The sequence below is a fragment of the Ursus arctos genome, unplaced genomic scaffold (assembly GCF_023065955.2).
Source record: "Ursus arctos isolate Adak ecotype North America unplaced genomic scaffold, UrsArc2.0 scaffold_20, whole genome shotgun sequence".
Classification (NCBI taxonomy): domain Eukaryota; kingdom Metazoa; phylum Chordata; class Mammalia; order Carnivora; family Ursidae; genus Ursus; species Ursus arctos.
In genome coordinates, this window is record NW_026622875.1 from 16,525,252 (window position 1) to 16,595,937 (window position 70,686).

The 70,686-nt window shown below is 47.2% G+C and overlaps 2 protein-coding genes across 2 annotated transcripts; one reads left to right on the plus strand and one right to left on the minus strand.

The window, feature by feature from the left end:
• Positions 1-7,875: 7,875 nt before the first annotated feature.
• On the minus strand, positions 7,876-13,409 carry ZIC1 (Zic family member 1). The gene is made up of 3 exons (XM_026497233.4): positions 11,678-13,409; positions 10,073-10,236; positions 7,876-9,397 (listed from the first exon to the last, which is right to left on the minus strand). The coding sequence occupies exons 1-3, from the start codon at positions 12,657-12,659 to the stop codon at positions 9,200-9,202; spliced, it is 1,344 nt and encodes a 447-aa protein (XP_026353018.1). The 5' UTR covers positions 12,660-13,409; the 3' UTR covers positions 7,876-9,199.
• Positions 13,410-16,212: 2,803 nt separating this feature from the next.
• ZIC4 (Zic family member 4) lies at positions 16,213-37,012 on the plus strand. The gene is made up of 5 exons (XM_057316024.1): positions 16,213-16,486; positions 20,113-20,197; positions 26,571-27,188; positions 31,762-32,080; positions 34,169-37,012. Coding segments are annotated over exons 2-5 (1,008 nt in total). The 5' UTR covers positions 16,213-16,486; positions 20,113-20,127; the 3' UTR covers positions 34,170-37,012.
• The last annotated feature ends 33,674 nt before the right edge of the window (positions 37,013-70,686 follow it).

Genomic DNA, 70,686 nt, shown 5'->3' on the forward strand with positions numbered 1-70,686 from the left:
ATTATTGCCATAACTGTGCCACTGCCTTCACAGTCTTGACTGGTGTTAGGATTTAACACAACAGAATTCGATGAATGATTAGCCTTATTTATAAGCATTTCCTCAAAGTGGCGACTAGGAAGATTTCAGGAATTATTCAAAGAAGGCTTTTTGGTTTTATGTTGTTTGCTTTTTAAAGAGATAGGAATGTGTATTTTACAGGGTGTCCTTCACTGCCCTTTTCAGGCAGCGATTGGCCCTCCTGACATTTGGTTAAGCCTCGGGACTTAAAAAGATCATTTCCTCGTACACTAATTTGAGCAAAATCTGGATTCAGAGTGTGGGTTTACACGCCCAGCTCGAATGTCTAATGTATCAAATCCTCGTTAACGAACGGCCCGCTCCGTGGCCGTGTCAGCCAAAGGTCAGCCCCGTGCAACAGGGCAGCACGGTTCAAAAGCACTCTTCCAGAGCCCTGTCTACCCCTCCCCCTAAAAATCCATCTTTCACATTTCAATAATAGAGCACACGGAGTTCCAACAAGAAAAACCAAGGCTGTTTTTCTTTCTTTCGTTCTTTCTTCACATTAGTGACATGTAAACGACGTGTCCTAAGGCAACTACTGAAAAATTAAGTTTATTTTTTTTTCCAGGGAAAGGGAGTGGAGTTAGTGGACAAGGTAATTGTCGAAATGTCCTCAAGAGGCACATATATTTGAGAAGCGTGACTTAGAAATCTTCACTTAAAATAGTAACAACAACGACGACTACATCTCCACAGCATTCAAATGGAAACCATGAGTAAACTTTGTTGGAGGCCTTAGGGATTAGAAACTGCTTTGGGAAAGGGACGGCTCTCCTCCCCCACTACTATCCCAATACACACACACACACACACACACACACACACACACACACTTCAGAGACCAGCAGAAATCCCCTGCTTAAAAGGTAGGTTTTGGTGTCCACAGGGACAAAGAGGATCCAGGAGATCGAGGATCCTTTTCTCTCCCGACTCACTGGGGAGCCCCGCGACATTTCTGACTACCTTGGGGTGCTCGGCGTTCACACACACCAGCCGCAGAGGCCGTATTGGCGCGGCTGCTCCAAATCAGCCCAACTTCTCAGCGCGCGCCTCGGCCACGCGCGTGCACGAAGTCGCGGGCCCAGTCAGCTAGGAAGGTGGCGGGCGGGGTGGGGGAAGAACGCGACTTACCAAGTCTGGGGTCTAGATTTCGGGCAAGGTTGGCAGCAGACAGAAGCCGGGCAGAGAGTCAGTCCTACCGAAGACGGGCAATATGGGCAGGGACTAAGGCGCGAGTGGGGGGAAGGAAAGCGCCTGTCTGGTTTGGGGTCCATCTTGGCCCCGGCCAGCTCCCCCGCCGTCGCCTCCGCAGACTAAACTCGGACTGACCGGGGGGAGGCCACAGAGCCCGCCTCGCCTCCATCAGGCCAGAGCCTCCGGGCCTCCGGGGCTCTGGCGCCGACCTGGGGGCGCCGTGGGGGCGGGGGGGAGAGGCGTCCCCACTCTCTGGCCCGGGAGAGAGCAACCACGTCGCCAGCACGGATGCTGGCGGCCAAGCTGAGCAGCCGGGCAAGTCCCTCGCGCCCGGCCGCTGGCTTGCAGACCCCGGCCCGCTCCCGCCCCCGCCCCTCCCTTCCGTCAAGCCCCTCGCCAAATGAAAAGGGTTCTTTGGGCCCTGGCCTTTTGGGGAGGAACGCAAGAACCCACGCTGGGTTTGAGCTTTCTGCTCAGAGTGCGCCCGACACAGGTCTTCATCATAAGCATGGAGTCCGTGGAATCTAGATCGCCCCTCTCAACGCACAACATGTTCGAACACAAAAGGATCCAAATCGCGAAGGGTTTCCTGTGAGGTGGCTCTTGTGGCGGGGCGGGGGAAGGGGTTCGATCAAGGGATTCTGCGCTCCGGACTAGACGCTGGGCTCTCTAGCCTCTGGGGACCTCAGACTAGAGAATCGTGCTGCTCCAGCCCGTTAGGCCAAGTCCCCGGGTGTGGGGCGATGGGCTTCTGCCAGGTCTCTGTGGGTCCAGGTCCCCGCAGCTCTTCTTAAGCCATCTTCGAATTATCATGCTCTAAGACCTAGAGCCTGGGAAAGAGGGAAGGCCTTGTCCTGGCAGGAACACTTCCAAAACCACTGGGCCTCACCCTTAAGCTGAAGACTTGGTGAGTGGTGGCTGTCAGATGAAATGATGCTCTGGCCCCAGTCAGAACTGGTAGGGTGAAGCTGGCCCTGGGTTACAGTGCAGGAACAAAAGGCCTCTCGTGTTGGCAGTGGGGGAAGCAAGAGGGATGGGTGTAATGGAATGGGTCCACCCATTCAGTTAAAAGTAAAATCCAGAGGAGAATTGGAGCCTGTGACAGACATTATCTGATGACATGGACCCTAGGATTTTGACTAAAACACTCAAAGACAGAACTCTATAGATGACGATCTGAAAATAGAATAATCCAGGAACCCTCCACCACCCCCTCCCGTTTGTTTACAAGTTGGTCACTCCACCAGACAGGTTATCCACTGGCTCTGGAACTGTCAATACACTGGACACAAAATATCATGCAACGTGCAGGACCCCAAGAATGTCACCAGAGCCTGAACTCATGATTTCTCTGCCAAATTCTTACACTTTCCAGGTCTCTCAGCCAGGGCAGTTCCTCCACCAGTCATCACGTAAGCACGTTTCAGCCTAACAGAACTGCATCAACTAGCGAGCTGACAAGCATTATTTGGGAAGGGTCAATGAAAACCTTAGAGCAAGCTGCTGCTAGCCCCCTAAATGGGTAAGTAGTGGCTAGGGCACAGACAGAGAGAGAGAGGAAGAGGAACCAGGAGAGAGAAAGGAAAAAGGGGACAGAGACAAGGGAACATTCAGGCCTATATCTGGGCAAAGCGGGTGGACGCTAGGAAAACCCCTACTGCCCTGTTTCCCCCTCCCCTCATCTCAGACTCGGGCTCTGTTTAGGAGCCAGAAGAGTGGAGGGTACGTATTCTCCTTGGAACTAAGGGAGAAGAAGGGCCAGGGTGCCAGCTTCCGGCTTAGGAGGAGACAGGCAGAGGGGGAATTCTCAATGTACTTGGCTCTTGGCTGGGGCTCGCGCACATCGCAGACTACGACCCTTGGGGTAAGGGAGACTCTGCCTGGCCAGCTCAGCTTGCGGTTCCGATGGCTGCGAGCATAGGCTCGAGCTACGCTATCTGCCTGGCTTTGTGAACTCACTTAAACCAGCGTGGTTTGAAAACAAACACGTGCAGCTTTCTCGCCGCACTATTTTGGCAGCCCGGCCAGCGGCTTTCACAGGCCTGAGCCTCTGAGAGGTTCCCTCAGCAGCCCGCGTGGGCACAGGCGCCTCCTGCATATTCATCAGCACGTGGAACCGCGGGCCGCGGGCCGCGCATGCGCACAGCTCTCCCAGACTCAGCCCCAGCCCGCGGCAGCGACTTGGAAAGCGCCCCGCCGGGCTGCGGGGTGGCGCAAAGGGCCCCACGAACGCTGACCGTCCGGTCTTCTGTGGAGGTGCTTTGGGGAAGTCTTGCTGTTTCGCTCCCCCCATCCCGACACATACATCCACCCCAAAAGCCTGTGTTTATATATTTTCAGGAAATTCTCCAGGACAAAAATCTCCCTTGCCGCATAGACTTGCCCACCCCTATCCTTTCTCTTGGTTTTACCTTCCTCCACAATTCAGTTTTCTTTGCGAGAAGCTAGGATTTTCCCGGATAGACAGAAAATTTTTTAAAAAGGAATCAGGATGTGAGCTACTCTCGCCCTCTTCACGTGCATCTGTTTTCTGTAACTTAATGGGAATTGTCACACAAAGGATAGATTTGCTAAGGTATCTAGCCTTCAAACGTTTGGTGGGTTGTTCTTTTTTTTTTTTTTTTTTAAGATACGATTCCCATATGTTTATATCCACGTCTAATAGTTGATTCTTGTATATGCTATAGGTGAAAATATCACTAAGTTTCACAACCAGTGAATTTCCCTGCAAATACTAGAGATTTCCTGCAACCATCAGAGGCGACCAAAATATTGTGGACAGTTGACAGTCGTATGTCTCTAGCATCTTCACGGCCAAATAATGTCATTTCCATACTAGATAGCTAAATCCTACTGTTTATTCTTTAAAAACCCACCTCCAGTATAGCATCAATTGGAAACTTCATCCTGTTCTAGCTCCTTGCTCTGAAGTGGAAATAAATGTTAGGAACTAATGCCAGAATTCAGCTTGCATGGTAAAAATATTCCCTGGTTTGGCTTGATCTTGTTTCCTCTTGCTCAGGGAGAGACTCTGGAGCAACCAGTCTTGCATAGATTAATGGAGAATATTGCCCATTCTCTGTGTGTATTACACCATTATATTTGCAATAAACTTTGAAGAAAAGACTCAAATGTGACACATCATAGGAAGTTATTAACATGTTTCTTATTTCTTTCCCCAAACTAGTGATTGTCACTTGAAAAAAAAATAGATTGCTGTATGGTTACCCTTATAAAGTATTACTTTCTATATCTAACCAGTTTGAATGAGTACATATTACTGATGGTGACTGAGGTTATAAAAATCTGAGAGTACCATGGGTAATATGAACCTTTAGTGGTTAACTGGCATAGATGGGATACATCTTTTCATTGCCACTCTGTTTTCAAGAATTCTAAAACCAGAGAGTGATATCAACTGTGACCATCTTCATGAAAACACCTTTTTTTCCCTAATATGAGCACACTACACTTGATACTAGGAGGCAAGAACTCTGTACCTAGAGAGGAGGAAATAATTTGTAATTAGTATTTCACATTAAAAAAAAGAAGAAGAAATGTGAGTTGGGAATGTCTGAAATCTGATGGTTTCAAATATAGTTCAGAAGTAATCAAAAGCACAAGCTCGGTGTCTTCCTTTGGAGTTTGCCAGACCATATGCAGTTATTCCCCAACCCATCTTAAACTGATCCTGCTCTTTAAGGACCAGGGCCTTCTCCAAGCTGCTTCCTGGAAAGAAGTATGTTTAGGTACTAACTAGACCAGCACTGATTCACAAGGGGTCCAACACACTTACTGTATCTTGGCCTCCTAAAGGGGATGTCTGGAAGGTTTCAGAGCTGGGGAGTATAGTCCAGTTGCCAGCCCTTTAAAAGTTCTGAGGAAACTTCACAATCAACAAATAAAAACATCTAAATGCCAGGCCCATCACCAAAGAAGGTTAGTGCTATTTTCATTGTCAGCTAAAGCAAAAAAAAAAAAAAAAAAATGATAAGCATATGGGCCAATTGAAAGGTTACATCTTTCTTTTGGAGGTGGTTTGCTTCTTAAAGGTTAACTTGAATGCTTGACTTTAAAAAATCAAAATCATCAGCTGCAAATGCTTAAAGCAGTTGGGGGTAGCTTTTGAAGAAGAAAACAAAGGATCTGAAATGTCTGAAAATTACTTAACCCCCATATAAATGGTGCTTGTATATTTATATGCTTACTCTGTAAATGTACACACACACATATCACAACTCATTTCTCTTCATTTCTCAAATATGATTGCTTGTACTTAGGCATTTTTTGTTGACACAATATAAGTTTTTAACAACTTGTCAGTTGTTCTAATCACTTATAGTATCCGGAATACAATGCAGTGGAAATATGAATCGGGATGACTTTCTGCCTAAACCAAAATCCACAGCTACACACAGAAACCAGCCATTTGCAGCATATTCAGCTCCTGCTAAATAGGGTCTAACAATATATCTCGCTGTTCACATTCATGTATTTCAAAACCTAATAGCCCATGAAGAAAAGTATGAAGAATACATCTCAAGAAGCAGACATTAAAGGTACCAGCAAAATAATAGACTACATTTAAGTTTGAAGCATTATTTTAAGCGACCTACATCATTAATGACTTTTTCTTTGTGGTGGGTGTTGGAGAAGAGAATGCATAAGGGGCACTGGCATAAATACTGGCTTCTACTGTAAAAGTTCCTTCCCTGTGAGTGAGATTATTCACAAACACACACAGTATGCTTCGAATGGTTTTTTAAAAAAATTAGTTGGCCAAAGCCATAAAATTATTTGGCTTCAAAGCCAACAACAAAAGAAAAATGTCTTAAATGTGAAGTAGTTTTGAAGTAAATATGTACCCGTAAAACTTACATTTAAAAAGCCTACTTAAATCATGTATCATAGTATATTTAATTATTATACAATGATATTAAAGTTAAAAAATGACCAGAAACATAACAATTATGACACATTTATATTTCCAAATTTGAAGGAAACTGCTTTTAAGAATGGCCAAAGAAAAAAATGCACTCATTTACTATCTTCTTAAATGTACTAACAAAGTTTAAAATACTGTTGTTATTAGTATGATTATTATTATTGTCATAAATACTCATGTCAGGATTCCAGACATTCTGATCTCTATGGGAAGGGGAAGGATTATTAATTGAGCTGTTTATCTTTCTTTCCTAGAGAGAACTATCTTTATTCCTCTATTTTTTAAAATTATTGGGCTTAATGTCTAGTGTCACTTCAAATACTACACTGTTAATCAATCTGAAACCTCCAAAAGCCAAAGCTTTTGGTCTCACAAATTTTAGGAGCTAGCAGTATTTCTTGTTTAGGTGTTCAACTTCCTTAAATCTCGCCAAACCTTGCAAGGTGGCGCTCTTTTCATGAAAGGTTGATATTTACTCTTACATCACAAAAGTATTTTTTAAAAAGTTGAACACCACCACCTCCAGTTTTTCATATGCTACGTAAAGTTCAGCAAATCTCCTCCTTCACCAATAAAACTTTGTTGGGCAAAAGAGCAAATACAAATGGCAAGAGATTTTTTGAAAAGACATGTCAGCGAAGGATTTTTAAAAAGAATTTAACATTCTGATTTTGTAATTGGTCAATGATATATCCTGAAAAATTGGTGTCTTTTTGAAATAGATGTATCTTAAGGGGTTCTAATACTTTTGCGGGGCTCCCCCCCTTACTTTCCTTCTCAGAGTCAATATGGCCTATGATTTCCTGAACACACATAGTGTATTAAAAAAGCAGGTCCAGGTTCGTCCTTGTCCACAGTGAGGTCAGTTTCTGCCTCCTACTCTGACACAACCACACCCTTGCAGCTACAGCCCAGGCCCTGATTTGTGATCTCCCCTACGTTGTCTGCTTAATGGGGCGATCACGCAAGCTACAACCAGAGACAAAGAAGCTCCCGTTCCTACCAGCGCAGCTAACTTCGAAGGAGCAGCATAGCTTGCAAATCTATCAAACTAAACTGCAAGAAAGACAATCTGATTTAGAGAAAAGGCGTTCTGCTACAGTCATTAAGCACAAGTAATTTAGATTTTTTATATTGTCTCCTCATTTACAAATTTACTGTATCAACGCCAGCCAATGGAACGAATTTCTTAAGTAAATGAGAAATAAATAAAAGAGATAGAAAGATAATCAAATTACATAAAATAATTCTCTTCCCTAGATGTATTTTTGAAAGAACTAATAACAGTGGCAAAATTATAGGAATAATAACATATCATAGGAAGTAATTAATTTAAATTAGCATCACGTTTGAAGAAATATAAGTAAAACGCTTTATGGACGTTTACTTTTGTACAAAGAAGGAAGGTCTGTAAAAGCATGCATCAACATCTTGAAAATTAGTTATGGCCATAAATGGTTTAATTGAAGACAGCAATTTAAAATATGATATTGTAAATCTGCAACTTGGTTTCAGCCTGGAGAATTTAATTTGGGGGGCAGCAGAACCCTCTGCTTCAAGTCAATTTGCAACACTGCAGAGTGAGCCCCTGAGCTTCTGACAATTCACCTACATTAATATTGATGTTGCCTGTGCAATCTATTTCTGTTATTTTTATGGTTGTTATTCTACGTCTGCAAAGGTCATTTAAATTATACAGCGGCCGAAAATTTGTTTCATAAATTTTGATATAAATACTAATTACACCCTCTCGGAGAGCCAGCAGGGTAGCGTTCATTTATCACGTTTATACGACCTGCGATGACAGAAAGGGAAAGCGAGGGAGACTGAAAAGCTTTTCTAGAGACCCAGTAAAGCTGGCCGAAGAGGCAGCAGGTTGCTGGGGGTGAAGAAGAAATTCCTACCACAATCACTGAGATTTAAGAATCTTTAATAAGGTACGAAAGGTTACCAAACAGTTCTGGAAACTAAAGTGTACATACGAGTTTTTCTAGCCATAAATATTGAATAGCTGTAACATGAATAAACCGGCCCTTTACATGCGGATAAATATGGAAACTAGGAATTATATACATTATGTGGTTGTATCTTTTGCCAAAAGCAACGGACAGTTATAGTTTATATCTTTTTTAATATCACTTTACATAAACAAATGGAACAGTTTGACACGCAGATCCAGGCTCGTACTATACGAATTCTTGACAGGACGTGAAACAACATTTTACTGCACTAAAGTACTTAGACTTTGGGACGAGAAATGTTTGCACTTTATACAAAAAAAAAAAAAACATTAATACCAATAATATTCTGTTAGGTCGACGTGGAGACTGTAATCGTACAAAGTAATTCACATTTTGGTACACATTTACTAGAACATTCTTGCCATTCAGTACAAACAGTTGGCTTTCGGCCGCCCACCCCTCCCTCTCCCTCCCCCGCCCGCCCGACCCCTCCCCCCGCCCCCAATGCAAAGACCACAACGCCACGAACCCACCCGCCCGCTCCAACCGAGATATAACTATTTACAGAATCCAACAGTACAGTTTTAAGCTAATAATTCTGTATTTACAAGAATGCAAAGTAAAACAAACAAACAAAACGGAAGCCCAGAGAGCCTGTTCGATTCCGACGAGAAACTGGCCCTCGGTCGGGGTTGGCAGCACTCGGTCAGGCGGCCGCCTTCTCCTCGACCACCCTCCCGCCCCTTGGCTACCAAACCTTTGCCAAAAAAGAAAAGAAAAAAACGGGGGGAAAGAAAGAAAGAGAACGGAAAGAAAAGAAAGAAAAAAGGGGAAAAATGAAAGGTTTGGGTCTCTCTTTCACTTACTTACGGTCCTGGGTCTATTGGCAGGTTTAAAAAAAAAAAAATAGAACTGCGGTGGCCGGGGCCGGGGGGTAGGGGGGCTGTGTTGATTCGCAGGGTTCATTCAGTAAAATTTGTGTACGTGTGTGTTCAGTCTCTTAAATAGGGTTTTGTTCGGTGTTTTGTTTCTGATTTTAAACGTACCATTCATTAAAATTGGAAGAGAGCGCGCTGTGGCCGGCTGTGTGGTGGACTGCGGAGGAGGAGGGCGACAGGGAGCTGGTGGTCGGGTTGTCTGTGGAGGGAGACACGATGGTGGGCGGCGTGGAGGACTCGTAGCCGGAGCTGGCGGCGGGCGAAGGCTGCGAGCCCTGCGACGAGGATTCGTGGACCTGCGGGAATAAAGTCGCGTTTTTACGGTGATAAAGAGCCAGCGCGGCGGCCGCCTAGGACGGGTGAAGGCCGCGTGCCGCCTCCCCACGCCGCGCTGAATCCCCTTGAACTCGTAGGAGGCCTGACCCGCCGGACTTAGGCTTGGTTGCCCGCCTTCGTCCTGCAAAGGCAGTGCTCCGGGAGGGACAGCACACCCCGGGACTCACAAAAGAAAAACAGATCTGGGAAGGGGGAGGCTGGATTTGAGGCAGGAGCGCGCAACGGTCCCTCCTGCAGCCGCTGTACTTTGCTTGCTCAGATTTAAGCTAAGCAAACGCTCAGGCCTGTGTGCAAGAGCCCAACACTTCTGCCAACGCTGCCAGCTACAATGGTGGCGGCTTCAGCAGAGTCAACCTGCTGGTGCAGCCTTAGCTAGCTCCCTACCTGGGCCAAATTCAGTCGCGTACTCCTTTTTACTTTTATTATTCAACAGTAAACTTAGAACACCCTTGGGTGCCCTCGCTCCCCTTTCCAGCCCCCGCCCTCTCCGCCCAGCCGCAGTCAGCAAAGTGGGACCGTTGCCTTTCTGCCTCCGCCAGCTCCTTCCACCACCCAGCTGCCACTCGCCGCCCGGCCCTGCAGAAGAGCAGAGCTCGTCCAGGCTCAAAGGCGGGCATCGAGAGCGCGGCGATTACCTTCATGTGTTTGCGCAGCGAGCTGGGGTGCGTGTAGGACTTGTCGCACATCTTGCAAAGATAGGGCTTGTCGCTCGTGTGCACGTGCATGTGCTTCTTGCGGTCGCTGCTATTGGCAAAGCGTCGGTCGCAGCCTTCGAACTCGCACTTGAAGGGCTTCTCCCCTGGTGCGAAAGGCAAGAAGAGAGAAGTCTGATTGTAACAAATCCTGCGGCTATTTTTAAAATTTTAAACAATGATAAAAATAAAAACAAAATAAAAAGGCAGCAGCTCAGTGTTAGTACTTTGCACGTTCAAAAACCCGGGTCTTCAACAGTCTTATGTCTGCAGTGGAATTATAAATATCTGAACTACTTTAACTCCTAATTCAATTAGATTCAGATTTAATTTTTTTATTATTATTATTATTATCAGTGATGGTAGTTTGTCTAGAACCCAGAGCGGCAGCAGGTTTTTCTGGCTGCCGGTTTTTCTGCCCCGGGCAATACAGACGACTTCGGGCGGCTTCTACCTAGCTCTGGCTTTCTAATTTTCACATTGCGAACTGATTCTCCTGCTGTTTTGCTCTTCTCTCCTCCCCCTACCCCCTCCCCGACGCTCTGCACCCCCCTTGTCGCCTCCTCCACCCCACCCCACCCCCTACACACACTCACATTTTATAAGGTAATCTGGGCCGAGAACTCGGCGCCGGCGCCGCAAATTCTTCCTTCACTTTGGCTTTAAACCCCAAGTTCCAAACGCGGTTCACAGAAATCACCCACGCAAACCAAACTAGGGAAGCAGACAGGATTCCCGGCCTTGCTGGCGGTAGGGGCCCGGAATGGCCTGCCCATTCAGACCACAGCCTTGAGCTCGCCGCGAACTTTTAACTGTTCCTGGCTGGTCTCTTTATTTTTAGAGTCTAATCCAGGGTATTCGGTGTTTTGAAAACTATCTCATAAAATCTAATTGACAAAAAGAGATTTATCTGCCTTCTATCGACTCTCCCAACTCTTCAAGCTCACTCAAAAACAAGACACTACTAAAATTGGGCTCTTTAAATATGCATAAGCCTCCAAAAGCCTCCTCAGGCCCAACTTACTTGCCTTCAACACTCCACCCCCCCACCCCGCGCCTTTTCGGTTTTTGTTTCTTTCTCTGCACCTTCATCCTATCTCCTCCAATTTCCTTAGTTCCTTCATTTGACCACGTCTTCACTAAGGTGCCTAGAGAAAGATATTAGCGGGAAGCAAAATGTTTAGATTTGTCTGCAGCTGGAGCGGCTGGCGCCTCCGCCGCCGCCGAGAACCGGCCACCTCTACCGGCTTCGCGCGCAGCAAGGGCTCCACAAAGCTGAATTTGTCTCTCTACTCTCCCAGTCTTTTTTAGTCCTCGTTTAAAAATCTATATTCCTAGATAGCTCTTATCCAATCCTCTTTATACCTCTTCATAATTTCAAGCCTCAAACTAAAAACCAGCGTACACTTTCACTGCCTGCCTGCTGGAACCTGATGCCCAGACCCCACCGCGGCCCGGTTTGTGCGCCCCGGCCGCTGACTTTTGGATTTCAGGTCCCAGGCCCAGGATGGGGGGGGGGTTGGGGGTTCAAGAACAGCGGTTTCATACCTGTGTGCGTCCTTTTGTGGATCTTTAAGTTCTCAGAACGCGCGAAGACCTTGCCGCAGCCAGGAAAGGGACAGGGGAAGGGCTTCTCGCCCGTGTGCACGCGGATGTGGTTGACCAGTTTGTATTTGGCTTTGAAGGGCTTGCCCTCGCGCGGACACTCCTCCCAAAAGCAGATGTGGTTACTCTGCTCTGGTCCGCCGACGTGCTCCACGGTGACGTGCGTGACCAACTCGTGCATGGTACTGAAAGTTTTGTTGCACGACTTTTTGGGGTTGGCCAGCTGCTCGGGCTCGATCCACTTGCAGATGAGCTCTTGCTTGATGGGTTGGCGCATGTAACGGAAGAAGGCGCCAGCGCCGTGATGCGCGGCCATGTTCACGTTCATGGGCCCGTAACCGTGCAGCTGCGGCGCGGCATAATGCTCCGAACGCGGGCTGGTCACCTGGCCGTACTGTTCGGGCCGCGGGTACATGTCCCCGGAGAAGCCAAGTCTCATCTGCCCGTTGACCACGTTGGGAGACGCGTGGCCCGCCGCCTGCTCGTGAAGGCCAGGGAAGAGGAGGTGGCCCGCGGCGTCCGTGTGACCGTGTGGGCCCCCGAAGCCTCCGGCTGAAGCAGCGAACAGACTGTGCTGAGCGCTGGCTGCCGCTGCCGCGTCGCCAAAACCCCGGTTGCGGAACAGAAAGTCCCGCGTGGAGTTGAAAGCTGCGCTCGAATAGGAGCCAACGTGGCCCGGGTGATGGTGATGGCCCAGGGCCGCGGCAGCCGCGTAGCCGGGCGCCTGCGACGTGAAGGCCGTCTGGCCGGCGGAGGCCAGCTCGTGCGAGCTGGGGTTGAGCTTGAAGGCGCCCATGCCGTCGGCGAACGGGTTGATGCCCAGGCCCACGTCGCGCTCGGCCACGTCGCCCGCCGAGTGGTGGCGGGACGCGCCAAAGGTGGTCACGCCGATCGCGGGGTACTGGGGGCCGGCGTCCAGGAGCATCGTGGCTGCTCGGGGCGAGCCCCGGCCTCCCCCGCCCCCCCCACCCTCGCCCGCCGAGGAGGGAAAATCAGGAGGAGGAGGAGGAGGAGGAGGAGGAGGAGGAGGAGGAGGAACGGGAGGCGGAGGAAGAGGAAGAAGAAGAAGGGGAGGGAGGAGGAGTCGACCCACCTCGCGAAGTCCTAGCCCGCAGGCAGCGGCGCGACGCGCCCGGACGCCCGCCTGACCAAGCGCGGGGAAGCCGGACGGCTCCCAGCCGCAAGCAAGGCGGGCTCCGGCGCCTGCCAAGCAGACCGCGTCGGTCCGGCTAGCACTTTCTCGCTGCTCAGTCTCTGCCGAGAGGACCCTGCGTCAAGACTGCCCAGGGAAAGGCATGGAGCATCTCAGCCCCCCAAAAAAAAACTTCCTCCCGGATTTGTAGCATAGAGGAATGTGAGCGCCGGAGCCGCGACTACTCGCCCTTTCTCCGCCTCGCGCCGTATGCCCCTCCTTACTTCTCCACTAGCCCCTCGCCCTTTCTTTTCTCTCTCTCTCTCTCTCTCCTTTCTCTCAGCCTCGCCTTCTCGCTCCTTCACTCTCCTTTTTCCCCCTCTGCTTTTTGCGGAAAAAAAAGGGGGGGAGAAAAAAGAAAGAAAGAAAAAGCCAAAGAAAAGGCGCAAATCATGCACAATATTGTCTTTTGCGGTTTATCTTCCTGGGGAGAAACTTTCACCTCCTCAGCCGGGCGGTGAGCGCGAGACTGATAGCAGCAATCATTCCTGCAGATAAATGAATTGAAAGGACGACACCGTCCCCCCCTTGATGAATGGGAGCAGGGGGAGGTGTCACGTGCTGCTGACGCGGGCGCCCATTGGTGTGCCCGCTCTCCCCCCGCCTGCAGCCGCCGCGCCAACGGAGGGCGCGCCGAGGCGCCGCGCGCCGTTCATTGGCCCGCCCGCCTCATCAATCCCAGGTATTGTAAAGCGCTTGACATCCCCTTTTGACAAACAGGGCTGCCAGGAGTAGCAACTTTTTTTTTTTTCAGCCAAATTTTTTCTCTCTTCTCATGGAAAAATTGTTTTGCCACGATTCCTTTTCCTTCTCTCAGTCATATACACTCTTTCTCCCTTTTTATCCCTCTCTCTCTCCCATTCCCTCTCCCTCTCCCACTCCCTCTCACTGTTTCTGTCTCTATCATCTCTATCTCTTTTTTTCTCTATCTTGTCCTTCTTCAGATCTGCTCTTAGCTGAGCGATTTAGCTACTCTGGGCGTCTCCGAGAATAGGAGGTGGGGATGGGACTGATAAATACAGGCACTTCCAGAATGTCCCGATTCAGCAACTTTCTTTTCTTTCTTCTCCCCTCTCCTCCCCAACCCCTTCAAGGGCAGCAAAGGAGGCTTTTGTTATTTGCTCCTTTTGAAGTTTGCTTCCCTCTTGCCTCGTCCCCCTCCTGTTCATAATTTAAGATCTCGGTAGCACACGGGCACTCGGCTATCTATTTACAAGAAATGTGATTTCTCAGGGTAATCGGTTGCCTCGATTTTCTCACTTTTATCAAATCGATCAGGCTTCCTGCGTTCCCCCCCCCCAAAAAATAAGCACAGGTGGAAGAGAGCTCTTAACTTTCCAGGTTGTTGAGGTGGCATTTTTTGTGTGTGTGTGGCAAATTGGAAACATTGTTGCCGAGGTTTTTTTTTTTTTCTTCCTCTCCAGTATTGTTATTCTTTTTTTCTTCCTTTTCCCCTGTCTCCCTGGTCTGCCCCCACTAACCCCCTCCCTCTGCACTCCTGTTCCCAACCAAGGCCCCTTTCATTCAGGTAAAACTGTAAATTTCCCAACGAGCCATTGTTCTTCAATACTGCCCAAAGCTCTCTAGAAATCCCCGAATACTTTTTTGGTATTTAAATCCCCGATAGATAGGACCAATGTAAATTTTGTGACATTCAAACCTTTTCTGGTTCACAAATCAGTCACCCTTGTCACAGTTATTGAAATTCCGCAACTCGCCACACCAGGACGGTGGAAAAAGCGGGCGCGGTCTTTGTTGCCGACCAGGCTTTTGATCGCCAGAGAAAATTTACTTACCTTCAGATGAGTGAGCAGAAAAAGAAATAACACTCCCTTTGATTTAGTTAGGAAAATGCAGACATTTGGATTCAGTGCAAACATACAACACTCGCTTGTTTTCGCGATGCGGCCCTCGATTAACCTGTCTTTGCCCAGCGCAAAGTCTATTCAACAACTGCGCGTAGTTGCTTTTTGTCCCGTCCACAAAGAGCCATTGACTATATATTAAAATGATTGTTGAAAGGTAGAGGAGTATGGCACTTAAAAGCAGGGAAAAAAAAATCCCTGTGACTCAATCAATTAAGGCGAGCAACATTTATGCATTTCAAAAAATGCACGCAGATGCGGGGGGTTGGGGGACGAAGGTTGCATTTCTCGAAGCTCTGTTTAAAACCCACAGCCCAGGCCGAGGGTTTAGCTGAAGCGTCTGCATATTCATTAGGTCTAATTATTTTCTAGTAAGGAAAACACAAAAAGCCAAGAGTCGGAATCCTTCAATTTGCCCTTTGTTTCTAACTTCATTTGGCTTCTTTGCAGCTGAATCAGAGCCCTAAACTCTTCTCAGACAAAGAAACCTCAACTCATCCTTTCACTGGCAGCCCCGTTAGGAAACTCACCAGTGCCCCGGCAGAGGAAAATGAAAATGAATATTTTTTTGCCCAGTCGCCCGCACTGGCCTCACCGGCTGGAAGAAGGCAGGGTCAGTGTCGGCCTCTCCTTGCCTTTTTAATTTTCTGGTCTTTTCATCGACTAGATCTCGCTTGGTGTTGGCGAGCTGAGTTGCCCTTTCCCTGGGCTCTCCCGGCTAAAAACTCGACTTGTGCATCTGGGATGGTTTCCCGGTGTCTGAAGGGACCTGGCTAGCGTTTGCACTTATTGTGCTGGGAAATAGAAATTTGAGAAAGAAAAAAAAATCATATGTTCTGTCTCCAGCAACAAGTCTGAGTATAGCAGCCCAGCATTCCCCGCCAACTGAGTGGAACCGGTACGGGGAACAGAGGGAAAGGGCTAGGACTTGAGGGGTGGTTTTTCAAAGCAAACAAAACAAACAAACAAACAAAAAACCAAAACAAAAAACAAACTAGTATACAGGTTGTTCAAAAAGATGTATCAGAACTATTCAGTCTTTTCTGTTGCCTACAAAGGGAAGTTGAATCTTGCCTCCACTGCAGTTGTAAAAACCGTATTTGCAAGGAGAAGTTTTCTCTAGAGGCTGTAGTGCTCTCACTAGGGAGAACAAATATTGAACCCACCTCGCCTGCCGTTCAAAAAAAAAAAAAAAAAAAAAACACAAGGGAGGGGACCTGAGGGGAATGGTAGCTGTTGGGAGGGGGAGAGGGAAAGTAATTCTTCAAAAAAGAAAAGTCAGTCTTCTCTCTCCAGTCCGTGGAAAATCCAAGGGGAACGTTGACAAGAGGGTATTTTTAGGAAACGCTTCCAAATACACAGGGTAAGAGTGAATGTGAGAAAAAAAAAAAAAGTTGTGGGTTGTAGAAGTTATCAAGTGGGATTTGCGGCGCTCTCTGCAGGAAACGCAAGCGGCTCCAGTTCAAAGCCACATGCACCAACGTGACATATAAGCCATTAAAATATCATCCTGACGGCTCATTTCTGCTTCATCATACATTCCCTAACTGCTTCCCGAAGCTGGAAAAGGAGAAATGAAGGATGACCGCCTCGCTGGAACTGCAAAAGAGAGGCTTGGAGGGGTTTGTGGTTCCCCCTCCGCCACCCCAAAGTGATGTGCAGAAATGAGGCGATCCCGGCAACAGGTGGAGCAGGGTAAGTGCCTGAGTCCAGGGGGCAGATAGACGGGACCTGTACCGCCAGCTGCTGGGTACCAAGCGCCCTTAGCGGGCCCATTGGCACCCAAACCCCACCAGGGAAAGAGGCCCAGCTAGACTTTCTCCCCATCTCCTCCCTCATTAGCCCCCCAACCGTGAGTATAGGCCCCACCCCATTGACACTGAGGGGAGGAGGGGGCCCTTCCGTGGAGGGGCAGCGCTGGGGATGAGTCCATCTTTTCTTCCCAGGGAGGGGGGGCAAGAAGGACTAATGGGGCTCCCACTGGCACCCGGACCTAGAGCAGCTTGTTGCCCACCCGCATTTCCTCCCCTCCTGGTAAACTGCCTGGGTGCCCCACCGTGGGCACAAGTAGGGGAGTCGTGGCGGAGAGCTTCCTTTGCTCCAAGTGAGCGGGACCCTCGCCAGGAGAAGGGCCCTGCAGGCTGCTTCTCCGTTCTGCTCCTGCAGGATGGCAGGGAGGGACTCGGCTTCCCCTTTCCAGGGTCAATGGAGCTAAGTTAGCCAGGCTGGCAGCAAGATGATGGGACTTCTCCGCCCCAACCTGACGGCAGATGCCGGCTGGGTCCGCCGCGGAGCCGGGATCCTCGCCCTCGGGCATCCTGGTCCTGCCTCAGGAAGTTGACCGCTGGGATCCGCTCTCTGCGCGCGGCCGGCCATGGGTTTGGGACTTGGATTTCTTTCTTCCGAATGCGAACGAGGGCTATGACTAGCTCTCTGGGGAGCAGGCCTCAGCCGCCTAGAATTCTGGGCACCAACTTAGACATCTAGGGACACAGGAAATTAGGGACAAGTGAGGCAGGAACAGAGGTGGGCTGTGAAAGAAAGCTAGGACTGCTTCAAAGGCTTGACCGGAAAGTTTGGGGTTGATGAATGAGGTTGGTTGTCCGTGGGAACAGCTGGGAATCAGCGAGGTCTTAGGAATGGAGAAGGGGCGTTGAAGGGCTTCACCTTGGCGGGCACTGTCCATTGGAGACTCCCTTTGGATTCCAAGGTCGTATTTCTACCCTCTTATGGACAGCACCGGCCGGCCTCAGAGCGACCCAAAACAAGGCACCAACTTCCTTCCCTCTATCTAGCTGCGGGCAGGTGGGGGTGGGGAATGTTCAAAGGGAAGGCTAAATGTCCTGGCTGATCCTTCAGGCGACCCACTATTGCAGACCCTACTCTGGGCACAAGAAGGTCACCCAGCCTTCAGCCTGAAGTCGGAGCCAGGGAAACCCGAGCTAATTCCTTTAGGGAACAGAAGAATGAGAAAAGGCCGTCGCACAACCCAGCCTTGCTGCCCAACTTCCTGGGGCTGGACTGCCCGATGGAGAGGAGTCAGGGAGACGCCGGGGCAGCTGGCAACAGCAGACTGTGGCCAGAAGCCGGGCGCCTTTTAGGTTTTTGCTTGAGAGCTCCCAGACAGGCGGAAGGGCCCCTGCTCTGCACCCGCCCCGCTGCGCTGTGGCTGAGAGGCCGGCATCCCTTTGCCTGAGCGCCTGCGGGTTAATCAGTGTGGAGCAGCGGTGATGGCTCCCGGACTGAAATCTCTGGCTTGGGAAGCGGGCTGTAGGTGACCTCTGACCTTGGGCAGGCCTAAGCCCTCTCGGGAGACCCCACAACGTACAACCTTGGTGTTTCCCCAAAATAAAACGGTGCTTTATGCGCGTACCCACGGGCCCACCTGCTTGTCTCTCCTCAAGAAAGATCAATTACCGCCCCTTGGCTGGCACCCTTTCCTCTTCTCAAGGTGTGAGGAGGAAGGTAGATTCCAGTAAGTCTCCAGGTTGTGCTCCTGACTCCAGATTAAGTGGCCGCGGGAGTTTGGGGAGACAAATCAGAAGCAGTCATTTGAGGGAAACCTCGCCAAGCATTTTCAGAGCTGTTATATCCCTGGGTTGGTGGGGATCTCAGGTCCAGGGTCCCAGGGATTGCCCCCATATTCTTTAACCCCACCTTCAGTGAGATAACTGGCTTGCTAATTGGACTCAGAGTTTGAACCAAAGGAGAAGATTTTTACTTTGGTTCCCTTCACCAGTCCGGTAACGGAGCTACTACAGAGAAGCTTACAGTGCCAGTTGCCTGCCCGAAGTCCAGTCTCTGCATTTGTTGGCATGCCTGTAGGTTGGTAATGCAGGATCTGGGGGAAGAAGTGACCCAGGCCTCTTGGGGGGGGGGGGGAACTTGGGCAGCATTGTAGTGGACAGGCCTCTCTAGGGAAACTCACACCCATTTCCCTCTGAGGCAAAAAGTAAATTCTATTAGTTCCAACCAACCAGGACTTTTCCCGTGCCAGACATCCTGCCATGAGGAAATTTCAGAGCGAGGATGCCCAGCATGCCACCTTTCTGTAGGAATGTAAAGTTGGGCCTCCTTTCTTTCCTGATTTGTGCAGGAAGGAGCTTATTACTTTTGGGGACAGAAGCCTTTTGGTTAGAAAGAATTGAAAATAAATAAAACCCTCTGGGAAAAGGTGAGTCTATCCCCCACCCCCCCCTCAGGCTTAGACCTAGAAAAGAATGGAGAGGGAAGGGTGAAAACACATTAAGCCCAGATTGGGGGTTGAGGGAGAGAGAAAGAGATCTTTGAGCATAGAGAATTGGAAGGCCTTTGAGATAGCGGAGCCCCATTTGGATTTGGTCTGTGGTTCAACAAGTTAAACAATCGCTTGTTCTGTGGGCTGGAGTGTCAAGACAGGCAGACGTCCTCATTGACAGAGGGCGTGCTGTGTTTGTCCAGCCTGAGACCTTTTCAATGACTGTTTGTCTTTCTAGGCCAAATCGAGGGTTGGGGCTGGGTGGATCGCCTCTGCTTGGCTGTTGCACTGTCTTTAGTGTTGCCTGACAGATGCAAAGGTCCCCAGGATGGGTTTCAGGCTTTAAGATGGCCAAAGGCTTGGTAGCATTATCCACAAAGTGAATTTGATAAGGAATGCAAATATAAAAGGGGGTTTGAAGGTATTTCTGACATTCTTAACTAAGCAATGGAGACAACTAGGACCAGATGATAGTTTATTCTTTTTTTTCTATTCTGATGAATTTTATATTAACTTAAAAAAATCAATCAATGATGATTTCCAAATGGGTTTGGGGGTGAAAGCCATATGCCGGTTCCATACCACTGTGGGCAAGATCTACAAATTTACAAAGAAATTTCTCTCTTCTCAATTCCAATACTTGTACCTCAATTTTTAACCTGCCAACGTCCCAGAGGACACCCAGCCCTCCCCATTACATTTCACTAAACTCAGAAGACTTAAAGAAAATAATGGGAATTTCTCATACAATTAATTCAAATTCTAGAAGTTAGAGGTGTTTGAATGCTGACTGGTGCTTAAATTCTACCTATAAGGGAAATCAACAAATGAGTTACACCAAAAAAAAAATCTAGTAGGGAAATGATTTTTAATATTTTTTATCACAAAGGATATATCATTTTGCAATAAATATGGGTAATTCCCAGCAGAATCCTTTTCTTACCCTTTTAAATTTGAAAATAGTCTAAGAAAGACTGAAAGACTCTTCAGACCAGCACTGATACATTCAGGCCACACAATCTTGCCATACAAACATGTATAACATTGTTTAACTAGTGACTGTCCCTCTTTTCTTCCCAAACAGGTTCAAAGTCAGAAAATGAGATACAAGACTTCCTTGGTGATGAGGAAAAGATTACGGCTTTACCGAAACTCCCTGAAAGAGTCCAGTAAGTTAAAATCCTCTTTTGAATATTGGTTTGCTGAAGTTATTTTTTTAAGTGGGGAATTTTGTTTTGTCTTTTGGTTATGTTGGGTTGTGAGCTTGGAGGTGTTTCTTGAGTTCCAATGAAACTGAGAACAACACCTTGGTGTTTGATGCATTTGCACACAAATCAGCAACACAACGTCCCACCAGCAGCCAGCTAATCCCCCTCAATGCCTACTCATCTGGACATTCTAGAATTAATATTTGACGACTCTCTCATTGAAACAACAACCCCTGACCTTCTGTAGTTCCACTGTCACATTATTCTATGACATATTCATCTTGAATTCATTTCCAGACGATTTGATTGGAATGAGGTTTGACATGTATTGGCTTCCATGAAAGGAGCAGACTTTGATCTCGGTGATGGGGTTTACATGATATGCATCATCTTGACCAGGGACACCAGCCTTCTGCAATGTGGCGGCAACTACGTTCCCACAATGTGGTGTCTGAACAGGGAGTGACTGACAGCCGCTCTGTCAGGAATACCTTCATTGTGAAGAATTTAATTTAATATTCCATTTAGAATAAGCATATGATTTAGGGTTGGGTGTTTTCCCTTCCAGGCGCTTCTAGTTTCCCTCATTTCATTCAACTACACCACCAGCTGATGGTTGCCTCCAAGGTATTCCCTTGTTGAAAGGAAAAGCAACCTTCTTAACAAAAGTTAAATGGACAACTCAGGAAATGGCTTTCTTCTATTATTTTGGAATAATTTGATGGCAGAATTCTCAAGAGGGATGTGCTTATTATGTAAATTCAGTTGTTTTAATTCCTCAGTGCTATTCTGGAAGATCCTTTGACCATGTTTCTTAATCTTTTGTCAAAAGATATTTAGCAGAAACTTTGTTTAGAAATTAAATTTTATCCAAGTATATTTTCTTCCATACTCAGTTCCATTAATGATGATTAAAGCTCAAACTTCCATAGCAGAGGACAGGAATAGCTTCCTTTATCTCCAAAATCCTAGATCTCATCTCCTTTGTACAATTTGGGCTAGGGCGTACGGTGGGCTCCTGGGGCTTAAGTTATTTATTTATTTTTTTGTAAGACTAGAGACAACCTTTAACTTCAGGAATCTAAAGTCTGTCTGTGAATAGCCTATAAAGAGACTTGTCCCTTGTTTTGGGTGGTAACCTGGCTAGAAACAGGGAAGAAGGGACTGAACAAATGACAGCAGATCTAGATGCAGAACATTCAAACAAGGCTTGTTCTTGGCCAGGCTCTGTGCAGTGGCCCTTAGCTCCTGGGATCCTGCTCTGAACATAACCTGCAACGGATAATCACCGTTTAGCATTTCTTAAAATATCAAAGTGGAAAAATAGCCCAGCTATTGATCTGAAACCTCCCCTATTTCTTTCCCTCCAAAGGAGAGAGGTCAGACATTCCCCTATTGGAGCCAGTAATGGGAGGAGCTCTGGCAGATTGTAGGGCCACCAAATGTCCTATTTCTATGGAACAGGACTAAAAATCACTTTAGTATCTGCTGTTGCTTTGACCAGGCTGAGGTGAACAAAGGTGCTTAGGGCAGGATTTGGGGCACTGGATGGATGTTTGGTGCCTGGTGGTGAAACTTGTTCCAAACAGGCCCCTACAAAAGCCTCTAGTGCATCTTTGCCTTCTGCTGAAGATCTCTGAGCTGCAGAATGAGTCTCTTTTTTTCTGCAAATCAAGCAGGAAAGTAAACTCAACAATGCTGTAACCCCCAGCACGGTTAGAAATAGAATGCTCCTGGGGCACCTGGGTGGCTCGGCTCAACTGGTTAGGCGGCTGCCTTCCTGGGTGGCTCGGCTCAACTGGTTAGGCGGCTGCCTTCGGCTCAGGTCATGATCCCAGGGTCCTGGGATCCAGCCCCACATTGGGCTCCTTGCTCTGGGGAGCCTGCTTCTCCCTCTCCTTCTGCCTGCTGCTCCCCCAGCTTGTGTTCTGTCTCTCTCTCTGTCGAGTAAATAAAATCTTTAAAAAAGAAAAGAAAAGAAATAGAATGCTCCAGCTGAGCATTTGGTATTGGGAGTCAGGGTGATGAGATAACTTTCTGAAAGAGAGGAACACCACTCCTCAGCCTGCCCTATCAAGTCAATGAAATCTGGTCTCTTTCCTACCTGGCACTGGAAGACTCCAAAGAAACAGCTCTGAAAACTAAAATATGCCTCCCTGCCATCAGTGCCCCACCTGTCATCTACGGTTAGCTGGATACTGCTTTGGGCCTTATTTCAGAGCTATGCCTTGAAGATCCTTATGTAATTACCCAGAGTTCCCTGTCTATAAATGTTAGTGGATAAATGGATTTTTTTTTTTTTTTCTCCCTGTCTCTGTCCCTGGGAAAATGTCCCTCTGGGAGAATTCCTGGCCCCATTTCTGTGTTTAGCTAACGTGCAAACCATGTGGCTCCAAGGAACTTGTAAGGATTAGTGACCTGCAGGTCAAGTAACCCCTGGCTACTCAAGAAGCATCTACCCAGGATGGGTCCATATGTTTTTAGTACTTCAAGAGAATGCTGCATCTGGGAAGGAGTTCCATGGGGCCAGGTTACTGTCCGTGCATTTGGCTGAATCAGATATATCTGCCCTTTCACTGTTGGCACAAAAAGCCACACACATGTCCAAAGTTTTGCAAGGGTAAAGTTAGTATGAGTATGCTGCATACTAACACTCTACAAGTATAAAACCTCTGCTTCTTATCCCCAGAATCTACAGTGCTTAGAACTCAGGAATCCACAAACTTGGAAGGGGAAAATTGCATCTTTATTTTCACCATGTTCTAATGGAAAGTTACAGGTTTTTTTCTAACACACGTGTTGTTAACAAAAACAGGACTATTAGAGTTCACTGGCATCACAAGGCTTCCAAAAGGGTCCCTACACTAAAACAACCTAAATACCCATGTTTTATGCTGTTATTCAAAGCTTTTGATGCAGGTGTGGTCACAGTGTTTATATTAAGGGATCCATTTTTGTGCAAATCAGAGATTTAATGAAAGCAAAAGTGGATGATGGGTTTGACAAACATCCTAAACAGTAGGTTGTAGATCACGGAGGTTCATGCGGGAAGGAAAATATTTTTATTGCTGGACTACTGCAGAAGTATCCCTGCTCTTAGCCCTGAACGCTACCGGAGGAGTTGACTAAGCTCTATGTTGAGAGATGGTTAGGAGAAACAGCTGGGCAAGGGATCCCAGGTAGGGACACACTCCTTTTGGGTTGGAGGGTTGTTTTTCTGGTTTTGTTTTTGTTTTTTTGGGGTTTGTGTTTGTTTGTTCATTTGTCTTTAGGAGGCCTTCACGTGTTCAGCCCAGACTTGCCTAGACAACTGCAACATTCAACACACACCTGAGTTGGGGGGAGCCCTGACCACTCTGAGACCCAACATGACCATCACTTTGAGGAAGGGAAAACAGGGCAGGGGACAGGAGAGGAGGCTTCTATGAGCAGAAGGGTAAATTCCAGAAGATGAGAGTATGGGAGAAGGTAAAATCCAGGAAGGAGACAAATCCTCAAAGTCTTGTCTCAACACTAAGTAGAAGTCCTTGGTTTCTAGAGCAGAAGGGATTTGGCTGTCAAAAGCACTCCTTCAACTTACTCTTCTCTTCCCTTCTCTCTCTCTTTCTTTCTTTCTTTCTTTCTTTCTTTCTTTCTTTCTTTCTTTCTTCTTTCTCTTCTTTCCTTCCTTCCTTCCTTCCTTCCTTCCTTTTTTTTTTTTTTTTTAATGCTAACACAGCATCTATTGGTTGTTTGCTTAAGCTCTTCCGGCCAGCCAGAGGAGCAGAAACACCTGGACTTGTCAAAGCCAGGAAAATTGTGGAAGTTAATCCCTCGCTAAAATGCGGCCTGAGCAGGGAACAAAGCATTAAATGAAGACAGTCTCAAAGAATCTGCCAACCATGATAAATAAGTTAATTATTTTTAAAAATTTAAAAGAAACCCCCTTTTACTGACTAGGAAATGTATAAGAAAAGTTCTTGATGCTGGGGATGAGTGGGGCAGCTTAATCAACTCAGTCAGACTTCCTTGCAATCTGTCCAAACTTCTCACCTCTGCTAGGGATACAGGGTCTTTTACTCAATCCTTAAAACTTCTCTTAAAAATCCAAGCAAAGAAGCATTTCTTTGCTTTGGAGTCGCTTTCTTTGGCCGCTAGGGAGGCCCAAGTACTTAAGTTGGCATTTTTGGCTACAGAGAGCAAGGCAGGCGTCAGGGCGAGCAGCCCTTTAAATCGCCAAGCTCTGCAGCCGGCCCTAGCCAGTCCGCGGAGCAAACAAAGGACACTCCCCCATGTTCAAGCAGTACTAAGCTAGGCCAAAACGGAAAGGTTTTTTTGTTTTTTGTTTTTTGTTTTCGTTTTATTTTCCCGCCGGCCGACCCCACCCCAAAACGGCGGATCCTCAGCTCGGGAGGGCGTCGCGTGAGAGCAGGCCGTGGGTCCCGCAGTCCCTTGCACAGCCTGGGCGGGGGAACTTGTCGTCCACTCTTCCCAGAGCCCTGAAGGCTAGCGAGGGGAGGGGAGGGGCAGAGTCTTCGGCCCCAGGCAACAAGTGGTGGGAGCTGAAAGTGGAAGTGATCCCAAGGTCCTTTCCCAGAGGCTTCATTTGGCGGCAGGGTCCAGAGCTCAAGACCGCAAACTGACTCGGGGAGACTCTGGGGGTGAGGGAGGACCTATTTCTTCTTGCAGCATGCCCCTCGCCTTTGTTTCTTTGGCCAGCCAGCCCGCGAGGCGAAGGGATTTGTGGTGGAGAGGATTCTTAGCCCCTATTGGGAGGGTAGCGTGGGTTCGAGGCCAGCCTCTCCCAGGTCATCACTGCCTCAGGCGCGCTCTGGCTCGGGTCTGGGCGGGATTCTTGGGTTCACGGGGTCTCCGAGCTCGGCTGGCACTTGGGAGGGGGTGGCAAGGCCAAGTGGAAAGAATAGAGTGGGGAGGGGGGAAAGGGGAGGGAAGAATAAAGAATCTAAGGAAATGAGAGAGAGAAACGAAGGACACAAGAAATTTCGGCGAAAGCGAGAAAATAAAGCTCAAGGGCTGCTAGGCTAGGAGTTCCTCCGCTCACGGTCGCATAGTCTGCAGTCCCTGAAAACAGGCCCCCGCCTCCTCCGGCTCCTGGGACAAACTGATGAAGCAGGCTTCCAATCCCCGCGAGTCCTGTGGTGCCCTTCAGCCCCGGTCGGGCTGGATCTGCCCGTCTAATAACCCGAGTACTTTACGTACAGTGCAACACCCCCTCCCTAAAGTCGTGGTGAAAGAAGGCATAACCCGGCCCCGCTCACTTCCAGGAGCAGTGAGGCAGAGCAGATCTACTCAGCTTTCGAGAAAGGAGGGGGAGGGGGCTCAAGAGGAGAGAAAAGAATCCGTGCCCGGGTCAGAGCGCATGAGCAGTAGAAGCAAGAACTGCTGGGGGTAGGGTGCGGTGAGGTGGAGTGGCGCGGGAGCAGGAGAGGGAGGGAGGGAGGAAGGAGAGAGAGAGAGAGAGAGAGAGAGAGTGTGTGTGTGTGTGTGTCCGCGTGCGGCGGGACCTGTCATTGCTGACGTCGGGCTGGGCTGCGGGCCAACAGGCGACCTAGGTGATTGTTCCTCTCCGCGGGCCCGGGCCGCGGCCCCGAATCTCTATTCACTTCCTCTCGCGTCCCGCTGCTACCTCTGTAGTGTACGGGATTTCAAGTAGGCATTAAAGACCGAGGTGTGTGGGGCGGGGGGGACACAACCCGAAACTTGAGGGGAGAAAAAAAAAACTTTGCATAAGTTTTTTGTGGTGTTCTTTCCCCTCCCCGCTGTCAGGTGACTGGTGTGAACGGCCTGACCTAAGGGAGCTCTGGGGAGCCCGGGACGGGATGCAGCAGGCCGCGCTCTCCCAGCCGAGCTGGGCACTGAAATTAGTATATATGACCCGGACGCTTCCGCACCACCACCGCTTAAAACATTACCATTTGCCTCACCTCCATTCCCCCGCAGGGCTCCACGACCCCGATCTTCCCAGGGAGTTGGCTGCCAAAGCACGCTTGGGGCGCAGGTCGGACCCTTCTGGAGCAGAGCCCAGAGCCCCCCAGAAACCCACAAACTCAGCACTGCGCACCCTCCTGCCCTTTCCACCTGCCCCGCAGCCTCCATCCTTCTCCCGCTCATGGAGAGGCAGGGGTTTCTACCAAACTGCCGCCCAGCCGGTACTCAGCGGAGGCGCTGGGCCTCTCGCTGTCCACTCGGTTCGCAGCCGCCTCTGTCTGGCTCCCGGTCCCGGTGCTGACGGCAGAGGCCGTAGTGTGGCTGGGCTGGGCCTGCCCCCCGGGGCCTGGTGGAATGCTCAGCCCACGCCGCCCGTTCTCACGCGCGCTATTTGTCTCAACAACAGGTAGCAGCTCCGGACACCATGGCCCCCAGCTTGCTGCCGCCTCCAGCCCCTCGGTGTTCCCGGGCCTTCAAGAGCAGCCGCCCCAGGCCTCCCCCAGCAGCACTTTGAATGGACTCCTGCGTCTGGGGTTCCCTGGAGACATGTACGCGCGACCCGAACCCTTTGCGCCGGGGCCGGTGGCCCGCAGCGACGCCCTGGCAGCTGCCGCGGCCCTGCATAGCTACGGGGGCATGAACCTGACCGTGAACCTCGCCGCTCCCCACGGTCCCGGCGCCTTCTTCCGCTACATGCGCCAGCCGATCAAACAGGAGCTCATCTGCAAGTGGCTGGCAGCGGATAGCCCCGCGGCCCCGCGCCTCTGCTCCAAAACTTTCAGCACCATGCACGAGCTGGTCACGCACGTCACCGTGGAACACGTCGGCGGCCCGGAGCAGGCCAACCACATCTGCTTCTGGGAGGAGTGTCCGCGCCAGGGCAAGCCCTTTAAAGCCAAATACAAACTTGTAAATCACATCCGCGTGCACACGGGCGAGAAGCCCTTCCCCTGTCCTTTCCCGGGGTGTGGGAAGGTCTTTGCTAGATCAGAAAATCTCAAAATACACAAAAGAACTCACACAGGTCAGTATTCGGCACTGTCTGTCTTGTGCGGACCCTCTGGGGAAGAAGGCGGCCTCTTCTGGGCCCTGGGGGCTGGATTTCCTCAAGTTCCATCTGGGAGGAGGGGGGATATCTTGGTGTTTCCATGAGCCAAGTCCATAAAATATTAATTATGCCCTTCTATTAGAATCACAGAAGTTTCCTGAGGCTGTGTGTGGGGAGGATAGTGCGGGATTTTTGCTCTTGAGGAGGGGGCGAGTGTGAACGCGCTTGGGTCTCTGTGTGTAAATGTGTGTTCCCTGATTCAAGTTTGATTTTCAGGTTTTTAAAATGGCACTGTTCCCCCAAAGTCATAAAGACAGAACCAATTTGATTTTCCTGATCCTTTTGGAATCCTGTTGAAAGAACTCTTTGGTGGGGTGGGCTTGATAACCTGACCACCACCTGCACTGAGGGGTCATGAGGCCCTTGGTGCCTTTAGGATTTAGGGTCTCATGGGCTAACTTCGCCCCCATTTTGGAGCCTTGGTGACCTGACACTTTGGACGTTTGACAAACCCTTTTGCTTTAGCAGAGACCCAAGGAGACTCATCTGCCTTAAATGTCATTTACCGAGCTGTTAAGTGAAATGGGGACATGTGTCAACCACATCTGTTAGTTCTAGTTAACAGAAAGAAAAGGAGCCTGCTCAAGAGCATGCAAAGTTGAACTCCTCTGGCCAGAAGCATCTCTAATTAATGCAATTGCAAGGAGAAAGTTTTCACACTTCCCAGAACAGCCTGTGAAGTTACATTAATTAGTTTAGCAGCCAACGTTGTACTCTCCCTAGCTAGGGTTTCCACACCCAGACTCCCTGGAAGTTTAAGAAGTCAACATCTCCCCTCCTCTATTTTGGGGGTAGGAGAAGGGGACTAGTGGGGAGAGAAGAGGATGAAATAAGTTCCAGCTTGGTTCCTCACTTCTCTTACTCTCTTGGAGCTCTCCCTTACCTCTATTATTGGTAGAAATATCGACAAGTATTAGTCAAAGGATTCCCCCGGGCTGGCACTGCTGGGGAAAGAAATTTGCAAATCCCGGTTTCTCCCTCAAACCTTGCAATCTCGGGAAAGGTCCCTGGCCATGACACTGGCACAGGCAGAGTCCAGACCAAAAGTTCACTCCTACTCCCCTACTTTCTTTCCATAGCATATCTAGAAATGTACAGTTTTCCCGAACTGCTTCCAATACACCCCCCCACACACCCACGCAAGCATTTGTTCCCCTTTCCCGCCCTCCGAGTTTTATCCCAGGGGAGGGGAGGACAAGTGAGGCCCTGATCACCTCCCACAGGCTCGCTACTCCAGGAGCTGACGGCCCGTACTGCGAAGATAGACGCGCAGTCCTGAGCCAGAGAAGGAACTCATTTTTAATGACAGGGGTTTTTTAAACAAACAAACTTTTACTGCTCTTTGCCGGCCTACTGTTTGAAGTCCATGAAGCAGAAAATGGTTAAATTCTTAGTGCAATCGACCTACAGCAGAGAAGCAAGTTCAGTGCGCCCGGGCTGGCTCAGGTTTGCGTCTATTCAGGACAGAATTCTAAGTGCGTCCTTTCCACTGGCAGTCCTGATTCATTATCGCTGGAGTCAAAAAAAAAAAAAAAAAAATCTACTGAGCCTCGCCTGCTCCGGCGTTTCCTTCAAACCCCCCTCCTAAGTAATGAAAAAAGAGAGAGAGAGAGAAAGAGAAACCAAAAAAAAATGCTTCTCAAATGGCAATAGACCTCACTACAAATTATTCATGAAGACAGTTCTCGATTCAACAGGAAAATAATTGCCTTTTCAAATATTAATGGCGTTTCATTTCCTCGAGTCGCGGAAGCGGCGAATAGGAGCTGATTTCCCAGGATTTGAGATTCTCCGGATCTGAATCCCAGGCCTGGCTTCGGAGACAGCTGCCCCAAGCCCATGCCGAAAGGTTTCACTTTGTGGCGGTCACAGCAATCCCGGAACAATGGTGCCGCCGCGAGGGAGACGCAGGCCAGCCGCCGCGCTCCAGCCGGACCCCGCCGCCTGCCCCCCTTCCCGGGGCCCTCAGCTGGGGGAGCGCCCCACCTTCCCAGTCAGTCTATAGAGAGAGGCAGGGCTGGGGATCCAAGGTAGAGAACAGTCTGCGCCTGGACACAGATGCTTGGTAACCTGGCCCAGCCACAAGTGCGAGAAAATGGCGCTAGCGGAACTGAGCCGCTGCTTCCGAACTTTGTCAGGCGGGTTTGGCTCAGGGCCTGGGAGGAGGCCTCTCCCGGCTGCTGAGCCTCTGGGAGGAGACTCCCGGCCTTTCAAGACTTAGCCCCAGGCTCGGGCCTCTCCGGAAGGGCTGCAGGGTCCTGGCCCAACCCTGCCTCTCCGCGTCCACCCACCCACCCAGGGCGCCGCGCCGGGACCTGATGGGGAGGGCGGGGGCGGGAGGCAGTGTATTGGGGGTGGGAGTGGGGGTGCGATGTTAGACAAGGGGTCCAGGGAGCCTCCTGCAGCTGGGGAGAGGCCGGGAGGGCGCGGGGGAGGGGGGCGGCCTCACCTGGCATCCCTGGGGCCTCCGAACTTCCAGGCTGCCCGAATTACGTTCAGTGCCCTGCTTTTTCCCTCTGCTCCTCATCTGGGATGAAATCATTGTTTCTGTTTTACGTGAATGTCCAACGAGGTGCTTGCAAATGGAATAAGTGTGGGGGGGAATATTTGGGGGGGGCAATCAACCTTAAATTCTATACCTCCTCTGTGTTCTCAGCGAATCTTGTTTTCTTTTGCAGGCCCTGAATTGCTTGATTCTTGTAAGTGATTTTAGAAAGAAAAGAAGGAAGGGAGAAAGAAAAGTTTTAGTTTTGCAGATGCCAAAAGGGATCAGAGGGGAGAAAACAAGGGGCAAATAGGGACACTGATGTATTCTGCATCTTTCTCGTTTTTGTTTTTAATAAACTGGTACCAATGTGCCGAGAAATGGCAGATGCCAGCACCGCCCAGTGTTCCACTGTACTAGCAGTACTCCTGCAGGGTTAGGACGCAGCGACCGGTCGGTGCCAGAACCCTGGGCTCACAATCCGCAGCCGCACCGAGGCGAGGGTTGTGCGCAAACCTTTGACTCCGCCTGAGCTTCAGCCCGGCGCAGGACTAGGGGCTTTGTTTGTTCAAACCTGCCCCAAAGCACCCGTCTTTCCTGGAAGCGGCGGGAGAAGCGACCACAAAGGCAACAGTCCTCCAGCCATGCATCTCTTTCTTAGCCAGACGCTTGGTAGCCTTTCTCTCAACCTAGGGCGCCCAGTGGCATCCATTTGTTTAAGACGCCTAGACACTTCCTCCCCACCTTTCCACAGCATCTGCAGCTCCAGGAAGAACCTGGGCTTCCAGGTTCTCGAGGTCCTTTCCACCCCTACATTCCAGCGAATCCAGCAGCGGGTGAGCTCCGGGATTGGGGCTCGGTCCTCGGCGAATATTTTTCCACCCTAACGCGCGCTCGCGCCTTCCCGCGGCTCTACAGGGCATCGCACCGCGGATCCGAGCCCCAGGCGGGTCTACCCCGGCTGCCCGCTTTTCTTCCTGGCCTGGTCTTATCTTAGCAGCTGCGCTCATCCGGAAGCCGCCGAGCTCAAGAGTACGATTATGGGAGAGGCCTCGGATCCCGCTTGGCCCGGGCATACCCTGCAGCGCCCGCCTCTCAGCTCAGACCTGCGAGGCCCGGCCGCCGGGCGTGGGTGGTCTGGGGAGGCTATTCGACCTCTCAAGTCATTTCGGACTGGGAGAGCCGGCTGCCCGCGGCAGTGTCTCCGGGAGGCCGCTGGAGCAGCGTAATAAAATGTTATTGCCGGCGCGCGTAACTGGAGGGATCCCGGACGGTTTAGGCAAGATTTGAAGAATGCTGCTAAATGTTTGCCCTCAGGGGGTAGAAGGGAAGGGGGAGGGGGCTCCATTTCCCGTAAAAATAGCGTCTGAAGTGAATCATTGCTCAGAATACCTTTCCCTGCAGCACGAATCCACAGTATGCATATGCCGTGTGCTTCGGCTGCGCGTCTTTAAATTATTCCATCGCCTTGGCGTTTGCACAAAACCTACTTTAGGAAACAATTTGGGCCATGGTGGGGTGTATGCGAGTTGGACCGCTGGGTGGGGTGTGTGTGTATGTGTGGGTGGTGGTGGCAGAGAGACGTTTGGCTAGAACCAGCAACTTTAAATTGAGCCGATGCTAGCTAGCTCCTCAGTCAACTCTATTCTCGGGCAAAGGTACTTCTTGGCTCCGAGTGGAGAAAATTTGGAGGAAAACAACCGGAGTGGATCAGGATGGAAACTCGACTAAGATGGAGTCTTTGTCGCTCCTCCTCCGTACCCTCCCCCATCACCCCCTAGCCCAGGCGGGAGAGGGGGAGGGGTGGCGGCGTGCCGCAGGAAGCTCGGTGCGCGTTCTGAGCGGGAGAAGGGGGTGCTGGTCCTGAGATGCCAACAGGAAAGAGGTTTTTGAAAATCTTCTGTGGGTCTTTTCCAAAAAATTAAAGAGAGATTGAGAAGGGTGGTGAGGCCCGGCCGGAGCCACGACCCACGCACACTAATGTCTCTGCGTTGCCTCCACCAGGGGAGAAGCCCTTCAGGTGCGAGTTCGAGGGCTGCGAGCGGCGCTTCGCCAACAGCAGCGACCGAAAGAAGCACTCGCACGTGCACACGAGCGACAAGCCATACACGTGCAAAGTGCGCGGCTGCGACAAGTGCTACACGCACCCCAGCTCGCTGCGTAAGCACATGAAGGTGCACGGGCGCTCACCGCCGCCGCCTAGTTCTGGCTACGACTCGGCCACGCAGTCTGCCCTCGTGTCGCCCTCGTCGGACTTCGGCCGCGAGCCCCCGGTGGCCTCCTCGGCGGCGGTGGTGGCGCGTGGCGCCGACCTGAGCGAATGGTACGTGTGTCAGGGCGCGGGCCCCGCCGCAGCTGCCCCCGCCGCACCCCCAAGCCCCCAGCCACCACCTGGCCCAGCCGCTGCCGCCGCCGCCGCCGCCGCCGGTATTAGGGCTGCCGCTGTGGTTGCCGCTTCCGGTACACTCACTGCTAGTCTAGGCGGGGTTATTGAGGCTTGAAGAGAGGGTGAGGAAGGAAGAAAGGAAGGGAGGGAGAGAGAAAGGAAGGTAACCCCTAAAGGTTGTTAGAGCTCGTCTAAGGTGTTGATATAATGTCCATTACTTTAAAATATAAATATGGTTCCCGTATTTATTCTACAATCACACCCAGCACCCTCCACCCACCCACACAGACGCCCTCATGACTGGGGAGCATGACCCCAGTGTTCGGGTAGAGAAAGTACAGAAAGACACAGGGAGAAGGAAAAAAAAGACACATTAGAAGAGTTTATGTGCAAACTTGGCAGCTGCAGGTGGTGAAATTAAGATCACACAGTCCTCTCCTGGTTCACAGAATGAGAAATGTTTTCCTCAAGGCCTGGGCGGCTCTGTTGCCACCCCTACTCCCTTCCCAGCCCCCATTCGGAGGCTCCTCCAAAGCTCCAATCGTAGAAGGTGTTAGAGGGAATTCCTGTGCCTAAGTTATCTTGCCTATTTCCTTCTACTTTTGCCTCCTGACATTTCCCCCCTCCAGCTATCCTTTGAAACAAAAATGTGCAAGTCACAGAAGCCAAATTTTCCAACTACTTATACAAAGGAGATAAAAGGGAAAGGGGCTTAAGCACCTTACCCTGGGCATCACACGCCACTCTCTCATGGACTGGCCCAAGCACACATATTTATCTGTCTGCCTGTCTGTCTGCCCCGTACACATTTTATACTGGGATTGTGTGGGAGTCCTAACAACAGAAAATGCAGACAGAAGAGTGCTAAGGGGCTTTTGGATTCAATACTCTGAAGACTCCCAGGACCAATCACCCTCTCCCCACAGCTTCCCCCCCCCCTTGTAGAGGCGCTGCCTGTGGAATATTGTGGGTGCTTGGCACTGGGGGTGCAGAGTGGGCCAATGACGTCACTGAGCCAAGGCCTCCACAGTGAAGGGATTTGGCCTAGGAAACAGTGTCTGAATAAATTACATCAATTCTGTGATGATCTTTGTAAAAAATCTCATAATTGTTGGTCTTATTTTTAAAAAGCCGTGCACGTGGTGGGGAGTAGATAAGAGAGATGAACTCTAATAATAAATGTTTTAAAGGTAAACACCAATGGATCTAGATTGAATGTGTATTCTATATGCTGGGTACCGGGTCCCCAGATAAAGAACCAGATGTTGGTGGCAGAGGAGAGGAAAGTTGCAATTGTTGCCAAGCAGGGGAGAAATCAGGGCCTGTTTCCCAGTCTACCACCCTCTGCAGGGAGGATGGGGCTGCTCCCAAATCCTTGCTAACATGAGGGAGGAGGGTAGAAAGAAAAAGAAGGGTGAAAAAGCTTTGGTTGCCCTACCCCAATCTCTTAAGAATTTAGACATAGGTAGGGCTGTGGTAGTCCTACCTAAGGGGATCCCCCTAGACTGTCCAACAAATAAGTCCAGTCTGCTGGGTTTTCTTCTACACTCTTCTCTTCAGACACTATTAGACAATTCTCACTCCTGCCCTGCAGCCCCACTTTCTTCAGATAAATGGTGTCCTAACTGTAGTGGGATTGTTTTAATTACCTCTAATAAAAACCAGAATCTTCCAAATATATCCTTAGCGAATCCATTCTTGTGGAAGTGGTACTGCAATCCCCTCCCCCACCCACCTCCCCCATACAATAGAGTCCAGAGGCCGCCTGGCCAAGGGCCGGCGGTCTGCAGCAAACAACTCGTTCCCATCAGGAAACACCCGCCCCACCACCAAGGTGCAGAGGGCATCTGAAGAACTTGCTTCTTGTGACGTTTAAACATTCTCCTCTCTCCAAATAGGACTCATTTCTTTCTCTTCTGTTTCTAGGCCCCGGTTTGCCTTCCATTGCAATCCAAAATAGTGAAATAAAATAAAAGTGCTTGGTCGGCCGCTAATAGCCTTTAATTTTTCATTTGCTTGTTACAGATGTCCACCGCGTTGCTCGCAAGGTAATCTCGCCCAACGCAGCTGAGCGCCCGCATCTAGCGCCTGAGACATCAAAGGGTCCGCGCACAAAGCAATGTTTCTTCGCCACGGTGCATCTTCATGGTAAGTTAGGATTTCTATGGCAATGGGCAAGTTGCACTGAAATCCTGAAAGGCTGAGCCTGGAGCCCGTCCAGGCTTTTCATTAAGGACATAATATTTACGTCTAACAGGCCTTTTTTCTTGTGTATACAAGTATATATTTTTGTTTGACGCGGACTAAATCATTTTCATTTAATTTCCGGTAAACAAAACCCACGCGAATGGGCACTTGTTCCCGATCATAATAAAAATGGATAATAATGTGAGGGAAGAAAAGGGCCGCTTGAATCGCCGCTCAGCCCCCTTTGTTTCTGCTTTCTGCGGTGATCAGAGGGCGCATTTGGGTTTGATGGCGAGTTTCTAAAGGCGAGGAAATGGTTTGTAAGAGGGGAAAGAAAAGGAGAAAGGTCTAATCAAGCTCGGGTTGTTCAAAGAGTCGGGTTTTGGGGTTGAAAGTGTGAGTTTGACGGTGCATCAGCATGCCGCGTTAGGCTCGCCATGGAAATGCGCGCGGGGAGCGGCCGCTTCAAAGGCGGCACACTTCACTGCAGACACTCTATTAAGATACATTTGCGCTGACCTTTGCTTTCACGCCATTTAATACTGTCACTGCGTTCTCCAGTATATACTTCCTCTTTGGGACCAGCCTGGCCCGCGTTTAGGGGTTCACCCCACACTCCTGTGGGGAGGGGTCGCTTTGGTGCCAGGGACGCTTTCAGGAAAGGGAGGAGCCGGACTCCGTACATCTTGACTGCGCCCCAAAGAAGCTCCAGGGTCAAGAGTAAATAACTCTAGGGCGATCTCGGAAGCTTAACAAATGAGCATCCCCAGCTCAGTTTTGTGCAAAGCGCCTCTCTGCAATTTGAGCAGGGTGGAGCCCTGAATTTGAAAGGGACTTGTGGAGGGGGCGCTCTGGATGAGTCTGAGGAGTTTAGACTGTGCCTTTGGGACATTTCCACTCTGGCCCCCAGAACAGCCCATTCTGCCCCTCCATCCCAGAAGTGTCTTGCAGTGCCCCCTCCCCCCCCCCACACACACACTTGTTTCTCCCTAGCGTGGGGCCTAGGATACCCCTCAAGCCTACTTTGGCGCTGGGCATGAACTCAAGAGCCCAAGGCCAAGGGGATAGGGAAGATGGCAGGAAAGTTAGAAGTCCATGTTCCCTTAATTGTCTTGTTGTTTATTTTATCCAAGTACCCCAGTGAATAGGGGAAAAATAAACACGGTGAAAAAAAAATCAAACAGTAGAGTCTTCTTTAGTGCCAGTCCTTGTGGTTGAATAAAAAGGATGGTCCGCTTTCTATTGAGCTGAGAAATCTTTGAAGTGGGAGTTATTATCTGAGACATTCCTGCTTGTCGTCCTAACAACGCTGATGAAACGTAAAAGGTTCTTTGTCAGCGATTTGTTCTCCTCTCTGTCAAACTCCCTCTGCTCGGTTAGTTTCAAACCGTTTCTAAAGAGATAAAATCAAACTTCTTTAAAAAAAATACATGCACGCTACACCAAATGATAACTTTAGGACTAAGTCCTGCTAAGGAAAAAACAAAAGCGACACAGAGACGTTAGGTCCAAGATCTGTGAAGGTGCGCAGATGTTGAGCCGCCCTTTGCACTGGCTTTGGGACATGGGGAAAGAGTGCAGAGAAGGTGTAGGCAGAGGGTACATACCCTAAGCACACACTGTGTGTTTGCTTCTCTCTGTACTGGCCTGCACTCATCAGTCCCAAGCGGGGTACTTGGATGAGCCTCCTTTGGGCACTCCTTAACTCCCAATATTCTTGCTAAGGATCCTTGGAACCTAAGGCTGCAGCCAACCAATTGTTAATATTTCCTGCTCCTTCAAAGACAATCCTCTTAAAAATAGACCCATTGTGTGTTTCTTTCCACTAGCAGCAAACAATCAGCAAGCCCTTTCTGCCATTAATAGAAAGTAGAGTGGCTTGAGGGAGAGATGTTTTTATAATTTCCTGTTTTCTTCAGAATCTTGGCAATTGGAGTTCAGAAAGTTCAGTTTACAAGATAGTGTCCCCAAAGTGCATGCAAATACCCTCCTCTCCCATCCGCATATGCAGTTCTTCATTGAATATTGTGCCCTGGAAAGAAAATTTCACCCTGTCTGGCTTTCCCCAAACCTCCCAATGTGGTTTTAAAGGTGGTTTAAATAAACAGGGATGTACTGGCCTCCCCACTCTGTGTGTGCTGAATAAATGATTTGTAAAGAAGTTTCCCCAAGCTGTAACCCATGCTGTTATTATAGTTGCTGCAAAATGTTGTCTCTTATATTGATTTTTATTTGTTTACTAGAGGTCCCCATATGTTTGTTTATATCGCTAATTTATGGGAAAATGTAATGATTGCAATGAATGTGAATTATACAGACAGGCAAATGTTTTGTAATCATAAATTCACACACACACACACACACACACACACACAAAGCTTGACTGAAACCTTAGACTATTTGGTACATCCTCATCCACACTGTTTGTGATTTATCAGCTCTCCCCTTAGATCCTTAAATTATGAACTAACCTGAAAGGGAAAAAAAAAAGTTGTTTTGTATTTGATTGAAAGTGATTGTTCAATGAAAAACATAGTTGAAAGCTGTGGCTTTAATCTTGCTGTAAATATGTAAAAATGAATTAAAATCTGTGATTCTCTTTCCCTCCAAAGAGCATTGTGTACATGGAGCTCCATTTTGCTATTTTCTTTGGTAATAAATGTTGTGATGTTTCCCTTCCTCTTTTGAATTCGAGTGTCCTGTTATTGCTTCATCATCTAGGGAGAGATTTGGGGCCCTCCTGAAGCCTCCAGTCCTTTTCCCTGACTTCCCTCACGGTTTTACAGAAACACCTCTGAAGCCTTGTAGTTTGGGGCAGCAAAAGGGAGGGACCCACTAAAGAGGCCATTGTGAAGGAGGCCTCCCTCGCCCCCAATTTCACCCCAGCAACACTGACATTCATCAACCAATTTACATCACAGAAGGGGCCAAAGTAAACCGACGCTCTCAACGTCTTCTGGAAAGGTAGCCTTCCCACTGCTCCGACGGAGGCGCACCCTCTCCCAAACCACCTTTGACTGGCCAGACAAAAGCCTAATGGCTGTCGGGAATAAACACTGGGACAGAAAAAAGGGTGAGCTGGCGTCAAGCCGTGCTTAAGCACTGATGGGTACCTCGGGCAAGTTGCCCGCAGGAGTCTTCCTAGCTGGATCCCACTCCCTCCTGGAGTAGCGGAGGCTCAGACCCAAGGCTCCCTTCAAGAGGGCTGCGGAAGACCAGGCCGTTGGACCGGCCACAGCCCACAAGGACTCTTCCCGGGGCCTGACTGGGATCTCCAAGTGGGTTTTAGCGTCGGGTGCGGAAGTCGTTTTTGGTCCTGCCACTAGAGAAATTATTTCAGATGTATCAGAACCTCTTGAATCGTCAGAGCCTTCCCACCACCACCAGGGAGCTCGCTGCGCCTGGAGGGCTCCGGAGACGCCTCGCCCCACCCTCCCCCCTCCTGCGCAGGCGCCGCGTCCACCCCTGGCCGCCGCCTGGCCTCTTTCAACTAGTTTCGGTGGGTCCGGCTAGGGATGGGGACACAGCTGGTGGGGTTGGAGTGCTAGGTCGCCTTAGAGAACACCTTGGAGAAGCAGCTCTTGGGGCAAAGGCTGCAGTCCTGAAAGAGTTGGGGGAAGGACCCCAGCACGCAAAGGCAAGAGGGCGACGCGGGGTGTGAAAAAAGCGGCCACAAGGGGAAGGCCCCTGGGGCTGCCAAGACCTGTCTGAGTCGCTGGGAACGGCGGGGTGGGAGGGCCATAGGATATTAGTACTGGGATTTGCGCCCCCTCCCGTCCCTCTCCAGGAAAGGACCCCCTTCTGTGGCTCAGGGACAAGTTAGAGGGGCCTCTTCTACTGCTGCTTCAGTCTCCCCTATTCGGCCTCCCTGAGAGAGCACTCATTAAAGCCCTTTCACCGACAGTCACTGTGCTGGGGAGCAGGTGGGAATTAGGAGGAAGGAGCCCCCAAGTCACCGCTTTGCTCCGTTCGCGCAAAGAGAGAGCCCAAGGCCAGGCCTTTCACCCGCCCTCCGCGTCCCTCTCAGGGTAGAGTTGTGCGGCGCGCGCACCAGGGAATTTCGGCTCGAACCACTCCTGGGAGTGGAGAGAGAAGAGAGTGCGAGGAGGGATGGCTGCTCTTGGTATCCAGTGCTAGTCGTGCTCTGGGACATTTCAGCGACCCTGACGCTAGGAGACCTCAGGCTTCTTTCCAGAAACCATTATTTTTTGGCCGAATAGTGAATGGTGTAACCTTTGGCGGAGGGTTGATCTCACTGGTCCCCAAGTGCCCTTGCCCGGCCTCACCCTAGAGACAAAGCCACGTGTCCTCTGGGGGTAACCCGCCTCCCACCGAGGGTAGGTTACCCGCCTCCCACTCCAAGGACAATTTGGGGGTATCTTAGCCTGCTAATGATTTCCACCGAGCGCTTCCTCCCCTGTGGTTCGAGTCAGAGCACCAGGTACAAACTTCCAGCGTGGCGGGAAGCCTTCGGCTAGGAGCCAGTCTCTCAGGCTTGTCCAACTATGGCCCTCTGCCTCTGGATAAGTGATGAAACCTCCTTGTGGTTTCACGCGGGGTGTGAAAAAAGCGGCCACAAGGGGAAGGCCCTCATCTGGTAAAATAGAATTTAAACTAATCTCCCTCACAAACTTCTTTCGAGTGTTAAATAAGATAATCCTTCAAACGCTTTACATTTACATGTTAAGTGCTTGTTGTTAGTGTTATTATCACTTACGGACTCCGACTTCATCTTTCAGACACATCCCCTAGTTCCTCCCGGAATCCGATCTCCAGACCCTACTAGAAAATGTGGTTTCGCGGGGGGCTTCAAGCTCCATAGCAAGGCGTACCTCTCCAGGCAGCCCCGAGGCTAGATGAGTGTTCTGAAACCCTGTGAGTTAATGTTCTCAGAGAGTTCCAGAGCCTGGGGCCTCAGGGCACCAGGATAGAGGTGTAATTTTTTTCTAAAATGCCCGAGAAAAATTAGAGGGAATCAGTTTATTTCAGTGTGAGTCCAAGCTGGGGAAACCCAATCGTCTTAATGACACCCCCATGACTTGTTAAGATACTGGCACTGCAGTAAACTGTATGGCCTGCCATGCCCAAAGGTTCATTTATTTTTGTAATAAGTGTCTGATGCTAGTGTGAGGTAGGTGTTGGGTTTTTTAAGACCTGGGTGTGAAGGGAGGGAATATGCGAGTGGGGGCGAGGGTGACCCAGGATGGAGCACTTGGGCAAAAGTCACACAAAAGCACATTTTCCCCAGGAATGCATCAGAAGAGGGTTTAAAAAAATTTTTTTTTGAAGATTTTTACTTTTAAGTAATCTCTACACCCAAGGTGGGACTCAAACTCACATTCCCAAGATCAAGAGTTGCGTGCTCTACCTACTGAGTCACCCAGGTGCCCCAGAACCTTTTCTTATGATCATAGTTTTCTTGTACTGAATTTTCATTCTGGGAAAATTAATAACATCTTGATCATCAGGTGACCATAATAACATGTTCCATTTGTCACTAACTTCCTGTCTGGGCATCAGGACAGCAATGCTTTTTTTTTGCCCAAATATCTTCAATGAGGAAAATGTTTGAGAGTTTTCTAGGAACTTGATAAAGTTCAGATCCCAAAGCCATTCAGGAAAAAGAAACTCATTAGACAATTAGGAGAGGTCTTGGGGTTTGCCTCTGAATCTTTCAGTAGCCTTGCAAACATCCAAAACAGCTGTATAGAAAAAAAGAGAAGGAAAAAAATTACCTCAGGATGCAAGTTAATCAAATGTAAATATGACCAGGGAGATGGATTTGAAACTTGTCTTGCTTTTTTGGCTTCTTTAGCTCCAGTGAGACTTTATATGAGCCAACATGCAGGGCAAGAATATTGATCAATTCAAAACAAGTCAGGCAGGGCTGTACATGGTTCTGAACCTCATAATGAACGGGCAGCCTTGGGAAATGTTTGCAGAGGGAAGAAACCAAAATTGGGTAAATTTCTATGGTTTTGGCTGTACCATGCAGTTGTAGAATAATGGCAAAAAGAAGGGGTAAAAAACCCCACCAGCAATATTATCGGATGATTTATGCAAAGTATCAGAAGGATGACTCAGATTTTTCTTGTTTGTGGCTGACAGCTGGCCCATGCAACATCAGATTAGCCAGATGAAGATAGTGTTCCTTGCCAGAACTGGGGAGAAAATTCTTATGCTTCCATTTTCTTCAAGCTCCTTGGCTTCAGCCACTGCAAGGTTTTGCTCAAGGTTTAATGGAGGTCTCTAGCTTTTGCACTCATCAGTGTACTCAGTATGTGTTAAAAAGATGCACCCAGCATATTAGTGAAAAGTGTTTTGCCTGGAATGTGCATATTTCTAAGTCATGAATAATAGGCATCTGCCCCTGAAAGGTTTGCTTATTTATTTTCTCTAAGACAAATGAAGAAGGTCGCCTAATGCATCATGCACATAAGCAATTCTCCATCAGCAACTTTCACCTGAGAAAATTTAAGTGTTTCAAACATGCTGTAAAAATTTCCCCTACATTTTCTGCCAGGGCATTTAGTAAGCAAGGAATCCATAGTCAAATGCTTTCTATCATTCAAAAAACCTGCCAATTAAAAAAAAAAAAACTGTTGTAGAAAAACAGAGCTTCCTTTAGCTGTGAAATATCATTTCATTGTAAAAAGTTAAAAAAGGAGCGGTAATCCAACTTCCGGATACTGTTCTGAATTATTTCACCGGACCCTTTTAAAAGGGGATTAGCAGGGCTTTGGGAGCAAAATCCTTCTGTTTTATTCAATCTCTGATTTTATGTTATAATTACTGGTTGTAAAGACTCTGGAATTAGTATGCAGGCACCGTCAGGACACGATGCAGGTGCTATTCTAATGGTTCAGCTTTTTAATTAAGAAAAGAGGTAAGAAAATTGAATCATAAAAACACTTTTGTGAGAGCTGAGAACATTGAAGCAACTGCATGAATAAAGCCTTTATACCTTCCCCTGATAGGTCAGCTACCAAGGCACTGACTTACGACCTTTTCAGGGCCAGACAATAGTTAGCAGCTTTCTCACCTTGTCCCCACCAAACCTTCTCTTCTAAGACAGATCTTATGGAACTTGCTTTAAGAAGCTTGACTTCCACAAAAAAATATTGCAGTTAGAATGGATACATATCCATATTGAAATTCCTGTTCTTAGGTTCCAATCACAGATGGCTGTCTTGTTCCCTGGATCCCTTTTCATGAGTAGGGGAGGGGATGTATGAGAGGCACAGATAATGTATGAGGGAACGGAATCTGTCTTGAAATACCCACACAGAAAGAAGCAGGACCAAGGCCAAGGTAGATGCCTCCTTCAATTACAAGGAAAACACAACAGAAATAGAAGCAGGGGCTGCACGTTGTTCTGCACTTCTCTGAAATGGGCTCTTCTTGGAAGAAGAGATTTTAGCTTGAAAGCAACGTGCCTCTTGAAGGCATCCTGTCAGTGGGTGTGTCTTAGTCCTTTGTAAGTTCCTTCAGCTCTCCAGTCACCCCCAGATGATCATCTGGGAGTAAAATTGTTCTTGCCCATGACACTTCAACACAAGTCCCCCAGCTCTCCCTCAAAGTAATGCTGGAGGGCTTTCAACCTGAGACACTACCATTGGGCCTGTTCTCAGGCCCCGGAGCCCCTACGATTCTCCTATCCCAGGCTTTGCCAAAGCTGAGAGCCCAGATCTGAACTCTCAGGGAAGCCCCCACTCTGTCTTCCTTGGGCTCCAGTAAAACTCCACCCATCACTTTTCCAGCCCCCCCCCCCCCCCCAATCTGGGGACCTGGTGCACGACCAGCAACCCAGGCCGTGCCCTTGCTGAGGAGGCAGGGCTCGCCTGGGCCCAGCCTAGGACAATGCGAGTATTAGGATATCAGCCGTCCTCGCAATGATCACGCGTTCAACGATTTTGTTTTCACGGCTGAGGGGGCTTTTTTCCAATGTAAATCAAGCGCTTTAGTTATTAAGGCCGAACACTAATCTCCAACAACCTTGACATAATGTGGCCGGGCGCGCCGGCCCACTTCGCACCTGCAGTCTGAATAGGGCGCCTTGTCAATGGGGGACACGCTTGTTGCCCCGGCTTGCAAAGGAGGGGAGTGAATAAGTCAAGCTTTGTGAATGCCCATGCGCGCTCTCCCTCCCGCCTTTGATCACGGAAAATGTCTTCTAATTTGTCCCTTTTTCATTGTAACAACGTTTTCAAGGCTCTTTCTATTTTTTCCCAACCACATTTTTATAAAGAACATAAATCGCCCCCCAAAACAAAAGGGGCGCGCCCCGGCCAACTGGCGCCATCCGCTTCAGTGTTTTGAGGCCCTGGAAAGTTTGTTGCTTCTTGAAGCTGGCCTCACAGCAAACACTGCCTCTAAGGCCCCCACAGTCTAGAGTTCCATATCCTAGCTTTCTGGGAGGAGGATGGTAACTGGCTGGGGGAGGGGAATATAGAGGGGACTCTATTTTGGGAGACGGGAGAAGGATCCCGCCTAGGGTAGGGATCAGAAGGGCTTTGGAGCTCAGATTCATATGGTCAAGACCCAGGAGCAGTTGTGTCCCTAGAGGATGTTACACCACTTCCTGGCCTCTCCTGACCTCAGCGGGCAGTTCCCGGACTCTGTGGAAGTGGAAATGGGTTATCCACCTTTTATTACACAAGCCAAATGTAGGTGCTCACAGCACGTTAAGCCAGCTTTTCACAACCACTTCTCTCCTCTCATCATCCTACTCCTGCAATCAGCAGTGGTCCTGAATCCTCCCCAGAACCGGGTATCCAGAGAGGCTACCTGCCCAGAGGCACTCCCCCAGGTCTTATGTGGGAAGCCAGAGCTTTTTAGATACACTCTCTCCCCATAAAAATCCTACAGGAAAACAGAATCAATGCCATTTTATTCAGGGCCATGAAGCAACTTCTTTGTGGAATGTGGGTTTTATTTGGGATTGCATTCACTCAAAGTCTTTCTCCATGAATACAGGCATTAATGACGTGATGTCTCATTTGGTGGGATATTATCAAGTTGCAAATCAATGAGCAACTTCTACTTCTCCCCCAACCCTACACCCAACCTTAAGTTTGGATTTCCAAATGTTTTGGGGGAACCTCTTGCCAAAAACACTTTAATCCTAGAGTTTTAACTTTATCCCCTTCTCCTAGATTAAATAATTTTTTTTTTGAGGCAGGCTGAGACTTTTTTTTCTTTTTTCCCCCGTTAGTCATTACTTTGGTGCTTTCTCCGGGTAAGAAAACTAACATAACCCACTAATACAGTTTAAAACACTTTGATGTCTTGCCAAGAAACACTTCCTTCAAGAGAGAAGTCAACATTTGTTTTTCACATTAAATGGCGTTTAGTTGCCAGTGGAAAAAAAAATAATTCTAAGGACCACTTTTTAATTCGATGGATAACAACCGCAGGGGTCTAAAAGAAAATAACGACGATAGCTATAGACACAAATAACTAAATTACCAAAACGTTAGTATATCTCCCGGCTTCATTAATATGTAACAGACTCCCCAGTTAATCTCCAAAAGCTAGTGTTCCCCTGTAAAATAGCACTCTGGGACGAATTGTACATGAGATCAATCACTGCTAATGCAGGAAGGTTTACTGCAGGAACGAAAAAAAAAAGCTATTTACACCTTCAAATAGAAGCTTTTCAGATTTAAGTGTAAGAGCCATACATCACCAAGAATAAATGATTATGAATTGGTAAACGCGCCCTCCAGCGATTAACTATGCGACGCTATTTATCATTTCTTGGGTGGTGATGGTGGTGAGGTTTTTTCTTCTTCTCCTTTGCCTTCTTTTTAAAATCATCTGACTATTTGGAAAGAAAAGCTTGACAAGCAGAGGAGAAGGGGGGAAAACACCGCGGGAAAGTTTGTTTTTGCGTATCTCTAAGTCATCAAAACATGGCCATTCAGATATAAACAGGGTCTCTATGGAGAGCGTAATAGAAAACAATGCAGACCTTTCATTGTTTTATTTGTTATTAAGAGATTATTTGCCCATTGAAGTTGACACATCAGCAGGTATATATATTTTTTCTCCTTCCCTCGCTTTATTGATCCTCTCCCTCATTATGTTTCTCTCTTTATCTGGTCCACATTTAGGTAGTTCACCATCAGTGTATGTATGTATGTATGTATGTATGTATGTATGTATGTATTTAGGAACTTTTTTTGTACGTGTGCGGGGAAACGCAAGTCTTGCGCTGGCGCTGGTGTGCGTGGCAGCGTGCCTGCGCAGGACTATCTCCGGGAGCCCGCCTAGTCACAGTTGTCCAGGGAAACCGTGCTCCTGCCAAGGCACGGGGTCAGGGACTCCTGGGGACCCCGCTTGCTGTTTGCAACACAAAAGCATATGCAGCCCCTAAACAGTCCAAGAGAGACAAAGGCTGGAGCCGAGGACTGACTTAACCCTGGTTAAAAGCAACCCAGAGCCCACCTCCTTGGCCCGCTCCAGCTCAGGAGGCAAGGTAGAGGGAGGCTCATAGACCCGGCTAGGGCCAAGGGCTATCAAACTTAGGCACCAGCCTTGGCTGGGATAGGGATCGATGTTGGGGGTGGGAGGGGTGATGAATCCCAGTGTTAAAGTAAGAATCAGTTCTAAAGCAGGGTAGAATGGCGACCCACGCCGAGAAAATGATAGTGTAGCAGTCAGGGATCGGTCCCGAAGTTTGGGCCCGCTGAGCTGAGGATTTGTACGCCAGCAACGTGAACCCGAGGGATCTTTGGTGGGACAGCGGCAGCGCTAGCTTCACTTGAAGGTCGTAGAAACGTTAGCGGTGTGGTCAGTTCTAATGCCAAATGTCTAGCAGGAGGCAGGATAGACAAGATCGTAGGCGGGTACTCACCTGCCCACTGCTCTCGAGGCGACTGAAACCACGTTAGGCAACGACCCCACCTTAATAGCTGGATGGGACTCTATAGGCACTCTTCAAGGGCCGCAGCTCCTCTGCATCCATTTGGGGGTGTTGGGTGTGTGAACGGCGAAGGAAGGGAAGCTTTGGAGGCCAACTACTGTGGGCTAGTAGGAACCCCAACTGAAAGAGAAGACCAGGAAACAATTATTACGTGACCCACAAATTTGAATTGGAGTGGCGTCAAGAGCCTTTTTCTTTAGGTTGGTGAGATTTTAATATGTCTGGTAGGGGAGTTATGGCTGTAACTCATAGCAGGTAACATTCTTATATGTTTCAAGCAAACATAGAGCAGGCCTTGAGATAGTCCCAAAGTTGTGGAATAAACCCAGGGCATGCCCCCGCCATAGACAGGAAAAGAGCCCATTTCAGATTTACTTTAGGGTTTGCTTTTAGAGTTAAACATTTACAAGGTGTTGTACCTGTGCATACAAAAGGAAGGAAGATTCCTCCACCCCATCAAAGAAAAGTTGATAAAAATAGTTGGAGGCTGAATCTAAAGTATCTAATCACGCATTCCCAATTTTAGAATACATTATGGAGTTATTACAAAATAAATTAATGTCTAGGGAGTGGGGAGAGAAATGAAATGTCCTTCATTTTTATTTCATGCTCTATTTTGTAAACTTTTTTTCCCTTTCCCCCAACGGAATCTTCTCCTGTGTTGATAGCTTATGACAGGCTGGTGATCCTTCTCAAAGGATCAGTTCAGACATACTGACCTTCGGGGAATGGATTTCTCTGTTACTTTTCAAAGCTGGTACAGTTCTGTGCTTTGGGGAAGAGAAATGGAGAGAAGGAATGAGCTCAGAAGTTTGAAAGAGGAAACATGCATTCCTCTTGTATCTCCCTCCCAAGAAGCCTTAAATACTTTGCACCTAACATTGACTCCAGGAAGGAAAAAAAATATGTTAATAAGAAGCCCTGTGAAATAAGCAAATTGTCATCATGAAGATTTAATTTTGTAACTCCAGCAAAGCATATTATTCATTTACTTTCTATTGTTCTCCAAGATTTTATTCTTAATTTTAAAATTTGATGCCATCATTTTCTTCTGTACAACCCATTTTTGAAATAAAAGGTTCCCTTTATGATATGTTTTCAATAGTGAGTCTCTAAAGATCTATAATATTATTATTTATCTGAATTTTGTAGCTCTGAGGGCTGTATACACGATGTAATTGCTTTAACATGTTTTCATAAATTACATTCAGAAATGTGTCATAGTAAATTACCTTTGTAATAAAATGTAAAAAATGCAAATGGCTGTTGTCTTTATTACGTTTTAAACCATTGGTTTATCTGCACTATTTCACTTGTCACTTGCACAATATGTTGGCTAAAGGGGCGGCACAGTTTGATAACAGAGAGCTGGGTCCTGTGTGTAATCTTGCAGGCACGTACAGTTTGGGTCATTTCCTCATCTCCCGCAGAAAAGACATTATCCCGCTCATATTTACATACTTTTCAATATTTGTCAAACAATCATAAATTATAAATTAATGAAATGTTCGACAGTCTTCAGAGATCAGACTAATGAAGACATTTACCTTTTTGGTGATTTTGAGTCTCATCTTTGTAAGTTTAATGACATTTTGACGCTCACGCTTTATTAGGCTTTATTAGATTTGTCCTTCACTCCCGCTGTCATTCAGATGTCTCTGCAGAAACATCACCTGCTTCAGGTACAAGAACAAATCAACTTTGACCAGGAAACCTTCAAAACAGGGACTCTGCAACCTTAGTTTTAGGAATCAATGTTGACTTGGGTCTAAAGGACCACTAGAAATTTCTTCAGTCAAATTTTTTTAATGAGTCTGCTGTTACATTTATTCCACTAGCAGGCAATAGCATGGAAACTCAGATGGAAGTGCGGCTGAGATATGCTATAATTTCAAAGTGGTTTACAGCAACCGTATCAGGAATGAGGGAAAGCAGCTCTGATCTTGGTTTCATCTTTTGGAATTTTATGAAATTTCCTTTAGAGTGAGGATAGATGCACAGTTTGTAAACCAGCTCTTAAGTCCAGAGGAAGGGGCCGCATTTAGAACTTGCTTTAAATCGGGGGATGGGCACCATCTCACCCAGGTTTGGTCTTAGACATGCAAGAACTCCTCCCAAATACCACCATCCATTGGATGCTTCATTGACCCTTTATGCTCAGAGGTAACTGCAGGTGTGTGCCTGCTCAGCCCAGGACAGAAAAGGGATAGCGTAAGTGCCATGTGTCCGTGAAGTTGACACATTTCCCTGGAAAATGTTGACTCCCCATGCTCTCATTATGATGGATGGCCACAGGGCTTTTTTAATAAAATTATAGGTGATGAATTTAATTCGATCCGGAGAGGTCAAATGACCAGCCTTGACTTAAGATTCAAATAGTAAATCACATGGAACAAATGCACATGGTCACCACCCATCCCCAGGCTCGGGTGGAAGGGAGTTGGAGCTTTGGCGCCATCTTACTCTAAACAAAGGGCAAGGAGCCCAGGAATTCAGAATGTCAATGTCTCTGTCATCAGGTTGGGTAATTTTATTAGCTCTCTTGCAAATTTTATCATCTCGTGTTAGTACACACTACCCCGCAGCGCCACCAGACTCCTTACTTCCCTTAGCCTTGCCCATGAGGGGCATGCATCCTTTGGGACACAGTGTCGTTTGTGGAGGTGAGAAGGGGGTGCTGGAATGAGGTAGAGCTCACACTCTCCCATGATTATCTTAAGTAGAAAGAGGTGTGTGTGTATGTGTGATAGGGAAAAGGAGAGGGAACTCTAGGTGCGAGTGTGTGTGTGTGTGTGTGTGTGTGTGTGTGTGTGTGTGTGTGTGTGTGTGTGTGATAGAGAGGGAAAAGGAGAGGGAGAAAGAGAGAGAGAGGAGCCAAAGAGAGACAATTTTAGAGGTGGCTGCCCAGCTGCAAGCCTTTGCCTTTATAAAGGTCCATTATGCCTCTTCAGCCAACTCGGCTTCCAGCAAACACGCGCGAGGCATTCGCTGTGGAAAGCCAGAAGCGGACTCCCAATTCCCTCTCCGAGCACGGACTTGTAGTTTAGCCTTTGGCCCTTTATAAAATATATATCAGGAATAAAACGGCGGCCCATTAAAGGCCACGATCAGAACCTATAAAAATGTTGGGAGCGACTTCGAAATATTTCCAAACACTACTTTTTTAATACACAACGGAGAGTTATTAAGCGGCTTCTTGGTGAAGCGAGCATGGCTTCCGCAATCATCAAAAATTGATATGTACCGCTAGTAAAGTAATTATGCGCCATCCTGAGGATAAGGGAGCGGGCAATTGTTAATCCACTTGCACACCCGTTGACTTGCAGCATCAAGCTGCAAATAGCTTAATTAAGTCATACACGTGGACTATAACCATATTGCTCCATTGCATTATGCTCACTATATCTCAATTTATTGGGACAATTAATGCGAAAGCTCCACATCGGGCGGGTACGCCATCCACCCTGTGTCCAAGTTCCTTTCGATTGATAGTTGCCCGGAAAGCCAGAACCAACCCAGAAAGCCAAAAACAAGTGAGAATTAAGAGGGAGAGAGTAAGAGAGATGTCGTATTGGGGGTGGAGGTGGGATTTGTGAGCAAACTTCAGCCCGCTGAGTTGTTAGAAGGGGGTGTCATAAAAGCTAAGGGAAAATGAATGCTTTGGACAGACCATCATTCATCATGTCTGAGCTGGTCACCTATTTAAGTGGGAAGAGTCCCCAATAGTTTTATTATAATTGTAAAGTGCAAAGCAAAACCCATTTATTAATCATAAGAAATGCTCAGCCCAGGAGGTCAGGGGTCTGTTAGGACAGTTTTTTAAAGCCACCCTACCCCACCCCACTCCCACAAATATCTATTAGCTACCGGCAGTTTATTTCTGAGTTACAACTACAGAAATCTTCAGGTTAAACCAAATCGATACCCCCCCCCCCATTTACAAACGACCAAGACACAGACTTCTGTCAGGTTATTCCTCTCTCTCCTATTTCCATTTTTGAAGGTGTAAAAATATTCAAGGTGACCAGCGACTGGAAATGCTGTCACCTGCGCGGGAAGGAGCCTTGGCAGCAGCGGGGTGTCAACAAAGAGAAGGTGGTGACTACACAGAGGGTCCGGCTTCCCCCAAAGGTGCAAGAATCTGAGAACCCGGGTCAGATTTGGACTTCCGGTCCCCAAGGACCTGCACCACTGCACCTGGAATACCAGGCAGTGCACTAATTTGAGTATGAGGAGCCAGACACCCAGGGTAGACAAAAATTGACAGAAAGTCTAGTCCTCATTGGCTCCTCAGATGCGGTGGAGCCAAGGAACAACTTTTCCACACTTCCAACATCACAAATAAGTGGGGGACTCCAAGCGGCGGTCAAAGGGTTTATGTGCCACTAAACGCTGGTTGATGCGGGCCAGCCCCACATTTTGCGGGTTTTTACCGTGTTTGCTCCTAGGAAAGGGACACTGATTTTGATAGCGTAATTCAGACGTGCGTTCTCTGCCGTGCCTCCTTCCTCCAGGGTCCGGGAGCATTGAGGGCTGCGACTTCCATTCAAGGGCCGCCACCCATCCCCCCCTTGCAGGTCGGCTGGAAAGGAGGAGGATGTTTTCTCCCAGCATTCTCTGCGAAAAATAAAAATACTTGAGCGGGAAAACCGAGGTGTGAACTTGGACTGTGCCGGGCTGATGCTCTCAGTCTCCCTGGCATCTTTCTCCGGTTCCTTCTTCAGGTTATTTTTCCTACACTTCCAAAAGGTAGAAAAGCATCGTCTCTTCCCAAAAGATCTTCCCCAACTCAGCTTTGGAGGCTTTTTTCTGGGGTCCATGCACCTTTAAGGGAAGAGGGTTGGGGCTACTTCAGGTCTTCCCGCAGATACCTCGGGTCTGAAGCTTGCGCTGGAAAAGGAGTGGGGTGACCAGCGCCCCCCCGCCCAGCCGGGTTGACGCGGGCGGGGAGAGTTAGTCCCATCCTGGGATCGTCCAGGTCTCTGTCAGGCTCCAAGGGTCCGAGACTGTACATTTTTTGATCATCAGAGCCAACAGAGTGAGGGCACGGGTCTAGAGAACCACTTATTGGGAGCTTATGCTTTGAGATACCCTCAACGGCAAAACTGACGTGAGCATTTATAGTAAAAAACAGCAGCAGTAATACCAACACATAAGTATTTAGCGTGCACTTTCTATACCCGTTTTGCATTCACAGTCCTGTTTGAAGCTAACGAACAAACAAAAAACACCATTTGAGACAGATTCTATTTTTGTGCCCATTTCAGAGATGAGGAAACAGAGTTGGAGTAGTTTAAATGACTTTGTTCAGGGTCCCTCAGCCAGGAAGCGGCAGAGCCGGTACTTGGAGCGGCTTGAGTCAAAGGCCCCGCTGTTCTCCTTCTTTGGGTTGCCTCTCCGTTTTGGTAAGGCTGGGGCAGTTCAGATATTGCCTTCCCTATCTTGGAGCGGCAGGCTCCAGGAAGTCGATACATCTCTAGTGCTAACCCTTGCTCTCCAGGATCCCGTCTTCTTTCCCACCCATGTCCCCAAATCCCCTGCAATGGGGGGGGGGGGGGAGTATCTCCAGCTTAGACCTGGGTCCGTGGGATCCACAACCGCCAAATCCTTCGGAAAACCCGCCCCTTCACCACACCCAGTTCCCCGGGCTGGTAGAGCAGCAGTCAGGCTAGGGTGGAGTCCATCCGGAGGCCTTCCCGGAGGTGGTGGCCAAACTCGTTGCCCTGACTAAATTTTGTTAGGGCTGATAATAAGGGATAAGCTCCTGGGTGGCTTCAGGCCCTTCCGCCTATCTGGAAAGGAAGAGCTCTAGGTGTTATGAACGTTCATTACTTCTCCTTCTCCTCACCTTCTATTTCTCTGCTTAACCAACATCTGACTCCAAGAATGTGGCTCAAAAAGGATGCGTATTAATTTCACGCCCAAAGACAGGATGGAACGACCCCAATCTGTGGTTCTGACCCCTAAGAATCTTATAAGGCACCCCTAAGAAATTTACCGAGAATACAATACTCTGTTGGGATCGCAGGGGAGGGATCTATAAGGGTACAAGGCTTAAGGGTGAGCCAAACTCTTCTGACTTTCCGTGGTGTCAGGGGGTGGGGAAGGGGCGCGAGGCTCGGTGGGATGAACATGTTAGCCCTTATATTCAAAAGTCTTAGCTGCCCTGAGACGTCAAAGGCCGGGGCATTTGAACTAAGATCCTGAAGATGGCCCTCAATGAGCGGGCCTACCGCCTTCACAGTTAGCTTTGCTCGGTGCCGCCGCGCTCAAAAGTTTAACTCTTTTATCAAAGGGGAAATTGAAAAATGACTTCTGCAAATCCCAAGACGAGGTCTCTCCAGCAACTTCTAGGGTGGGGAGAGAGGTGGGGGACAAAAAGGGAGGTGGAAAAAAGAGCGGGGAAATCAATTGAAAAAAAAATAAAGATACACGCGGGATTAAATAAGCTAAGAAGCTCAACCGGCGGAATTCTAGATCTGGGTTTTGAAACCAAGAGGGTCCCTCTACCTTTGGCCATCTGGCTGTTTTAAGCTCTGCCCCATGCTGTATGATTTTAGCTGAAAATCTCTTCCGTTGCAGCTTCTCTTTTATTGAATTCATCAAAAGCAAACTTTCCCTGAGTTTTTTTTTTTTTTTTAAGACGGCTAAAATAATACGCCGACCACTGTGACATTCTCCGCGCCCAGGCCATTTTTCATAACGCCGCGGATCCGCTTTTGTGCCTCTGAGGCGACTAAACAGATGAATAACGAGCAAAGTCTCCCGAAAGTAAGCTAGCAGCTTTTCTCAGCTCTAAAAAAGTTAACTGAAATGAGAGGTGCATGTAAAAACCCACACCCAAAGATGGGGGCCACACTTTTATTACTCTGAATGACAACGACATCTTTTTAAAAGCAACTAACTCCCACACCCGCACACGCGCGCGCGCGCACGCACACACACACTCACACGCACACCAGCACACTTGCTCACACAAACTACACAAACTTTAAGCCTTGTGAAGCTGCCCAGGTGGTGTTTTGGAAATTTTGGTAAAGAAAGAATGAAGGAAGAAGTATTTGAGGCAGATTCTAGCTGGCAAGATGTGAGAAGGGTAAAACCCTGTTTTATTTAGTTTTAGATGTTTTTGTTTTGTTTTGTTAGTTTTTTGGTTTTCTTTTTTTTTTGTTTGTTTTCTTTCTTCTTCTTCTTTTTTAACCGCAGCTAGTTTGCAAGTTGTTTTCTGGCAAGAGGAAAGAAAAGGCTGCAGCACTAAAGGAAGAATCAAAATATAAAAGGACGCTCAAAATGTAGTATTGTGGCAGGTCGGGGTAAGTTACTTTTTTTTTTTTCCCTCCTGTTTTCTGTTTGGTTTTGGAACGCAGTAAAAATGCACTTTGAGTAGTTTTCCTGTTGTTTTTAGGGGAGAGAAAGTAACTCCAGGTTCCCTCCTGGGGTGGCCGCCTCCTGCGACTTCGCTCTGGTTTTGCGAGTATTTTACAGGGAGGTGCTTTCTTCCCGAGCCCTGTCATCGCGGTCCCAGAGGCAAGCGAGCCTTGAGTGCTGGGGTTTGGAGAGCCGCGCTCCAGCCACAGAGGCAACAAGTCACGGACTCTAGCCCCGGGCCAGCGCCGCGCAGCTCCGCAGCTGATCCAGGGGCTCGCCAGTCTCAGGAATGAATATTGCACGTGTAAACTACTTGCTTGTGGACGCGCACAGCTGCGACCCTCGGGTTTATCAGGGGAAAAAACTCTTCCCTTAAATGGACGGTTTGGAAAAACTCAGCCATTGGTTCTTGCCAGATGATTATTGATGCAAAGTAAACCCTAGGGTTGGAGCGCGCGCGCGTTTTTTTTTTTTAACCCTAAAAGTATTTCACTTCCGAGTTGCTCAAGTTGACGTCCACTCGGAATTGTTTGTATTTTTTTCAGGGGCTAGGAAAATAACTAGGAGTGATCTGTGGGAGATGGTGTGGACATATCAGTGTGAGAAGCATATTTCCCCGGAAAGTAATGCCCTGTGTTCTCTGAATTGCAGGAAAGTGGCCCCAAAGAAACTCGAAAGGCGGCTCCATGCACGCGCGCACACATTTCCACAGATATGTGTTACGAATGCATAGTTATAGGCACTTTACTCTCACTAACCCGAGGCTCTGGGATTCGGTTCAGTGGTGTGAACACTATTGTTAGTCTGCTGTGTATTTCATGGCATGGATATTTAGGCGCCCGTGCCTAGTGGTCGTTCACTTAAGCACCGAACAGCGACCTGCAAACGTCTGCCGTGAGCCAGATTTTATTTATTATTAGTTCTCCCCTACTCAGGAATGAGGAATAAACACGTGCTGCGCCAAAGATTGGGCAGAGCTGATCCAGATGTTGGCAAATGCGACTTTGCCAGTTATTTCTGAGCGAGCCGAGAAAAATTGACTAGGCAGCCGGAGAGAAATTGACAAGGGAGCTGATGGTTGATCGGAGGCGATTTTGTTCACGAGCAGGCGCGACTCCTGCGCCTGGGTCTGGCGGGGCGAGCATATAAAATGCAACTTTTGCCCCATTGGTTCGCTAGGTGAATTAGCGCATACTGGGACTGAACAGTCCTTGACCTTTGCCTTTATGTTTGCGCAAATGTTTGCCTAAAACACAATCGGCCTTGACAAGGGAGCATGCTACCGTGTGACACTGCCTATTCACCAGATAGATGTTCCCTGCCACACACGACCCGGAGCAGCCTTTTAAATAGCTTAGGTATTTGTACAAACCGTATAAATTAATGTCGGATGATTGCTAGTTGCTAGTTAAATACAAGACAATTTAGATGTGGGATACACATCTCTCTTTAGTCTTTTTTTTCCTTCCCCCTTTCAGAAAAGTCGGTAAGATGACCAGGAAACAAAACTGGTAGTGGAGGAAAGTTTATATCTAGGGAAGGCAACAGATTACTGTTTGATAAAATGGGCACAAGAATGTAGTTCTCTTACAAACGACTTTTCCACAAAGATGGGGAGTGAATGAAGCAAGAGAGAAGAACAGTGGGGAAAACTGAGGGGCTAATGCTCAGGACAATTAGTAATGGGGAGTTTGGGAAAATGAACCCGAAGATCCTGGAGGATTTATTGTTCCTGGAGGAGCCATGAGAGTCAAGAGGCTCTCAGGACTCTGGGAACCCTGTGGGACTGGGGAAGTCTGACCGATTCCTGAGCTTTATGGTTCTGAATACTTCCCCAATAAAACTAAATACTTTAGCAGGAGGAGAAAACATCTTGCAAAAATCTAGAATTGGTTTAAACCTTCTTTTTAACCTCCACATTGTAGGTTTGAAATGATTTAGAGACCTAGGCTGCCTTTCCCTGAACTTTGACATAGGAAAAAAATGAATTTCCCTTGGCTGTGGTTTCTAGCTGGGTTCAGAATTTTCCACATTCTTTTCATTACCAGCAAGATGGCAAAACCTCACTGATTCTGAGGGCTTAATTTCTGGGGGCAGATAGGACTGCAGAGACAGGGAGGGCAAATTAAGAAAAACAGGAACATTTGCAGTATTCCTTTAGGGAGTGTCATTCCTTTGGGAGAGAGGAGTATTTACTTTCTTCGTTCCAAGAGGATGCAGTTGACCAGGGCAGTACGAACTCAAGCCACAACCTGGGGATACAAATTTGAATGTCTGAGAGCCACTGTCATTTCTCCAAATATTGGCCAGGTTGCTTTCAGGCTTCCTTTAACCATCTGCAGGTGGTGGATCACCAGCTCTCCCTTGGAAGCCCTTTCTCTTGTTCTCTGGGCAGAATTTACCTTCTCTCTGGTGTGCTATGGGTCAGAGCAGGGGGAAGTTTGTTAACAAAAAAACCAAAACAGAACAAAGCTGTGTTCCACATAGAATTTTGGTGATGCACAAAAGTAACAGAAAGGTATAAACAACACCACCAGAATGCAAAAGACAAAAGATAAATTTAAGAACAAGCACCTTGCAGAGAATTGTAATACTGAGAGGCTAGCAAGAAGACTAAACACAAATGATATAGAAAATAATTAAGGAGACTACCTTTATGTTTTAATAAACCCCCCAAGAATTTCTTAATTAACAGATCAGATTTGTTAAGTTTACCTCCACTGCTTAGTTAATAATGTGTCAGATATGAAAGATTTCAAAAACAGTTCTGTAAGTTTGACAGAAAATGTGAGTGGTAGTCTGCGCAGTTTGGCTTTGGGTTTAGAAATTCAGGCAACTAGATATGCATAGAAATCATATTTCAGTTCTCAGAGGGTATCTGCTCATTTCTTAAACTTGTAATCATCTTAATTGTTTTTTAAAAAATTCTTTCATTTTAAGATAAAATGACTCTTGATAGTCTCTTCTCTCTCTCTGCCCCTTCTCATCCGATCTTTTAGAGAATTTAGAAATTAAAGATATATAGAAATGCACCCTTTAGAACTCTATTCTCTGAGATATTCTACAGTGACACGGAGAAAGCAAGGCAGTAATATGTTTTTAGCCTTTAGCAATATGTTTCTAGCTATCTCGTCGCTGTGCTTGTGGTAGATGAAATTCGTTCAGGCTTATGAGTGAATTGGGACCTAGAATTTATAATCCATGATGATGAATATAAGCAACCTAGGTTCAAGCTAGTTGTTGTAAAAATCAGTTTAGGAACTCAAGAGATTTCCAAAGTTGCTTAGTTTGAAATGGATATATATTTAGTAAAACACATCGATTTAGAAAAAATCAACATTATAGATTAAAATATATCCTAGGTATCAAGTATTCAAGTATTTAGTCCACATAGTCATTTAGTTATTCAATTATAATGAATCAAATTGAAGATGAGAAATGATCAGCTCAATTAATTTACGATAGACATATAGAAATTGTACATATTTCTGGCCAGAGCTGATATACCATTAAATATTTATATTGTGAAGTCTGTAGGTGGTTTTATCTAGCAGTGCTCAAGAGGACATATAGTAATTAGTTGATACAAATAAAGCCATAGCATAATTGCCAAAACTATTCTTATTCAAACGAGTATCACAACTTTAATGGAGGAGAAAGGAGGAATTTTCTTTTATTATTTTTGGAAATAATTAAGCTTTTACAGTAATGTAATTTTCCTTACAGCAAAAAAATTTAATGGTAATAAAGGTATAAAAAATCTCAGTTTATATATTTAAAAATTAAGATAATTGATTTATTCTTATGAATTGAGTATTTGAGAAAATCTTTGCTGAACATCATTTGCATATGAAATTAACATTCATTAAAGGTAAAATGATTTCATTACCTGACACCGAAACTGTAAAATCTTTTAGATGACTCTAGTATATGTTAACGTCTACATTAATAATTTTCTTTCTGGCTTGATTATGAAATGTCATCCAGCAGGATGTGTGTTTATATTTCACTATGCATTGAAATTAAGGTGAAGAAGTAAATTTAGGTTTCAGGTGCTGGAGACCCCAGACCTTTCTCCTATTCTATCTCCTTGAAGGTAATTCTTTCTCCCTAATTTATGTAGACACAGCTTATATTGCTTTAAAAATCCTCAGCAATTACTTGCTATTAAATTCCATTCTACTCTGCACATGAAAACTTAGAGATGGTTTGGAGGTATGTGAATTTAACTATTAATTACCAAACTTGAGTTGGAATAGCCCAAATTTGTGCATGGGAACAGCCAGGCCTTGCTAGAGTTAAAGTTCAGAGACCAAACATTCCCTAGTTGGCACAAATCTAGGCTTTCTTGGTACAGAGAAAGAAAGAATCCTTTTTACCTCCATTTTGATTCACAATCTCTGATCAAATAAATTGTGCTCTGATTTCCACTGCCTATTGCATCCAAAATCAGGCACTAATTACCTACTCCTAGCAAAGACACTGGGGATTCTTGGGAATACTGAGGAGGGCTTGGGTTTCAGAGGGCGTTTGGAAGGGACTAAGCCAAACTTTAGTCGGGAAGGGAGATTGAAGACCTGTTCCTATGGACCATCATGGAAAAATCCCAGATTTGGAGAAAGGGCCCCCAACCTCTTTTCTGTAAAAGTGAATTCAGAATTAAAGAAGGAGGGAGCAGTGAAGGCATTAGAGGGGGAGTGCAGGGTCTAGGAAAGTGCCCACACCTGAGAGGTGTGGAAACCACATTCTCACCTGACATATCCGGGAATCCCTTAGTTTGATAACAGGGCGTAGCCAAGTGTCAGTGTTAATCAGTCACTTGCAGAAGCCGATCCCCACAAGGCGCGCCAGCATGGCAGATACTCAGAGCATTTGGAGGGATGGGGTCTCATTCTCTGATTTATTTGAAAGCAGGCTGGTGGGAGAGCAAGGGGCCAGGAATCAGGTTTTCCTGTTTCCTGATTCTGTTGCACATTCTTAGCTGATCACTATTCATTTGTACTCCCTTCCTTTCCATAGCAGCTTGGGAGACGTTGGAGCAGGGTGCACCTTACCCATTCCACCCATCCCACTCAGCTTCTCCCACTTCCCTTTATGCCTCACACCCTGTCGCCCTTTCATACTCCTTCAGCCCTTCACAGACCTTCTCTCACTCCTTCACAGTCCTTCCTATCCCTTCCTCCCCTTCCCCCCTCCCCCTCTTCCACTCCCACACAATCCCACAAGCCCCTCAACCCTCCTTACTTCTCTCACTCCTCCCAGACTCCTTACCACCTCAGACCTCTTCAGCCCATACCCCTTTGTGTCCTGTGCATCTTCTCACTGCCCTTTGATATCTGTGCCTCTTCCCCACCCTTTCACACCAGCCACTCTCCTGTCTTCACACCTCCTTATCCTCCACACTCTGCTCATTCCCCTAGCACTTCCCCACTTCTTATACCCACCATATTCACATCTCCCATACGCCTCACGCATAGGCCACACTCACACTCATACTCTCACTCATGCACACAAGCCACCCCATCAAACTGCCTTTTGTCCAGTGGCAGTTGAGCTCCTCCCTGTCTGTTTTTTGGAGAACCTAATATCCAGCCTCTTCCCCTTTGACCCCTCTTCCAGCTGCTGCTTCCTTCTATACCTGAGGGTCAGCATCTGTCTGTCCCCCATTCTGGAATTCTCTCTGAGGGAGGGAACATGGCTGCCTTACATTCACCTTTTCACCCCTGAGGGCTCAGCCACCTGGGGCTGGGAGCTGGAGAGACCTCCCCATTGCCCTGGGCTGGACCTGTCGCAGATTAGAGCCAGAACTCTGATTTGACTTCTCTGTTCTCAGTCCTCAGCTTCAGACAGCTTATTCTTGACTCTCTTTCTAGTTTGTCTCTAGACTTCAAGACCACAAACTCCTAAGTGTAAAATTTCCATCAGCAGGCTGGGTAGTAGGGTTTTTTAAACTGGTGGTTTTTCAATTTGATCAAGCTTCAGAATTACCCAGAGTCCATTAATAAAACAAAACACAACAACCATAGATTGCTGGTAGGCTCACCCCCAGAGCTTCTGATTTAGTAGACTTGAAGTAAGACCTGAAAATTTGCATTTCTAACAAGTTTCTAGGTGATACTGAAGCTGCTGTTCTGGGACCACGTTTTGAGGAAATTTAAATGGTATCTCAGCAGTATGAAGTACTCTTATTGTATAGTTCTAAGACAGAGGGAGGTCCAAAGCACATAAAAGTTCAAGAGCAGAATGATGCTGGCTAGATGGGAATGGTGCCCTAAAAATTTCTCAATCCAGAATACACGGTGGAAGTGTGGATTTATTCTGACGAATGATTAGTTTCTCAGAAAATGACCAAATCATCTTCATGGTTAGGACTTCCTTCATGAGAGGAGGGGTGAAAAATAAGAGGATGTGTTCAGGACATGTCTTTTCCTAAGCCCTTCATTGACCATTTTCAATGAAGCTAATGGTGATTAGAATTAGGGGTAATTGAGTCTTGGGTCACTGAAAGTGCTGGTGTCTCTGGGTAAGGTTTATTGTTTATGAATCTTTGTGTGTGTGTGTGTATGTGTGTGTTAGAGGGTTTGCTGACTACCTTTGTGGTTAGGCTTCCTTTTAAATGAACAAGAGGGCTCAGGCCCTATAGAAACACCTTTTCTACCTGGGTAGTGGTTACCATGGTTACTTGCTTTTTCCCTCTCTATCTGCTTGTGAAGAGGCCTCACGGACTTTTCCCTTCAGTCCTTCTTGAAGGCTGGAAAGTGGCCCAGAAGCTTTTGGCCAGTTCATGTTCTACCTTTTCAATTGTCTAAGAAATGGTTTTCTCAGTTTAATTGGAACTGCAAAGATATGTGTATAAAGGAGGAAGAACATAGGAAAAAATTTAAATCCTTCAAATTCAACTCGTGTGTGTCTATGTGATATGCTTAACAGTTAGAGAACCGTAAGCAGTCATGATGCTAAACTGTTTATTTCGTATCTGAGTTTACTGGACAATATAAATCCCAAATCCTAGTCACTTGGGCCCAGAATGTCTGTACGTTTGTCTCTCAGCTGATTTTGCCAACAGTTTTCATTCTCATTTTCTCTAGGTTTAATGACCTAGGCAGAAATTTCTAGTCTGCTTTTCAAGAATTGGATCTAGGGATTAGAGTTTTGAGATCTTAGCCAGAGTATGTGCAATACTTTCATGTTCATAAATTCTTAGCAACAGTTTAATACCCAAAATTTCCCCCTCCTCTTTCTTCACATTACAAATAATTATCCTGTTCTAATATGCATCGGAAAAAACAATTGCATTAATAGGTTTTTCTTATTATCTTGTTATTAAAAATAAGAATTAAGAAGCTAAAATTTTGTTAATTCATAGCTTTTTTCCAAGTTTAAAAAATTAAATTTAATTTTGTCAAATGTCCATTTGCTAGTGCATTTTCTGGGTTTTTTTCCTAGCCAAAACCATTACAGACATTGCTAAAATATTTCAAGAGAGCATCAGCATACTAACTCCTTGAGAAATGTTAGGATAGATATCACACTACCCAGACAACCCAGTTGTCAGATTTTAAAGGTTTCAAGTTGGTCTTGTTTTTCTTTCTTCTACTTTATGATCTCTGTATACCATTCTTTTTTTTTTTCAAATTGGAGCTTTTATCCAATTTTATTTCAAATTTGAGCTTTTAATATGGAAAAGCAAGAGGTTGCCAAAGGAATTAGATGCTTAATGTTGAATCTAAACTGAGTAAATTTTTGAAATATAAAAACTTCATTTATTAACTTGAAATTGAGATGAATGTAATACAAATCTATTTATGTTTTCTGCTATCAAAAGAGAAAATTCAATGGGACAAAATCAATCTATAAACCTGTTATTTGTATATTAGACCTGATGTAACCAGTTCAATTAATATTGCTTCTATGTTTAAGTTGTGGGTGATGAATATATTATCTAAAGAATGCTACAAGTACCTTCGGTTGATGATCTTACAATGATCTTGGTTTTGGGAAAATGGTCCATATGTATTTTGGCTCAGAGATGGTCTCACCAGAAATTATTGTGGCAAATGACTCATAATCATAATGATAATATTAATGTTACTCCCACTTGGGGGGGGATCCCTGAATTTAGTGTCTGTTTATAGATCGTTTGGCACTTCCCCCAACCATCTAATCATCCTTTATGGCAAAGTATGGCTGTTGATTGTTTCTTTGTTTTTTTTATTGAAGCACGGTTGACATATATTAGTTTCAAGTGTACCACACAATGATTTGATATTTTTATACTTTTTTTAAAAAAAGATTTTATTTATTTACTTGACAGAGAGACAGCTAGCGAGAGGGGGAACACAAGCAGGGGGAGTGGGAGAGGAAGAAGCAGGCTCCCAGCAGGGAGCCCGAAGCGGGGCTTGATCCCAGGACCCCCGGGATCACGCCCTGAGCCGGAGGCAGAAGCTTAACGACTGAGCCACCCAGAGGCCCCACCATATACTTCTTGAGATGATCACTGCAATAGGTCTAGTTACCGCCTGTCACCATACAAAGTTACACAATTTTTTCCCTTGTAATGAGAACTTTTAAGGTTTACTCTCTTAGCAAATCACGAATATGCACTACAATATTGTTATTTCTTATACGGGCTAACCACTCCCTCCTGTTGGGTAACCCCCCTCTCCTGCCCCCTAGTGGAGGGCTTGGCAGTGCACCAGCAGTAGGGACAGCCAGCAATTATTTATTGATCACCTGCTGTGTGCCAGGCACTGTGGAGGAAGCCAAAGCGTGTCCAGATTTGGGCAGAGTCCAGTGCTACACAGGGGCTTTGTAAGATGATTTAAGATTGAACAGATATTGTAGCTTCAAGTCCTTGCAGCTCCTTACCTGAGGGCCTCTTCAGAACCCTGATCTCACTCATGTTGCCCTTGAAGCCTGACTGGAGGCATCTCTGGCCACCGGAAGCTCCTACAGCCAATTTTGGAAGGAGAAGCTGGGTACTCCTTGGCAGGCCTGGATTTGCCTTCTCCTGTATAGAGCTGTCCAGTTTGACCTGTAGTTACAACCAATCCTGGATCAGCATTGTCAGACGTAGGTTCCACCACACTCTGCTTGAAGAGTCCCATTTTGTGCAGTGGCAGCCACAACAAAACCCAACTTTCCTCTGTGACTTTGTTCTTTTGATTTTTAATAGATCAAAGACCTGGAGGGAGGAAGGAAAAGCGGGGGTGGGAGTGGGGGGTGGGGAAGAAAGGGGGTAGGGATTGTTGTCGTGTCAAGATACAGCGCCCATTTGAGGCCACTAGCCCCATTAGAAGGAAAAAGTGCACGGAAAAGGGCGAGAAACCTGCACTTGGCGCGGCATTGTTTGGGGGATTCGAGCTGCGGCCGCCCCTGCCTTCGCCATACAGTACAGTCTCCATGGCAACGCAACCTGCTGCTGCCACCGCCAAAGTTGAAGACGCTTGAAAGGGCTTGAAGAGACCAGAATCACAACCCTATTTCGGTTCCCCGAGAACAACGGGGAGAAAATGAAGCAGAGAAAGAAAGGAGGAAGAAAGGAAGGAGAGAAAGAGGAGGGCTCATGAGGGGGAGGGTGGGGGAGAACGGGAGAGAGAGAGAGGGAGGGAGACGAACAGATAGAGAGAGAATAAGAATGAATATGAATGAATATGAATGAATGAGAGAGGGAGGGAAAGAGAAGAGAGAATATAGAGGAAGGGAGGGAGGGAAGGAGGGAGGGGGAAGGCGGAGAGAAACCCCACCCCAGGCCCATGAATGCTGGCATTGTCCCTTCTTTTCTGAATCTGATTTACCATATCATAACCCCCAGGAAGAAGAAAACATCAATATCCCGAAGGAATGGAGATGTTTCTATGGAAAACCTAGGAATTTTAGTCCATAACAGATCTGGTGTAAAAAAAATCAAAGAGATCAAAGGCAGAGCTCCCTGGAGTATAGATGCGTCTCTGAATTAAAGATGGACGATGCAGACTACAAAGTACTTTTTCTTCTTTATTCAGTCCTCTGTTTCCATTTCAAGGGAGGCACTGGCCTCGTCATATCTGCACTAGACCGTCATTTTGAACAATGTTATGAAGGGGAATAAAAAGAGGAGTGGGGGCACTAGGCACTCGGCTTCCTCTCCCCCAGCCTGGTTTCCAACTATCTTCTCTGGCAAGTCTTAGTGCAGGTATCAGCCCGGCCCTCCTCATAGAAGAAGCTCCTGGAAACCGCCCCCCCCCCCAATCCTACAGGGGCACTTAGGAAAAATGAGATACGCTGAAATCAGGGGAAGGGAAGTGGTGTTAGGCTGGCTCAACAAATTAAGCTCAGGACTTTATCAAAAGAAAAGTGTGGCAGTTTTGGTATGGGGAGGAGATGGCAGGATCTTTAGGCTTAAATGTGGACTGGGGTGGGGTATAAGGTACCCTGTTGGCAGCCCCAATAGCGGTCTTTGCAGATGTGGGCTCCTGGTAGCTCTTCCAAGAGAGTGGCCCCCAAAGAGGTGGACAATGGGGGGGGAGGGGAGACCCAGTTAAGTGAGGGATCTCCTTTCCTGCAAACCCCTCAATCTGCACATCTAAGAAACAAACTCTAAATGTTTTTTAGATACTTCTGGCAAGAAAGACTAGCTGAGTTCCACTTTTCTTTTTAAACCTAAGGCAAACTGAGAAGTCAGGGATCATGATTCCTGGGTGTATCTACAGAAGATCGTGGAAAGGAATAGACCAGTAGCAGTCCTAGATGAATGTCTTCTTCATGGGCACAAAGAGAGTTCTCTGCCTCGGCATGCGATGTGTGGTGTGTGTCTGTGTTGGCGGTGTGAACAGGCTTGGGGAAGGTCTGTTCCCATCTGCGGAGTGGCTTGTGGCCTGCTGTCTGGCTTCTTCTGGACATTGAGGCTGGAAAATTAAACCAGTAAATTTTTAAAAACCGGAGACTCTCTGCTTCCTCCGGAAAGAAGCCGTGATAATCAGTCAGGCGGTCGGACACGTGTGGAGAGCCAACCCTCTAGAGGCCTCAGCCCTTTGCCCCACAAGTCTACCCTTCAATTTCTCCAAAGCCAACGCCAGCATATGAATATTACAGAAGTCAGTTAAGTTGTTTGCAAACACATGCGGGCTGGTTCAGACAAAGGAGGGGTGAAAGCGGGTTCCCAGGGTGGGATCAGCATCTGTACTGGACTCCAGTGGACCTGGGGTCAGGCCTGACACTAAGTAAACAGTGCCTCGGCTGAGGGTCTCCTTTGTGGCAGCTGCAGCTGTCCAGCTGCCCATTGTCTGACCAGGGCTGGAGACTCCATTGCTGCCCCAGCACCAACTCCGTGCACAAACACAGACCCCGGCGGCACATATCCCCACCCACCATGGCCCTGCCTCATCCGGGCCCCAGGCCACCAGGCTTTCTTTTCTGTCTCCCCTCCAGCAGCCTGGCATCTCCATGCATTTTTTCTCCTTGAGTAACAGCGCAGGTGCGAAAAAGTCCAGAATTTGGGGGAGGGTAGGAAGAATGGGGATGGGAAGAGAACATCATCACAGAACAAAGGAGTGGGAGGTTGGAAATCACAATGAAACTGAAAGCAAGAATGATCTTCTTAAACAGGAATTCTCTGTTTATCCCGTTATTTGTCTTGGAGAAGTTGGTGTGTCAGATACAGAAGATGGGTAACAGGAGACAGGGCAGTAAAATTTCCTGAGCTGGTGGGTGTGTTGGGGGGGTGGTCTTGGGACTTGATGGCTCACTCAGGGGCCCTGACAGAAATGCCCCAAGGTTTCAACCGCCTGGGTGGTTCTTTGCAGAATGAGTTTGAAACTCAAGATTCCGACACCCTCCCTCCCCCAGGGCACCTGCTCCACCCCCACTCTGGAAGCACTAGGCGTATGTAATGGGCATGATGGGTCCCTGAGTTTTAGACTGGTTTTTGTTGGACTCAGACTCTCTGAGAACTACCCTGGGACTTCAACCTGTTCCGAAGAGTGGGAGTTCACTGGGGTGAAATGACTTCTCCCTCCTGAAGCGTGGAGCTGCATGAGGTATGCAGGCTAAGGGGAAATTTGCAAAGCAGGTAGGAGATGAAGAAGTAACAGGAATGCCTCCTGAGATGAGGCCTCTTACTGCTTCCAGACCCATCTCCACCCAAACAAACTCTTCAGGCTTTGTGGCTCCTACTTCAGAGGAATCTGTGGGACACATTTCCCTGAATTATGGCCTGAGGAGCCAAGTCCAAGGCTTGTCCAGCTGCCTGAGTCTGCCTTTCAGGCCCTCACTGAGTCCAAAGTCAACAGAGTGGTTCAGATCCTCAGAGAGCCAAGCTTGAGCAGCCTCAAAGCAGAGTGGTGCCAAGTTCAGAGCTGTGGCTAATGGCACTTGCCAAATAGCCACTTGCCTCCCAGCTCTGGGAAAGAAAGAAAAAAAAGTTAGTTGATTGCTCTTGGCATTAATTCTTACCCTCATTCTCTATTAGAGGAAAAAAAAAGTCTTAAATTCCATTTTGATTAACAACTGTCTGCCAGACATTGGAGAATAAGACCTTTTATCTGGTTTAGGTGGCTTGTCTCTTATTCCCTTTATTTCTTGAAATCCTGAATTTAGAAAGTTGGAGGTAAGAATCATACCAAAATTTAAACATGCAATCAGGATGTTGCTGCTGAAAAAAATCCTAGGGCCTGACTGAATAAAACCCCTTTGACTCAGATGCAAAGGTTTCAAGGATACAGGTTTCTGCCCTCTCCATCAATGGTCAAGAAGTTGGATTGTTTTTAAATTTCTTTAAATGACCGAGAGAATAGCTGAGGGTTAATTCAATGAGGGCCGCAGTCCCGAGTAGCAGAAGCTACTGAATTCCTGACGTACAAATGTGAGAGAAATCGTTGAGGTCCTCGCTCATCTAAGCTTAATCGTCAAAATTCAATAACCCGAAGAATGGATGAGTTTTAAGCGTTCTGGCGTAGGTTCTGGTCGCGTGCTTGTGCGTGTCATTTGCTGTGGGGGGCACTGGTGGGGACCTCAAACCAACTATCAGTTTCCAGGAAGTCTGTTTTCCGGTTTTCCTAACGAGGAAAACTGTAGGAATTAAAAGGAAACTTTTGCATGAACGCGGGAGCTTCCGGATCTGGCCAGCTGGGAAGGGGACGTGGCGACGGCGGGTTCTCTTGTTAGTGCAGATTCCCCTGGGCGGGTAACACGGGGACCGGTGCCTCCCGATAGGGCCAGGTGTGTAGAAGCTTTTTTAGCAGCTATTTTTCTAGAACATTCATCCGCAAGTTGCAGGGGCTTGTTTTTGTTTTGGTTTTGTTTGATAAGACGTTTGCCGAGGACAAATCCGATGGCAAACCGTTCCTCAGGCAGTTGTCCAAATGCCTCAAATAGCTGGCGCTCGGGGGCGCGCGTGGCAGAAGAGACGAAGCCGCGCCAGGCGGTTCAGCCTCAACTTTGCAAACGCTGCGCTTTTCCTCTGGGTTGGACGGGAGCCTGCCCTGCTCGCATGTGGGAAAATATTGGGTAACTTTGCCACATCCCCAACAAATAAACAGGGTAATTAAAATGACGCAGATGCGGGTGTTGGATTTCTCGGTTTCTATGATCATTAAAGGCAGCGACTTTAAAAAAAAAAAACTTAATGAAGACTAATGACGGAGCTTTTCTTCTCGTGAATAGATGGCGGGTTAAACCAATTAGACACATTCATCAAATTCTTTCCACGAAGTTTTTATAGACATTTATGTTATGTTCTCAGTACAGCGCAGAAAGTCGCATACTCTTAATCGCCCAGCGCCAGGGCAGATGGGGGAGGCGCCCCGACCCCGGCTAAGGAAAAGCACTCCCTCCACCGCGTCCCAGAAGGCTGATTGCCCTGGGACCTGAGAGTTCACGCATGGCTTTTCCTAGTGCGCCACCAGTGCCCTTCCCACCCAACTTCTTTTTCAAAAAGTCGCTCGAAATGAACGAATTTTCCTCTAAATTCCTCCCAGTGATCAAGACTTCTGGGTGTGGGCGTGTTTGGCAAAATATAACTGTTCCTGGCGTAGAATAGCGCCTAAAAAAGGTCAGAATTAAGAACCAAAGAATGGAAATCGATTAATAGAAAAATAACATTAGTGCTCCTTTTCACTTTCCCCAGAATCTCCTGTGCAGGCCAGGAGAGACATGTTTCCAAGGGGCCCAGATCTGCGCGGGGTGGCCGGGAGAGGGGAGAGAGGTGCCCAGAGAGCTAAGTGTCAAGGACTGCCCCAAACCCTGAGACCCTACCAGCCTGGTTTCATCAGCTCTGCCCACCACGGTGCCAGAGGATCGTCCGAGCAGATTTAAGACTTAATTTCCTTAATTTCCCTGGAGTTCCGACCCTCTCCTCCCGAGTGCTGTAGAAGTTGAACTTGTAGGGAGTTTTCTGTAGCCTGAGCTGCCCTGGCCTCCTCTGAAATAGGAGTCCCATTGTTGGCTAGGACCCTGTACGTCTGCTATTTGAACAAGGACTTCTTTCCGTTACCTTGGGAGTGACAGGTAGTGCTTGAGCACGTGGGGAAGAAAGAGAAACAATTCTATGCTCCAGGTTCCTGCTTACTGCAGCCACAGGTTTTTCAAAAACAGGTAAAAAGGGAGTGGAATGCGGCTTCAAAGCAGATCCTAGTATCCAGTGTGCATCATTCAACATATGCCCATAGGTGCAAAATTACTACATATGTGTGTGTGTCTGTATGTATATCTATGTATACATATAGTGGGGACCTCATAGAAATAATATATTCTCATTATATATAAATATTTCTATATTTATATTTCTCACCTAATATGTACGACCGTACTTAATGAATATGGACATATGCTTTCATTTTATTTTCATACATCACAAGAGTAATTAACTGATATATGTATTTGTTTCAGGTGGTGTATATTGTATATTAGGATATATATCTGTATATATGGTGATAAATACTATACTGGGTGTATTGCCATTTTAGAATCGTATATTAAGAGATGACAATAAAATTGCATTTAAGGACCAATATTGTTTAATAGGATATGTATTATTATATATTAGGTTCTATATACTAGGCTGGGGGATATATTGTATTTATTTTAGAGTGTGTATTTACAACTTTGGACAATGCAGAGTGGAACCTTTTGAACTCCAGCTCTAGCAGGAATCAAGCCTAGCGGGCTGAGACAAAACCAGCGCCGCCTTCTTAGCAGTGCCATCTAACTGCTCTGGGTCATCACTCCTGCATCATCTCCATTATCTTGATATAAATAAGGATAAGAAAAATACGTAGACAAAACACTACGACATTATCCCCGCCAGGCCGGGTTTCCCCATTCGCTTCAAAGCTAGCTTTTCTTTGTTGTTGTCTCTTTTTTTAGGGGGTGGGTGAGTTTGATTCAGCGCGGGGAACTTTCCCCACGCATGGCGACTTTTTAGGGCCAAACTCCGAGTTAGCGGAGGTTCTGAGACCCACGGCAAGGAGACCGAGTAAAAGGCATGACTCAGCTCTAGTCCTGCTACTAGGAAGTGTGGTCGTTGAATGGGAGGAATAAATTTCAGGGTGAGAGCATTTGGACTATTAGGCATGTGAGCGCAGTTCCTAGGTGGATTATTTTAGAGTCAGCTGTTCTTGAAAGCAAGACTGTGACACTAGGTTGTGGCTGAGGAGGGGAGCAGGGGAGAGGAAAGTTTGAAAAACTTCGATTTGCAAGAGGACAAACTCTGAACTCTCCACGCAGATGGTGCAAATCCTGCTGTAATCATTTTTCAGCTCATCCGGAAGCCGCTCTCTGAGCGAAGCCCCAAAGTAAACAAACACCCCCCTCCCTTCTCAAAGTCATGCCTTTAAAGCTACCACCGTCGGCTTAATTACGCTTGAATTATGCAAGGAGCTCCGCAGAGGATGGAACTTTAGACAAATAATTGCGCCATTGTGCGCGGCGGCCGACCCTGCGCGGCCTCCCTCCAGTTTTCATCACTCCGTACTCGAAAGGCGGCGGGGCTCGCAGCCCCCTGAAATCCGCAGCCGGGGGCCAAGCCAGAGACTCCTGCCTAATTAACCTACTTCTCCACCCCGTGGATGTCAAGATTTTAGAAAAAAGGTTGGGGCAGGGGAAAAAGGGGCAACCGGGCTTCCCCCCTCCCCTCCCTGGAGTGGAAGCAAAGTTACTTTGCCAAGTCTTGTTGATTCCTTCAAAGCTTTTGCATTTAAGGCAAAAAACTTGAGATGTCCAGGGAATTAATTGGAAAAGCTTTCGGGACTATTGGGGGAGCCTTGAAGAGACGGAAGGGTTTGGAATATGAATGGCTTCTGTGTTTGGGTAGTGATTCAGTAAATCATTGGGGTCAAAACAGGCTTTCAAACTTGGGGAATAAATGGGGAAAATGTGAAGATCCCCATAATCTCTAGACGGATAATTAATTTTCTAAATAAGAATGCAATTAATCTCGGTTATAATTTCCTGAATAGCAAAAAGTTAGGGATTTTAACCCGGAAAGAGTATCCTCTCCTGTAAGCTTGCTGGGGATTACTCTGCTGATCACAAAGCTTCGATTACTTATGATGTTCTGCTTAACCAATTTCCCATTCAAAACCAAATAATTCATTTCCATTTACTTAGATTTGGCTTGAACTGCAATTGTATTTTCAGGATGAGGAGTCACCTATTTGGATCATGTTCTCAAAAAAAGAGAGAAATCTGTCTGTAATGACCTCCAGACCTCGTGAGATCATATGGAAACTCCACTAAATTGATTGAATAACGTACTATTTGGCTTATCAAGTCTCTTCTTATTTTCTTACATGAGCGAAATTCACAATATGCTAGACTTCTATGAAGGTAATTTTGGAAGAAAGTATATAGGCTTTGAAATTTACAGAAGCTGAGGGCTAAATGAGCATTAGAACAGAAAACAAAGTCATTGTAGTTTGTTAAACACTAAGTCATTGTAGTTTGTTTAAAAGATTCAGATTAGATTTTTAAAAAATATAGATGCTTTGCTATTCAATTAGTTGATCCCCTCCAGCTTTAGAAACTCCACAGGACTCTAGCTAAAGGTGTACACAAACATTTTCCCAAAGGGCTTATGTACAGTCCAAGGCAACCAGTGTTTTACAAGCAGAGATAGCAATGGGATGAGGGGCAGAAGGAAGTAAAATGTTTCTGGAGTGAGTTCCTGATAATCAAATTCCTGAATGGTGTTCTTTCTTTAGGGAAGTTATTTTTCAGCACACAAATGTTTCAGTGAAAATAGAGTAGATGCCTTGAGTTAATGTGTTATGTATCCCACAATTAACTGTACTCTGCATTTTTCAGTAACCAGTTTACAGTACACGAACACAGATACATGCCTGTGCATGTAGACATAAAGACAAAAAATGTAGCCAGAAAAATAAGAAATAAGTCAAACATGAAAACAGAGGTGGTGGGGAAAGAGTCCGAGTAGGGAACATAGAATTAGAGAAGATAAGGGCTGTATGGATTGTCAGTTTGGTCTGTGACTTTAGAAAATGCTAATTTATGAAATTCCACCTGGCTGAAGGTATAGGTATCCTTGGGTAATGCCTGACAAGGTACCCAGAAAATGAGCACAAGGTGTTTTCTCTAGAGTAAGAATTAAAATGGGGAAAATGGTTCCGGTCTCACATTTAATAAACACTTAGGATTCTAGAAGACTTGGCAGGGACTGTTTATTTTGAGTCTATAGAATAAAACATTTGTATTCATTGGCCATTACTCTCCCCCAAACTTCTCTGTGTAGTTTGTGTTTACCTCAAACTCCTTCAAATTTTTATGAGAAATCACTGATAATCTACATAAACCCTGACGTTTTTATACCCCACTTCTTGATCATCACAAGAATTAAGATACATTCATCTAAATGAATGATCTAATTCGTAGAATTTTACAATGATTTAAATATATTTTTTTATTGCTATCAGTTAAATACCTCTGAATTTCCCCCTCCACAACTCTCCTTTAATATAAGGCTAGTTTTTAGTTACTTCTAAGTATGTTTGAAGCACAGTTCTTTGAGTAAAAGTTATTTTTATCCTCAGTTGTGAATGCAGTTTTCTGAACACTATAAATATCCATA

Excerpts from the sequence above, each read along its gene's own strand:
- ZIC1 (XM_026497233.4), bottom strand. The coding sequence starts at position 12,659 with ATGCTCCTGGACGCCGGCCCCCAGTACCCCGCGATCGGCGTGACCACC. Across the intron at positions 10,237-11,677 it reads CCACAAAAGGACGCACACAG|GGGAGAAGCCCTTCAAGTGC; the intron begins GTATGAAACCGC and ends CTTTCGCACCAG. Across the intron at positions 9,398-10,072 it reads CGCTGCGCAAACACATGAAG|GTCCACGAATCCTCGTCGCA; the intron begins GTAATCGCCGCG and ends TTATTCCCGCAG.
- ZIC4 (XM_057316024.1), top strand. The coding sequence starts at position 20,128 with ATGAGATACAAGACTTCCTTGGTGATGAGGAAAAGATTACGGCTTTAC. Across the intron at positions 20,198-26,570 it reads AAACTCCCTGAAAGAGTCCA|GTAGCAGCTCCGGACACCAT; the intron begins GTAAGTTAAAAT and ends TCTCAACAACAG. Across the intron at positions 27,189-31,761 it reads ACACAAAAGAACTCACACAG|GGGAGAAGCCCTTCAGGTGC; the intron begins GTCAGTATTCGG and ends TGCCTCCACCAG.